At 41.1% G+C, this 52,633-nt stretch overlaps 3 protein-coding genes across 9 annotated transcripts; all 3 read right to left on the bottom strand.

The window, feature by feature from the left end:
- Window positions 1–356: 356 nt before the first annotated feature.
- Window positions 357–7,677, bottom strand: ndc80 (NDC80 kinetochore complex component). The gene is made up of 17 exons (XM_034596709.1): window positions 7,545–7,677; window positions 7,008–7,106; window positions 6,123–6,206; window positions 5,533–5,659; window positions 5,135–5,307; window positions 4,801–4,903; window positions 4,624–4,713; window positions 4,290–4,383; window positions 4,070–4,170; window positions 3,757–3,901; window positions 3,184–3,389; window positions 2,818–2,967; window positions 2,539–2,628; window positions 2,354–2,446; window positions 1,858–1,988; window positions 1,578–1,680; window positions 357–839 (listed from the first exon to the last, which is right to left on the bottom strand). Exons 1-17 carry the CDS (start codon window positions 7,550–7,552, stop codon window positions 711–713), a joined length of 1,926 nt encoding a protein of 641 aa, XP_034452600.1. The 5' UTR covers window positions 7,553–7,677; the 3' UTR covers window positions 357–710.
- Window positions 7,678–8,430: 753 nt separating this feature from the next.
- nipbla (NIPBL cohesin loading factor a) lies at window positions 8,431–34,785 on the bottom strand. Of its 6 annotated transcripts, none has more exons than XM_034596341.1 (49): window positions 34,391–34,785; window positions 32,723–32,794; window positions 30,969–31,118; window positions 30,623–30,788; window positions 30,109–30,209; window positions 29,880–29,991; window positions 29,442–29,605; window positions 27,308–27,456; window positions 26,466–26,553; window positions 25,967–26,185; window positions 25,579–25,824; window positions 25,316–25,491; window positions 23,064–23,277; window positions 22,753–22,929; window positions 22,421–22,594; window positions 21,816–21,977; window positions 21,599–21,705; window positions 21,429–21,515; window positions 21,023–21,254; window positions 20,197–20,348; window positions 20,019–20,099; window positions 19,720–19,820; window positions 19,461–19,590; window positions 19,262–19,344; window positions 19,031–19,163; window positions 18,267–18,410; window positions 18,012–18,098; window positions 17,544–17,764; window positions 17,259–17,361; window positions 16,998–17,096; window positions 16,689–16,835; window positions 15,234–15,368; window positions 14,951–15,049; window positions 14,787–14,840; window positions 14,584–14,692; window positions 14,347–14,477; window positions 13,944–14,084; window positions 13,738–13,831; window positions 13,385–13,539; window positions 13,148–13,238; window positions 12,760–12,933; window positions 12,383–12,573; window positions 12,039–12,146; window positions 11,530–11,730; window positions 11,185–11,331; window positions 10,655–11,034; window positions 10,399–10,573; window positions 9,829–10,026; window positions 8,804–9,720 (listed from the first exon to the last, which is right to left on the bottom strand). In XM_034596341.1, exons 3-49 carry the CDS (start codon window positions 31,030–31,032, stop codon window positions 9,358–9,360), a joined length of 7,065 nt encoding a protein of 2,354 aa, XP_034452232.1. In that variant the 5' UTR covers window positions 31,033–31,118; window positions 32,723–32,794; window positions 34,391–34,785; the 3' UTR covers window positions 8,804–9,357. The 6 variants fall into 6 exon arrangements, with proteins under 6 accessions (XP_034452229.1, XP_034452232.1, XP_034452231.1 ...); XM_034596340.1 differs by having other exon boundaries at window positions 9,358–9,720; window positions 24,740–25,491; XM_034596339.1 differs by having other exon boundaries at window positions 9,358–9,720; window positions 21,599–21,702; window positions 24,740–25,491; window positions 34,391–34,780.
- A 1,706-nt stretch (window positions 34,786–36,491) lies between these two features.
- Window positions 36,492–51,672, bottom strand: slc1a3a (solute carrier family 1 member 3a). Of its 2 annotated transcripts, none has more exons than XM_034596354.1 (10): window positions 51,491–51,672; window positions 50,811–51,074; window positions 49,703–49,840; window positions 42,922–43,126; window positions 42,120–42,162; window positions 41,113–41,381; window positions 40,801–41,034; window positions 39,867–40,061; window positions 39,381–39,515; window positions 36,492–38,440 (listed from the first exon to the last, which is right to left on the bottom strand). In XM_034596354.1, exons 2-10 carry the CDS (start codon window positions 50,992–50,994, stop codon window positions 38,233–38,235), a joined length of 1,611 nt encoding a protein of 536 aa, XP_034452245.1. In that variant the 5' UTR covers window positions 50,995–51,074; window positions 51,491–51,672; the 3' UTR covers window positions 36,492–38,232. The 2 variants fall into 2 exon arrangements, with proteins under 2 accessions (XP_034452245.1, XP_034452246.1); XM_034596355.1 differs by having other exon boundaries at window positions 50,811–51,070.
- Window positions 51,673–52,633: the final 961 nt, after the last annotated feature.

Raw genomic sequence — 52,633 nt, 5'->3', positions numbered from 1 at the left:
AGTAGACATTTAAGTTCTTACACACAGAAACCCTGTATTCTGCCACTCTGACAATCAACAGTGACTTTCAGCAGCCAGTGGTATGCACTGCCTTCTAGTGGCTTCACCAACTGTCTGAGGTAGAGGATGATCAGGGAGGAAGAACTGAGGAGCTGTTTTACAGAGCAGCCACACACACACACACACACACACACACACACACCAAGAGAGGAAATGATATTCTGAAAAAAGTCTTTCAACACAGATTTTCTGGTAAAGATTGAAATAATTACTCAATGAAGAACATAAAACACATTTTCAAGCTTTTTCCTCTGGTATGTAGTTGGTACATGTTTAAATGATTTTAGACAGATATTGGACGTTTTTAAGTATTTTTTATTTTACATGTTTAATAATATAATAACAAAAAAGTGTTGTTAGAAAATCACACGTGAAAATGTGGAGTCAGTAAAAACCATTTAACTAAACATATCAAACTTCAAGCCTCCATGTTGATGCAACCACTGTATTTACAAAGTATCTGTGATGGCAAAAATCACACTGCTGGTGAAATTATGTTTATCTAAGGATGGAGTCGTACATTTTGAGAATATATTTAAAAAGACATGAAGGAAAAATTAAGTTTCTTCTTTTCAGGATGAATACACAAATAACACGCACTTCCTAAGGTCCCCGAAATGGCCGAGGGGCCGTCATCTCGTCGTCTCTCTTTACAGACTGGTGGCCTTGGACTTGAAGCTCTTCAAAGCTTCCTGCATGTTCTGCACAGCAGCAGTATCCTCTTCCACGGCCTTCGAGCAGGAGCGCTGCATTCGGCTGTGCAGATCATCCAGACACTTCTGCACAACACCAAGCACAGAAGCAACGTGAGCAAAAAGTAAAGTGAACAAAGCCTTTACATCCAATAAAAATACAGGTGTATAGATGCAGACTGTTGGTTTGCTTTAGGTTTCATTATTGAGTTGTTTTTAAATTCATAGAACTCTATTGTTTTAATTTATTCCCTGGATTTCTAACTATCAAGTATTTGTTTATGATATAAACCAGTAAAATACATAAAACTCTTATCAGCCTCTGTTGATTGTGCTGAGAAAAAAAACCTGAACCACCGAACTCGAGAGCACATTATGCTGCATACTAGACAATCTTAACCTATTTTTAAATATCTGAGACCCCAGGCCTAAAGACAGATGAAACCTGTTTTATTTGTGAGAACACAGACACTTGAGGGTCCAGTAAAACTGTAGGACATCCCATTTGGTGTTTAAACAAACTATTTCTGAGTGGCGATTCCAGAGACTCCTGTGTTGAAATGTGAAATAAAAACAAACATGGAGGCGGACTGTTGGCGTCATCATCTGGGTGTTCTAGTTTGTGTAATTTAATAAAACAACAGGACACAACTTCACAAGTTTGTCCTTCCTCTTTACTTTCTCAAATTGCTAACGCACTGTGATGATCCTTTAGCGTGCAGCAGGCATCAGTCTTTTATTCTTTCTGGTATAATTAAAACATGCCTACACCATGTAAACTGAAATACATTGTGATTCTACCATGCAGAACTCAAGTCGTGTTACCTCTGTGATTGACAAGTGGTTGGCTGCTGTGGTGAACACAGACGTCAGGTTGTTGGCCACCATTCGCCTCTCCTCATTGGTCTCCTGCAGCACCAGGTGGTACCTGGAGAAGAGAGGATCACAATTCTTTTACTGGAAAAACAGAGAACTGAGAAAAACAGAGGATGTTAAAGCTCCAGATGACATTTAATGAATAAATGTAGCAGATTCATTTTAATCTTGTTTTGTTGTGGCAAAATGCAAGCAGTCATTTTAATTGTTAACCCTGGTTGTCACTTACTGTTGTTGTGCTGCCTTCAGGTGTTGCACTGATTCATCGTAACCATAGTTGACTTTTTTCTCCAGAAGTTTACGATGGTTGTCCACTGACTCCATCTCTGCTGCCCAATCCTGCTCCTCTTGAGCCAGCTCCTACACACACACACACACACAAACAGATGGGAAACTAGTTAATATAGTGTATGGAGCAGTTGAATTCATTTCCGTCTGTTTCAGCTCAGTAGACAAACGGTACAGTGAGCAGCTGATGATGCGAAGACAACCTGTATGGGATTCTCTATTGAGCAGGTATGAATATTTCTTGTTCATATATTTTGGGAAGCATTGCCGAAAGGTCAAAGTTCCTTAGACGTACAATATGTAACTTCAGCCACTAGGGGTCACTCAATTAAAGCAAGAGAAACATCGAGAAGCAGCGTGGGATCATGGTGACGGACTATGACTGGGGCACTGACATTAACATTTTCAGCATATGAAGTTAAACTTGAAGACGATACCTGCATGTCAGAATCCAACCGTTCGTCCACCTTGCGAATTTGCTCTCTCAGCTGCTTCAGATCGTTGGACTTGTCCAAGATGTTAGAATTCAACTAAAAGAAACAAGCAAAGACATGCTACAGTATAAATGTTACGATCCCATTAGAACAACATGTGACAGTCACAACTACAAACAGTTCTTTACCTGTTCACAAGACTCCTCCAGACTGAGGCTCATGTTGGCTAATCGGCTGTTCTCCTCCTCCACGTCACCGACCAGCTTTCTCAGCAACATCTACACAACACAGAAAAAAAATTAACAACAACGTTCAGAATACAAACATCTATTATAAAACAAAAACACATCTTCAAAAAGAAGTGTCAGGAGGCTCGTCGTGTTCAAACTGATCTGACTTAAAATGCAAAACCCCCGCATTAATACAGATTCAAATAGTCGTATAAGTGTATAAATAACTGGAAGTACCTGTATCTGTGTTTTATGCTGAACCATGCCGTTGGGTCCACATTCAAAAGGCCTGATCTCAAAATCATGACCACAGGCGTTCTCTGCGGACAGCGGTATCAGCTTCAGTTTACGTGCCAGCTTGTGGTACTCCGCCACCTTCAACTCAGCCTATAGACGTGAGAGAAATAGACAGAAGCGACAAAGAAACAAGTGATTACACAGGTCAGAATATTTCCCACTGGATATTAAACATCTATACTCACAAAAAGTATAAATCCTTGCAATTACAAAATTTGGCAGTTCCAGTTAAAACTACATCCACTAGGAATGGACGTTAAGATCATCTGATGGATCATTTCAGAAAATAAGATGATTCACCAGTACCTTCTCGTTCACTTTGGCCAGAGCGATCTCTTCGTTCCACTTGTGCTGCTCAGAATCCTCCAGGCTCTTGCTGATACCGGTGAGGGTCTGTTGGAGTTCTCTCTTCTCTCTGTTGATCCGCTCTACGTCAGCTGGTGTAAACTTCTGGTTCTGCAGGAGGTGCTGCAGTTCATCCTGCTCATGTTTCAGAGTCTCCAGATGACTGGCTGCAGAGTGACAGAGAAGGAGAAACATGGTGTAATCAACAGGTTCTTCTCCTCCTTTTGTTTTTCATGGTGGTTGGCAAATAGCTTTCAGGTGCATTACCGCCCCCTTATGGTGGTAGCAATGCAGTACATACTTACATCACCAGTAAAAACCAAGGAAAATATATCTTTCTATATTTTTTAAGACAAAAGGTCCCATAAACAACAATTTGACTTAAAATGTAACCACTATTCAAAATCATTATCCATCACAAGTAAAGGCTTTGACAATATAAATTGGCACAAACATCTTCATGGAGACTAAATATTCAGATCGAGACATCATCAGTTCCCCAGAGCATCCAGTGCAACGGCCTATCGTGTTTACCAGTGGTCTCCAGGTCATCTTTCAGTTCTGAGGCTTTGTTTTCCAGGTTGGCTTTAAAGGACTCCTGGCTGCTCCGGTAACTCTGGAGCTTCTTGAGGTCGGCCTGCAGCTTCATCCTTTCCATCCTCTTTGTCATTAGTCGGTCCTGTCCACGAGAGGGAGACGGTAAATTATCTGTCTGATTTGTTGCTGCTCTCCCTACAGATGTTTTGTATTACTGACAGAACTCAGCACAATAAAGTCTATGAAAGCCCAAAGGATGAAGGATTAATTGATGCAGATGGGAATGAGTCAATATAAAAAGGCTTCTGACCGTCTGGCTCTCCTTCTCCAGTAATTCAACCTCATCACTGAGTATTCGGTGCTTCTCCAACATCGAGGCCAGCAGGCATTCGTCAACGTTGTAAAGCTTCTCTATGAACACACAAGCAAACATATTTGACGGGATTAAAATTTTCTTTAAACATCAAAACCTATAACTGAACATTACGGTCAAAAATACAAAGAAACAAATTTGAGGATGATGTGCTTACTTAGTTTACTGAGGAATGCTTCATCCTCATCCTCAAACGTGTCATCACCCTGCATGAACTTGCAGTATGTCTCTGCTGTGTAATCCAAGAAGAGCTGCACAGTAATAAAGTGAAAGAGAATATTAAAAAAACATTTCTGTTAAGGACGTTGACTTTGGTTAAAGACACAGAGACAGATCACCTATAAAGCTTTGTAATAAATAAGTAAGAAAACACAAACAACCATGTAACAAGAAGTTCTTGTGTTTAACTTCTTCTTGAGCGGTCTCCATCAAGCTTTTTCAGTAGACAAGTGTTTTATGCCTCGTGATGCTGTTTAAAAGAGTCAGAATACCTTGTTATAATCGGCCCCTTCCTCGATGTTGTCACTGTCTTCACAAAAGTCGCTGAACAGCAGCTCCTGTTTACTCAAACTCCAGTTGATCTGAAACACAGATACACACAGTAAGCATTCGTCTCTTTTGATAAAAAATACATTCATCCTATAAATAAGCATCTGCTTGTTTCTCACCTTAGCGTTGTCAATCAGCCACATGAGAGCACCCAGGGCCTGAGGCCAGGTATGAGGAGCTCCAACAGAATACATTGAACACTTTGAGAGGACAAATGGATACCTGCAACCATAAAGAAGGAGGAGAGGAATAAACACAGACAGTCACCAATGTTTCTGAAACTATAGGAGAGGAGTCAACATCAAGGCACACAACCAATGTACTTCCATGTTAGACTTCTTCCACAATGATTTTTATATAATGTAGCCTTTAAAAGATCTCCTTTCTAATGTTCTTTGTATTTATGTGATATTTCTTTATGACTTTATAACACCTACAACCACATGCATTTACCTCAGAGCTTTGAGGATAGCTGGAACCTCCTCCTCCACTTTAGAGTTTGGCATCTCAAAGGTCGGGTCGAGCTGACGGTAGACAAACTCAAACATTTTCACAAACTCCTTGGTCGAGGGAGACTGGAGAGTCTTGGGTGACAGAGTGCCTGGGTAACCCTGCTCCGTCAAAAACTAGAGAGATACGAGACCAAATATCAGGCTGGACATACGCAAGTATTAGTAGTGAAATGACTCTGAAACCATGATTTGAACAACTACAATCTACTGAGATAGAACTGAACTGTGATATCCATACTTGCTGCCACCGTTGAGCTTTCATTACTTTACAAATTTAGCAAAACTCAGCTTATATTTTAGAATTAACTCCTTTAAATACATAGATCAGTGGGTTTTTACCTCATGCAGCTGCCTGATACACTGCTGAACGTAAGATTTATCATGCAGAGGTCTGGCGTCTTTAATCTTCTCAGTTCCTCCAAAGCCAGACATGGTGCTGTTGCGACGCACGCTGGCTCCACTCGTCCTGCAGGCAAAAGATCAACATAACATACCAGCAAAACAAAAAATATGCAATTCATTAATGAATAAAAGAAAAACTAATGGATTAATCTAATTTGAATCTACATAATTTCATTATTGAAAGATGTCCATAAAAAAACAAAAGACACTCTAATAAGAATGAATAATATGACCAATTGAACCTGTATTTTTTCTTCTAACGTGTAGTAAACCCTGAAAGGTTCAGTCAACAGAAGTTTACCACTAATACTCTCTTTGGAGTCTTATTCACAGGATATTTGCAGAGGTTTCCTTCTACACTGTGTTAGGTTGGACAACAATTTCATTGCTTTATTACATTTCACTAGTACTGAGATCACACTGGCACAATCTTTGTTAGACTTTATTGATGTACATGTACCGTATGTTCTCATGTCTATTAGCTTGCAGTTAATATGTTGTAAGTTTCTGAAATATAATTCACATACCGGGCACCGAAGAAGCTGGTTCGTCGGTCAGAGGTCACACTCTGTGGTTTGGGTATGCTGAGTTTTCCAAACGAAGGCTGTTTACTGTGAAGGAACAAAACGTGTGAACAAATGGATGTTCTTCACCGGCAGACTCACATTTGAACAAGCTGCTACTAATCCATCGCTCATCTTTCTTCATCGAGTTGTCACATATTCTCAAATAACGTCTCCACATGTCATCCTGTGCTTTGAAGTCTGAAGCCTCTATTTAATTACACATCATGAAATTAAAGTGGCAAAAATGAATTGATTGATAAAAAAAAACATTTGCAGGTAATTTGAACATCTATATAATGTTGAAGTCATCTTTCAAGCATAAATCTGCACAGGTTTGATGTTTCCAGACTCGCATATGAAAGAACCTGATCATCGATGAACTATTTCAACATGTGATTATGAAATGCACATTATAGTTACTGTTATTTGCTTTCTGTTTTTGAACCTGTGTGAGTGTGATATGAATAACTATTGCTGTTATTATTAAAATTACTAACTTGGGAGTTTTGTACTGTTGGTCAGGAAAAAAAAAATACATTTAAGGATGTCAACTTGAGCTCTTGGATAGTATGATGGGCATTTTTCAATGTTTTCTTGTGTTTTAAAGAGTAAACGATGTACAGAGAAAACAGCCAAAACTATACCTGATAAATAACCTGCTGGGATGTAATATTTTCGATAAACTCCCTGATCATAAAGACTCAAGCTGTTAAGTGCATCACTCTTGTGTGGGTGTGGTTCACATTACACAGAAGTGGACAGACACAAGCGGTATAGTAAAGCAGTATGAGTAAATACAGAGTCTGAATGAATTAGATTTACAAAATAAGAGTATTTCAAACCCACTTCTGGGGCGTTGTGTACACATTGCTCATCCTGTTGCTGTCCTGCACCCTCATCGGCAGCTCGGGCGGTCTGCTGCTGGTTGCTCGGCTCATCCTCCCACTGGACACAACATTATTAAAAAAACAATCACACAAAACGTCGTTTCATTTGCGTTGATCTGTTGATTCACAAAAACACACACACACACTGCGTATAAAGTTGACTACAACCGAATGTCAGTGAGCTAGTTAACGTTAAGTCTGTCACTTTGTTATGTGGTGGTAGCCTAACTAACCAACTAGCATAGTAGCTACAGTATTTGTGGACGGAGCTAAACACACCGGGTTAGTGTTGTGTTTGCTCAGTTTGAATGTGGCTGTAAAACGTAAACTACAAGTAAAGGTTAGTAACGGCAGGTAGCGTTAGCGTTAGCATCCGGGTGACTGACAACATCTTAGCTATGTTACTACAAACATTACATTTAGTCAGAATGTTACACGCTGCTTGTGTTAGCGATGCGTTGACTTGAACGAGTTCTCAAGCGAAGTCGACACGTACCGCTCCATGTTTCGTCGGAAGAAATCAAATATGAACCAACACAATCGGAGGAATCGTCGAGGAACGTATTTAAATACGAACCCGCCAAAACAATACGAAAAACCGGACGGCAGTGACGTCACTGGAGTACGGAGAGCCGTTTGGTCCAAAAAAGGCTTCACAACGCACCGCGCGAAATAACCGACTTGTCCGCTTGGTTATTTGAATAAAACACAAACGATGAGTCCAAAGTTACACTTTTGTTTGGCAGGTAAATTCTATTAAGTCATTTATGTCCTAATCCGAATGTTTAACTCACTTTCAAAGTCCTCTGTTCTGTCAATCACCTGCACATCACACTGAATTGGGTTTGATTAGTATGAATGTTCCTATATAAATAAAGTTTGATTGATTCATTGCATTGTTTTTGCTGTAGACAAATATCAACCGGCTGAGTAGCACAACAGAGGGTTGAAGATATTAGGTAAGTCCTCTGGTAAAGTACATTTTCTGTTGTATTAAGTATTACTTTGAAAATCCTGAACGTATCCGACAGATTTGTCACATGTGATCGTACAGTTTTAAGTGCCAAATATAGTCTTTGTAAGAATATCCTATCAAACAACATGGCAACATATAGATGCAAATGTTGTGTAGCCAGATTCTCCAAAGTGCACAACAAATAACTAACTGGTGGCATTTTAAACACAGTTTCCCTTTACATCCAAGTCTATAAATACTTATAGAAGACTTCTATGGCATCTTTTTGTCAGCTCTCTCCCTCAAGTGATCAACTGTCTTAATGCACTTCAGGCCTATCAATGTTTGTTTTTTAATGATATCAGCTCCTATATTTTTCTTCCACTTGTAAAATGAAAAGATCAGATTAACACTTTGAGCAGACAAGTGACAAAGAGAAGTAGAAAATTTATTGCAGTATTTGTTCCACCAAAAGGGTATGAATCCCCTTTCCTCTTATTACTAGGGTGACCTAATACAACAAAATCTACATTTACAAAATATCCTCCTGCAATAGGCCACATATACTGCATGCGTAGTTCGAAATAGAATAAATTATATTCAGAGGACTCTGCCATTGTACAGCATGGACAAATAAAAGTGAACAAAAATAAAAATTCTTATATTTTTTTTTTCTTCTCTTTTTTCATCTTTTTCTTTCAAATATCTAAAAGCTAAAAGGAAAAACCATCAGGGTGCTAGTAGTATAATAAACTCCAAAAACACTTTAATAAGAACATCAAAAAGACTAATTTCCAACATTCACTTAAGGTTTTATTCTTTTTTTACAGCTTTTTTGTCTTCAGAGATATAAACATTTTAGTTTTTTGTTGTGTTAAACTATGATACAGTGGGAGTAGAAATGAGCGACTAGAATCTGCTGCACAACAGCGAAGGAGCTCCCACAACAATGTTGACAAAACATTTCCCTCCAGGTCTCTTTTTCTGATAGCCTTTTTAAGGGATAATTTGGGTGAATTATTCCTTTAATGCCTTCTGGATTCTATCCTCTGAACTTATACACAAACAAAACATGAGCAGTCCCTCTAATATAATAAGTCTTATGTTTTGTGTCATTTTTGCAAGAATAACTCATGTAAAAGTATGTAGTGTCAAATATTCTTGCCCTCTTGTGTTTTCTTACAAAAATGAGGAAGGAGAGGAGGAGGGTAGGAATCCAGTGAAGTTTGGCTGTGTCGTTGGAGGTGGCAGGTTGTGGAGGAGGAGCAGGAGCAGGGAAAAAGGATGATTTTGATAAAGTAGAAATTGAGCAGAGGGGTAAAAAAACAAAACAAAAAACACCACACGGGAGCCATTAGCTGGCCCCTCCTTCCCGCGCTGCATACAGTGAGCGTAAAGTCTGTACTACTTTGTTGCTCAGTTTGTGGTTGCTGGTCAAGGCAATTTTCTTGTAAATGATGTCCGACTCCTTAATAGTGTCCACCCAAGGCACCAGTTTGCGGCCATCGCGTTTCTTGGCCTCTGCCCAGGGCCCCGAGTAGGAGCCTGCCATCCAGTGGATGCTGTAACCACTGGAGGTCTTGTTGACGACTCGAGCTATCTGTGGCCGGTCCTTGTATTTGGGGCAGCAAAGGGCAATCACATCCATTGCATCCACTGTCTCGTTCATGCGGCCGGGGTCCGAGGGGTCAACCGCTCGCCTTGACTTTCGAGAGGACTGCAGGGAGGAGAGATAAAAAAAAAACAAAAAAACATTGAGCTATTTCCACTTTAACAATTTTGAGTGTGTTTTTTCAAATAGTGCGTTTGAATGCATCTCTCTCACCCCTGGGGTCCTTTCGTCACCATCACTATAATCATCATCTGTCTCTGGTCCTGCCTGATTGCGCGGACTGGGTCCTGACATGGGGCCGGAGCCTCCCAGTAGGGCGTTTATGGCTTTGTTTCTGATGTTGGCGCTGGCAGACGCTTCTCCCTCCTCATCCTCCTCGTCTGGGTCCAGATGTTCCATCAGACACTTGAACTGTGGCGTTAAATGGCAAGAAAGTAATTTTGAGACAACTTTCGCACTCAACAGTTTGTCAATATCTAAGAACCACATGTAAAAGACTGGAGTTGGGGTAACCTCTAATGAGCGTTTAATACTTTGAAGTTCAGCACTGAGCATCAATGGAGCACTTATCCCACTGATGCCAGAAGAATGAATGTTACGCACAGTATAATAAATAAGTGAAATCTAACACTTGACTTTAAGCTGCCATTGTCTTCAGACAAATGAAATCACAAGTCATCTTAGAAATCATCTTGCATTTAAAAATGTAAACCCAAATTAACTTGGAGTCTTTGACGTAAAGGAAACTGAGGCACTGAAGTGAGCTACAGCTTCATCACTTACGTCTAGGTACTGTTTGACTATCCGCTTCTTGACATCTTCTGTCAGTGAGGCGTGAGCCATGTTGTTGGAGATGAAGTCAATGGTTTGGCGAGGGTGGAAGTGAACGTTGTTTTTCCTGTTGACTGCCTTGTCGTACACCTTGGCTGACTCAGTTGGTGAGTACTTCTGAATTTTACTGTTGGAAGATAGAATGTTTCAGTTAGAGTGGTACACGTGACCCACACTGAGTTATTTTCTTACGTTATGTCGATCTTACCTGTCAGAGAATCCATACTGGTTCTTCAGATGCTGTTTGAGCACCAGCAACAACAGGATGCCCTGAACGGCGTTTGCAAAGTCCAAGAGACTGCCAGGGTTATCTGGGAGGAGCCTCATTACTTTTTCCGCATCATCCACATCTAGATCCTCCAGATCAGACTCGGACTCCGAGGCCACTGGTGCAACAGGTTTTCTGGGCTTTTTAGGCCGCCGTACCACATCTTCGCCATCATTATCGTCATCATTGCTGTTGCCGTTTTCTCTGTCGTCGCTCCTTGGAGAATCACAGTTCATCTTTTCCTCGCCATCCTCCCCATCTGTCGTGTTCTTGCATTCCTTCTTTACCTTTTTCTTACGCTTCGGCTCCTTTAACAAAAGCTGCACAGACAGGAAAAAGAATCAAATAAAATCAGTAAGGATATTTACAACTTTTGGGGTGTGTTTTTTTTTTTTTTTTAAATAGTTTTTCAACTGCATTGCTCGAGGCACCACACAATCCAAATTAGCAGAATACATTCAAAAAAGTACCTCTTTGAAGGTTTGCAGCAAGTTGCTGCCAGACACAGACAGGGTGATGTCTATGTGGTGCATGATGAAGAGAGGCTCCTCCTGGCTCTGGTATGGGAAACAGGCGAGGTTGTCTGCTACAAACAGCAGCATGTTCACTTCTGTTTTCTGCAGAGAGAAATAATAAAACAGAGTTAAAAGTTTAAAAGTAATTACCAGGGACAAAGTCACATTGCAGTGTTCCTGTATAAAGCACTTTATAGATTTCTTGCAAAGACACAACAAACACAAAGTAGATTTTGACTAAGCATGTAGTTAATGATGAGCCGTGCAGATACACGTTAAGGTGAGTGCAGGTTCACTCACAGAACTGTCGTCATAGAGGTTCAGCAGTGAGATGAGAAAAGCCCTGCGGTGCTGGCGGTTCCCCCGGATCATAGTGAAGAGGTGGGCGCACAGTGCTGAGTTAGTCTCTTCCTTTCTGAAACCTCTGATGATGCTCTTGCGAGACAAATTGATGGCCTGCTGCAAGTTGTATGACATCTTCATCCCAGCTACTGCCTTCATCTGTGAAAGAAAGGGTTCAAAGAGATGTGTCACAAACCAAGCATGTCAGACAACTGTTGAGGCAGCTGCAGCAAAGGAAATGTACCAATAAAACAACGAGACTGAAAGACATAGTTAAAAAGAAAAAAACTAAAACAATGGCCACTTAATTATATTTTAATTTCACATCGATATAAGGGTCATTTTTATTATTCTGTCACATGTTGCTGGACGGCCAAAAGGATAAATTAGAATGACCGAACCAGGTACATATGCCTTAACCAGCTTCAGTCACTGAGTAACAACATGAGTCATATCAATCAACTCACATGGATGAATCCTGTGTACTTCTTGTCAATCTCCAAAAGCTGCTGGTCAGCTTTGTTCCTCATGCTGGGCTCTGGGTCTGTTCCCATTGCAATGAGGTAGGGTACACACTGCACGGATGAGATGAAAATAATGTTAGGTTCACATGCATATGTTTATATGACTCTGTTTACTATATAATAAAAAGTTTAAATGGAAGTACTGGGAGATAAAAATGTACCACAGCAAATAAAATTAAGGATCTTGGTTAATTTTAGAATCACTTGTAGACTTGAAAATGCTCTCACACAAGAATATTTTCAGACAGGAAGTCACCAGTAACTGAAGAAGATGAATCACTTCTTACCTGTACAGGATGGATGAGACCCTGGTTGAGTGTGAGAGCTATGACGTTGAGAGCAAAGTGCCGTACACTGGACTGGGTGTGGAAGAATGCCTCCAACACCTGTTTTAGATAAAGCTGCATTATTGAGCTGCTCATCCCTGAAGAAATGTCGCCCATCTCCTTCAGATCCTCCTTTTTGGACAGTTTCTTCCCTGCAAGCATGAAAAATATGTGTTTATTATCGGTTCTATTACAGTTTACATATTCCCAGAGCTGAGGTAACTCAATAAAAGTATTTTTGATAAACTAAACTTTTGAGGGACATTGATGAAATTAACAATATATTTGTCATTGAGCATTGCTCCGAGCAACTCAGCAACAACCACAGCTCGACTTACATTCTCTGTCCGCTTCCTGCATCCGTGTGTCCTCCTCCTGAAGGTATGTCTGGAGGTTTTTGAGGATCTGGATTTTGAGGTTGATGGAGGAAGCTCTGTCAGCCAGGATGCCATTGTACAATGTCTTCACCTCAGGCACAAACATCTGGCTGGGATGCATGATCACAAGGAAGCCTGAGGCGAGAGAATAACAAAGAGCAAAGGTCTTTAAGAACAAGCAAACAATACTGTCTCCATGTATAAATCTCTGACCTTACTACTGCAGCCCTGTGGGTTGCTAACATGACACTGTAGGTCAGTGACTCAGCAACACAACAACATGCAATGCCTTCATCCTTTCTAATCTTTACATTTGTTGAATCATTATGTTTAATATTTGTGTTCTTGCCTAAGCCGATGATGGCTTTGGTCTGGACCTCCTCGTCCTCATGTTTGGTGAAGTATAGCAGCAGCTCGAGAACTTTCTCCTTAATAACAACCTGATGAACATAAGAAAATATTGACACCACAGTACATTTCAGCATTAACACTCAAAATGTAATATCTGTACTTAGTGACAATCCATAACTTTACTCTGGTTTAGTCTCAAATATGAAATATAATTAGACATCAACGGCTCTCCTACCTTGTTGGTGCCCTTGAACTCCTCCAGATCAAAGTCAAAGTGTCGGCCCAGGGCACCCACAGTGAAGAGTGATCGCAGCAGGAAAGGCTTGTTTGCTACTAACGTTGCACTGTTAGAATCCTCATGATGCTGAACCTTAAGCTTGTTAAGTGCACCTGGAAAAAAAGAAAAATAATTTGAGTGGACAGAGATTATGTTTTTTTCCCCCCTTCTACAGTTTTAACTTTCTTTTAAAGAGATTTGGGGATACACTACATTTGTGGACCAGCTTGATATAGTTCCTTCTTTTGTACTGTGACACTTCAAAGCTCAACACCGCAGATTGCTGTTATGCTTCCAAAAACAGTGCTCACCATAAAATCTGTTGAAGCAAGCCCAGACAAACTTGTAGTTGTGTGTCACTTTGTTAACAACAGCTCCAAGACAGCTCACACAGTGCTGGACCACCTATAGAGAGGAAGGAGAAAAACATGTCACATCAACAAAACTGATCCAACAGCAAACCAGGTTCTACAGAGGTGCACCATATATGAATTCTCAAAGAGTCGCTGCCACTCACAGTCATGCCATATTTGATGATGAGCTTCATGAGGTCTTCTTCGATGGTGGCAAGGAAAGTTTCACTGGGGTGCTCCATCAGGGGTACCACAAGCTCCAAGATCTTTGCCACGTTACAGATGACCATAAAGTCATTGGCAGTCTGCAAAGGAAACAGTAAGAGAGTAACTGATGAAGAAACTCAGATAGATCAGGCATCAAATATGAATCAATTGGTGCTCTTTAAATAGCCAAACAGGGATTATGGGAGAGGACATCAAACAAATAATCACTCTGTGTTTTCACTACTGGATTTATGTTCATTTTTCCAGCCTGATTTAGAGGATCATTGATTTTACTTTGATATTTATTGTTTTTCTTGATAATTCTACAATAACAAAATGTATTTAGTAGACCCAACTTACGTTACACTTTGTGGTCAGGTAGGGTTGCATGGTCATGGCATGTTTGACCATAAGCTGGGCCCTGATCTTGCTGAACAAGTACAAGGTGGTGATACACGCCACCAGCCGTGTTGAGTTTACACCCTTGTTGTCTACAGAGGAAAAACCAAAAATAAAAATATATACAGTAAAAACGTTATTTCTGGAAGTCACAGATGTTTTCTAGGTATGAATAAACATGGTGCTAAACTTGCATACCTGAAAGAGACTCCTCGTATTTGAGGATGTGTTCTACCAGATTGTCAACTAGCTGAACACAGGCCTTTTTGGCTGGTTTGTATGATGCGTCCTCTTCAGACTTGAGAAGCTGGAGCAAGATAGACAATGTTCATTATAAAAGATTTGCAATAGTGATTATTTTACCAAGCAGGTGAAGCCCAGATTCCAAATCAAATACTTACATTCTGAAGAAGTTGCTCGAACCAGTCGTAGCCGGTGTCTCGACACGCTGAGACCTGAAGAAATCACAAACGAGAATTCAACGTCAATATAATATTGGGCAAGTGTTTGATGAGAGATCTTTCCTTTTTAGTTGATGTCTATTATTATTATTGCTGAAACTCACCACATCGGTGATGTTCAGGATCTTTCTGGTCATGGTCTCTTTGTCGTGGGCTGGAGTCGGAGTGAACCACAACTTCTGGAATGTCTCATTCACCAATTTCTATGAATAATAAAAGATTGTGTGTCACAAGTTGAGATCTGCACTAGTTGCAAATCTTTTAAGCACCAGGTTTTGTGAAGAATATATTGAAATACAGAGAATATAAATAATAATGGTAGGACTGCAAGTTATAGCTCAAAAAGAATGAAAATTCTCAAAGGACAAAGGTGCAGTTAATCCATACCTTGATACCCTCTTCGTCGTTGACTCGGCGGATCATCCTCACACACATCTCAGTAATCTTACTGAAAGTTGGCTGCTCCAGACAGATGTCTCTGAGGATCTTTATCACCCGTTTTCTTACGCTGATACCAGTGTCCTGTGAAACAAAACCAATTCAAGTCATTAAGGCTTTGCCATTTTATACAAATGTTACATAAACATAAGGTTCTTGTATTCACCCGTGTTTGTCTGTTTTTAGTTTATTTGTAAGAAGGATTATGCAAAATGTACTAAACTGATTTGCACCAAACTAGATGAAGGGTCCAGGGAAAAACCCATTAAATTTGAATCCATTTAATGGGGGAATCTTTATCAATCACTAAAGAGATAAAATATGACTTTTGATGTAAAAAAAAAGAAAGAATGGTGTTGATATCAATGAAATAGTAGAATTTAGAGCATATAGTCAGACTACTTCCTTTCCTTTTTCTATTTTAAGATCTCGACAGACGTGTGTAGAATTGTTTGGCCTTGGCAGAAGTATGTGGCCTCATGAATGCCAGTCTAGTTTACATTTTTGCATGGGTTGCAACTGCATTTGTCTGCCAATAGGTGGCAGTATAAGACTGTAATGAGGAGTGAACTTCTGATGAACCCTCCTGAACATTTCCATGACAACAGGCAAAACAATTCCAACGTGTTCACTTCTCAGATGCTGAGCACAAAGAATAAGCACCAGGCTTTTGTGTTGGACCGCATTTCAAAATCGATACATTACATTACAACGGACACGCAATGACCTGGACTGCATCCTGCTTTTAAACTGGCTGCTTAGTTAATTGTTTCTATTATGTAAAATAAATGTTACAAATCCACAATCAAGCAACTTTTCATCAAACTCAATCAATGCAGATGCTTCTTCATGTAAACACAGGAACATTTCCTGTTAGTCTCATTTGTATATGAATTAAAAAAGGTGCATGAAACAGCAGCTTCATTTCTACAATAATTGTCAATGTGAATAGTTTACTGAGATTCTAAGAATCTAAGAATATGTGAAATATGTTGTGGGCATCAGGAAGCTGTATTTTGTGTGTATGAGAGATGGTAGATTTGACCTCATCTATGAACCATCAATGACTTGAAAATTGTTTTTGTTCTGTATAATCATCGTTCCAACCACAGCATCACAAGGACAAACTGGGTGTGGTGTAAACACTGTGCGACAATGGACAAGACAAGAGTGATTAGTTGTTAGAGGAGCACTGAAGGGACCCACTGATACCTACAGATCATTGTTGATGCAGCGAAAACCAAAACATCATCGCAAACAAGGCTCATTCATTGAAGAGAAGTAATGAATGGCTGTCAGGTGTTCAGAGAGCTGAGGTCGTAATTAGATGCACGGTTCATATGGGGACAGTGAGACCCCACAATGCAATAATGTGTCGAGAATTAGTCTGTTTGGGCAACTTACCAGTATCCTCTCTATGAGCATGTCATAGTACTGTTCAGTGAGTTGGGGTCTGCTGAGGACGAATTTGCCGAGCAGCTCCACAGCTGCCTCTCTCACACTGGTGGAGTTGTCCATCAAACGACCATGGACCCCACGCTGCATGTCAGACTGCAGAAGTGGAAAAGAGAGTGTCAGGATATAGCATGAGGAAAAAGAAGACTATGAGATCACTTCATATACAACAGAACAGCAGAGAACACAATTACAGTACAGAGCAGAATGTACTAATCAGGCATGACAGTGTCTTTACGAACACAGATCCTCACATACCCTTGCCAGTATGCTGGGGTCCACAGCCACGACCTCAGACAGACATTTCATGGCTTTAGTCCTCACAGCAATGGCACTTTCCCCAAGGACTCGCAAGATCTATAAAAATTAAATAAATATCACCAACAGATATTTCCAACAAACCAGTAAGCCCTGATATTATCAATATTATATTTTGTGATTATTAAAGAGTAATTCACAAATTATTATGTGGCTGTTGTGCTTCATTAAAAAGATACTTGTGGTAAGAATAAATTGTACCTGTGTTAAATAAATATCAAAGCTCTGGGCGAACGGCCTCATGGAGGCCAAATAACGCACGATCAGGCAAGAGTCATCATAGTCCACAGTGTCAGAGTTCATTCTGTAGGAGTAGGACACAGAAGGATATCTTAGTTTTATACCGTCAGACAACTGGCAGTGACTGTAACTCACAGGCAACTGTGACACCAAAAGAGGAACAGGACAATGTCATGATAAAACATTGGAATGATTAAATAAGTTCCTGTGATATGGATGACTTTGCCGAGACAGTCACATCCTTACTTCAGTGTTGTGAAATGAGAAGGCATGGTCTTGATGATGTTGCGCAGGAACTTTTTGCGCTTCTCAGCACGCTGCATAATTTCACCGGTGCTCTCCAGCTCCTTGGCGTGTTGTGGTCCATCCGATGAGTCCTCATCCTTGGGATGCGGGTTCCTCATGGACTTCTCAGCCTCTGTGGTGGCGTCCCGGAACCACTGGGCAATGTAGAACTTTCGAGCAAACTAGAGGACAAAGAGGGTTTCAGTATCAGATGGAGATGATTCAAAGCATACAGGTATTTCTTTGGAGTAAGAAATCAATAGTTGAGAGTTTAAGCCAATACTGGAATGCTTCTTGAATTTTATAGAAGCGTACAAGATTAAATAGCCCATTAAATTGAATAAGTAAATTCAGAACATGCTAATAGATTTCAGATATCTAAAGCTGTTCAAAGTCACCACTTGCACAGTCAGTCTAATGTAAACCCACCACCAGTGAAGCATCTGTCTCAGCATTCTGTTCCAAGTAGTCCAGTAGGGCTTTCTGCAGCTGCTGGGTCTCATCGTTACCTTGACACTATTGGATCAGAAAGAGAAAAGAGATTTTTCAGCAAAAACATGAGAACATGAGAAATATCAAGCAAAAGAGGGACTAAATTGTCTGCTTATCTGCTAATTATCTTTGTCACTATATTGACACTTTAAAGTAATTATCATCATAATTAAAATATGAGGTATTGGTTACCTGTTGTAGAATCCGATCAATTGATCTCTGGTCCATCTTGCTGGTGACTGCGTCCTTCCTCAGACGGGCGGCCACTGTGCCCAGGTAGTCCAGAGAAGCTACTCTCAGAGCCATTTCTGTCTGTTTATTACTGAACTGGTGGACCTGATGAGACAGACAGAAAGAACACAAGAACATAAAAAGAGATGTCAGTAAATCATGTAAATGTAAATCACTTTACACACATTCATTTTCAGGCTAAAAGAAAATAAAAAACCATTGCTGCAGGTTTAAAAAAAAAAAATAGTGTGGTCTCTCCAATTTCAGGGCAAGTGTTCATTAATAAAAACAGACCAAGTGTAACTTTGGTCTTTTACAGAATGTTACATTTTGACTGACCCCAAGCAACCACAGCCCCTAGGCCCTTCAAGATCCCAGGAAAACCCTCCATTACTGCATTAAGGATTATTTAATTTTTACTAGGTGTTATTTAAGTGTAAAAATACGTCACTGCCACAAATCAAAAATAAATCCTGTTCATGGCAAAGTCCAAAATCAGCAGTACGAAAATGACTTGCAATGCAAAAATAAATGCAGAGGGAGGATGTCATTCAAATAATCAGTTGCAACCTCTGAAGTCCATGTCTCAGTGTTTTAAGAGTTCCCTTTCGTCAAAAGATCGTTCAACTGTCCCCTGCTATTGATCTAGATAATCTATTGTTGGAAACACTTAAGCGCTAATAGATGAATTTCCAGTTTAAAGAAAAGTGTTCAGTCATACTAACCAGTAGTCTACCAAGCAGACTGAGAAGCAGCTCTGCAGCAGGCCACTCTGGCCTGTTCACTGTTGAGAGCAGATCCTGGACAAAGTTCTCAAACAACGGCCGGTAATCTTCTTCTCCCTGCTTGCTGCCACACCTGAGAGGAAAAAGGTGAGAGTGGGGGTCATCACAGGAAATAACAGGGACAAAGGGAAAGCCGGATTTTCAAAGATTGGGTCAAGGGTCATTAATTACTTTTTGAGGAAGACTGAGAGGAAGTTTTGTGCTGTTCTCATTGCCGTCTCATACGAGTTGGTTATTAACAGGTCTTGATCCACCTGAGCAAAGGAAAAGAAGGACTTGTGAGCTAATGTCTGAAAGGGGATTTGTATTTCTAAGCATTGTACATTTGCTTTTTCATGTGGTGTTTTTGTGTGTTGGCTTGCTCTACTACCTTGGTGTCATACTCTTCGAAAGCGTCCTTGTCGGTGGGGAGGTGAACCACACACTGGATCAGCTGCAGCACCAGGGCCGTCACCATTTGGATGTACATCGGCTCGCCATCTTGGTCTGAGCTGTTCAGCCTAAGAACAGGAAACACAAGAATTCACTATCATGTGTATCACCCAGAGTAGTGGGGAACAGGCCTTCTTATTAGGAAATATTCACCTCTGCTACTAATGTTATGCTGCACTGGTGGATAAAAACATTACCTGAAATTCCTGAGGGAGCGTTTGCTGGTGGGCAGTCTGGCTAAAGAGGTAAAGATCTCCTCCAAAATCAGCTGCCGATGCTTCTCATAACGCGAGAACACCTGGAGACAGGATTTATTCAGGCAGTTAGTCTCTACCTTCATTGCTTTGTAGAACATAAGCAAGAATTACACACCAAGGGAAGTATATGAGACACTGCAGCAGTGCTCAGGATAAAGTGACCCAAAAGATGGTCATGAGCAGTGTTTATAATAAACACTCAATTTCTGTACGTTCCCAAGAGGAAAATAAAGACTTACTGCTGTAACTAGTTTAATGGCACACAGCTGCAGCTCGCTGACATTCTCCACAAAGAAAGGAGTGATTCCCATAGAAGAAACCTGGAAAAAGAGTGAGTCAATGAATCATCTGGTTTGTAATTCAGTTTTTGTACCTAAACATATAACGATGAAATTGTCACATAATTTAAGTTTTTACCTGGAGGATGGTGGTGTCGGTAAGCAGTTGGATCTCTAGGAGCTCAGAAATGTTGCTGACGATGTCGCACACTTTGTTGTACAACATGACGATCACTCGTTGCTTATGTGTGGAGCATTTTGCACGCTTTGCCTTGGAGCTCAACAAGCCACCTAGATGAATGAGAAACACCCCTTTCAATACATTTCTCACAGTGTTTTTGATCATAAAACTTTTTTTTTTTTTTTACAACCAAACAAATTTCAAAGTGAACTTCAATTTTACTCTCCTTGAATTGCTGGGACATAGTCGTGCATCATGACAGAGCTGACAACTTTAAAAACTCATTTTGTAAATAACAATCATTTAGGTTGTTTTACAAATTAATTTTAAGTTTTACTTCTCTTTATACTCTTTGTGTGTCCATGACAGAAGTCTAAGGAGTCAGTGAAAGAGACAGATAAATCTGTATTTCTCATTGAGTTCCCACAAAGTCATTAATTACATTCACAGCAGTATCTAAGACCCCGGCTTATAAAAAGTCAAACAAATAAATGAAATAAAGCTTTTTACTTTATCCTGTTTTTACTAGGTCTAGGAACACACATACAAACAGACTAAAACATCTTTTGCACACCCAGAGACAGTCAGTAAAGAGACTAACAGGGCCGATAAAAGCTTAATGGACATTTTTACGTTCCACAACTTACTGGTGAATTGGCCCACCCGGATTTCTCCCAGTATGCCCAAGGTTACCAGACTAAATATCATTATGTATTAAAAAATCGATAATTTAATCCTTGAGGGCTGCCACTGCAAAACTAAAATGAAGAAGCAGTGTCCTCACCTCCATGTGGGTCCACCCTGTAGACTGGGTCATACTGTGGATACAGTGTGTTCTGAAGATGGAACTTGGTGTATTGCAACACCCGCTCGATGACGTCCTCTATGTAGACAGCCTTCGGCATGTGTGATGAGGTCATGATGTGAAGAGCTGTCAGACAGGCGTCTGCTGACTTTGTGACTCGCTCCATTATCAGGTCTCTCCAAAGTTTCTCCTCATCCTCAGCATCATGGTCCTGAGGTTAGAAAAGAAATGGATGAGACCAGTGACAGTATTATGGCTTTAAATTAGTTTGAAATGGATCCTGTATTGATTTGTCAAGAATATCACAAAAATGTTGTTAATCAGTTCCACTGCAAAGAATGTAAAAAAAAAAAGAAAAGAAGAAAAACAGAGGAAGGGGACTTACATGGTTCATCAGGGTGGTGAGCCTGGACCCATCCTGGATATTCTTCTCCAGTATGTTTAATAGCTTCACCAGCTTGTCTGATGGGATCTACAACAACATAGACCATTATTTAGACCTGCAGCTCTCTACAGCAGCATTATGCATCAACAATCTAAGATAAAATACTTTACCCTGCCGGAGATGCCCATGGCCTTAATCTTGGCAGACTCGCTGCCCAGCTCATTCAACTGGTGTTTACCGAGCAGCAGCTCCTGCGGTATCTCGTCATCATCTGCTGCTGGAAAACAAAATAAAAACATTACACAAAGTCACAATTACTTATAGTGAGGTTGATGTCGTTGGGTTTAGAAAAATGGACCACAGTGGCCAGTCAGAAATGGTATTTACCCATGGCAGTGAAATCCACATCCTCCAGATTCTCCAGGATGTTGTCAATACTTGTTAAGAACCTCTTGAAAGTGGACGAGTCCATCAACTCTTCTTGGGTCAGCTTGGGTTCATACGCTTTCCGTTTCTTCTGCTTCTCCTTCATCTTCATTTTTCTGGCAACTTAATGAGGTGAATTTTCATATAAGTCCTTTGCTATTTGTTTTGTTTTCATCGTACTGGCCAGACGCCAAACTGTCTTTTTTACAAGTTCATTATTGTTTAGGAAAAAAAATCAGTTTTTTAGTGTTCAGCTCAACATATTAACCGGACACTGACATGTATGCATTTTTGCATTAAAATTTAATGCAAGCACTGGTTGAATAAATATATCGAAAAAGAACCAATTTTCCTTTTTAAAAAGAATATATTAATTAAAGCACTTTCAATTACCCATGCCTATAAATGTCTATTTTCCGAAACCTTTTTCTTTCTTTTTCAAATTCAACTTCCAATATATTAGAGCTTGCGGACCTGTCGAGGACTCTAAAAAACTCCAAATAAAGTTCTATCACTGTCAAAAAGCAAATAGACAGAAGTTGACATGATGTGACTTGAATACATACGTTCACTAACGCTGGGAGGCGGCGATTCTTCCTCTTCGGAGTCTCGGTAGCGACTGCCTGAGCCTCGCCGACCTTCTCTTTGCCCGCTTTTCCGATGTTCCCCTGAGCCCCGGCGCTCCCTCTCTTCAAACTCCCAGGACCGGTCTTTTTCTCTGCGCTGCCGCTTCCTTGCAGCTGTAGAGAATGAAAATAAAGGCCAATCATTAACAAAAGCAAATTGATATTAACAACACAAACTTAAAATGATCAATCATGTTTTAATGTTCATTACACTTTAAGCATATTTCTACACACGACAAAGAAGTGACAGTAATTGAAAGATTTGAACTCACACTCTCCGTTTGCGTCAAAGTCGTCGTCCGAGCTGACCTCAGCATATTTGGGCTTCTCATTTACAGTGCTTCGTTTCCTCTTGTTCATCTTTACTCTTTCACACAGGGGCATGGTTGACTCGATCTCTGCCAGCAGCTCTGGAGGCAGCTCCTTCAGAACTGCCGGGTCCATACCACCTTAAAGTTGATAATAAAATTATAAAGTTATGAACGAGAAGCTAGTTATGTATTTAACAGTGTGGATAACACCGTACAGAAGATGCTCCAAATTTAGCAGAACCGCTTGCAGGTTAACAGCTTCTTGGTCTTACTTTTAACAGACTTTCCTGATGAGATCCTGTTCTTTCCAGACTTGCTGTGCCGGATGATCCTCTGAATCTGGTCGATGGAGAGCTTCTTTAGAACCACAACAGGTTTTGGCCTCTTCTCAAAGTCCTTCACCAAACCAAGCCGCTCCAGTTTAACCTTGGGCTGGCCCCACATTTGACCTTCAGTTGACCCACTGCTATCCTTATCCCGTTTGATCTGAGAAAAAAAAAAAAAGTCAGTTTTCAGTCAGTGTTGGACAGAACAGAAAAGAAAATCAAATAATATAATTTAAACAAACTAACCAAAACTAGATTAGTGATTTGATGCGAGTTTCCAGTATAGTTCTAATAACAAAGACCTAAAGGAATACTCCACTAATTAACATTATCTTAAACTTTTAAGGATGATATCTAATCCATTGTCAGATTACACTGTCAACACTTCAGTGCCAAGGTAGTAACTCCCCACAGCCACAAAGGGTGATAGGCAAAAACTGGACATGCAACACCGACAGTTGCCAAAAACATACAGCACACACAGAAACTATTAATGGCAATGCTCTCTGTTGGCTTACAATTGAGATAAGAGTTTGGCTGAGGTAGGTGGTCACAAAATACAGCAGGTTTGTTCTAATAAAGCTACTGAATGAGACGTATGGCTGAAGGATCGTATTTTTTTATATTTATAATGTCCTGAGAACTTAATTAGGTGAAGGTGATTGACTCACGTGCTAACAATGGTAACTTTACATGTAAACAAACAGATAGTCATTCTGTGGCGGACAATTCCTTCAATTCAGGTGAATTCAAAAATGACCAAATTAGGCTTTTGCCATAAGAACTCTTCTCGATTGAATTTCACTTAATATGATTCAATTATAACTCCTTCACAATTACTTTATAACCAATCAGATGGAGCTACATCTCTACGTCCTGCCAGGAAAACTTCACCTACAAAGCACATGCAGCACTTGTCAGGTTGATAACCACATTTAAGTAGACAAGTCAATCGGTGTAGATGTGTGGTGAGGGTGATTAGACTGGCTGTCCTATTAAACAACTGGCAGTGTAATCTCATTTACTTACTAAATATGGCTTCAGTACACTAGCTGCTTGCGCAACTACTGTTATGTTTGTCCATTGCTACAAGTGACCCTCTCTATTACTGTCCACAAACAATCAAATTGTGCTCGTTTTTGTAAGCAAACACAGAAAAGCTCAGCACACAGGGGCATGTAACTGTGTGCCAAGACATGTGGCTGGGCATTACATCTCTGAACACTTTGTTGACAGTAGATATAGTAAGAGAGGAATAAATAAATTGAAGCTTGAAGTTTTTGGGCTGCAAAATACTGACAGCGAGCGCTTTAAGTAGATATTGAGCCATATTCATCATCCCAGAAAATGACCACTGGAGCATTTCTTTAAGGTAGTTGCTTTTGTTTACACACAGGACTCACAACTTAAAAAATCTCTACTTTAAACAGATGTGTGGGTTAATGTGTTAACTGATCTTTAGACCAATCCCAGGAATAAACAAAAGGCTTATGGATGGAAAAGCAAAAACCAAAACGAAGCATGAGCAGTGGTATATTTTGGTTTCGTGAGATTGCAGGCAGTGACGGCTGAATGATTGGTAGATGAGTAAATTTTTTTTTTTTGGGGTCGGCCCAGATCACCTTAGGGATCTGGAAGTTCTTCAGCGCGCCACTATGCCCTCCCAGGAGCTGAGCAGGGAAGGAATCTGGAAGTTTAACACCAGAAGCAGACGAGGCTGGTTTGGAACCATCTTGCCTATTGCTGCTCCGACCAGGCTCTCCAGTGGAAGAAGCCCGGAAGCCCGACCTATCTCTGTCACTGCGGCAGCGAGAGTCGGGAGAGCGTCGGTCTCGACCACCAGTCTCGCTCCGATGCCTCCTATCTCTGTCAGATTCTCGGTCCCTGTCTCGTCCGTGTTCCCCACGGTTTGATGACTTTGGCATCTCTCCTCGCCTGTCAGAGGATTTCTCATCATGTCGGTGCTTTGATGAATCCCGACCTTCTCTCCTGCCGTCATGTTTATCAACCCTGTTCTTGATGACTTCCGGCCGCCCGTCTGGTTTCAACCGTAAAGCTGTGTCAGAACCCTCCACAGCAGCCGGCCCACTAGCTGGTTCTTCCGGCCAGCGTTGGGCCTCAAGAGCTGGAATAGGGGCAGCCAAACAGGGGTCAAGCTGGCCATCAGCTCGGCCTGCCTGCTGTAGGTCGATGCTCACCATGAGGGGAGGACGGCTGGCACCGTTCCCAGCTGCAGTGGCCTCTTGGGGGGTCAGTTTGCCAGCATTTCCTCCGCCTGTTGATCCACTTCCTGGGGCACCTGTGGGTCCACCTGGTCCGCCTGCGCCTGGCTCCAGGGGAAAGGAGTCCTGTTTTCTCTTCTTCAGAGGCTTGTCTGCAAAACAGAAAAACATGAAACTCCGAAAATCAGCCAAAGTTACGGGTTTGTATCCATACACACATTCAGTAATATCCTACTCACCTTTATCCTGCACTTCCTTGGAGCACTTCTCACTAGCCGTTTCTCTTTCTATCCTTTCAATTTCAGCGAGGGCATCCAGTTCTGCCTCGTCGTAAGGGGAACTGGGAGGCTGGAGACCACTGGCACCACCGTGCTGGGAGATCTGTTGCAGCCGGGCTGCTAGGTTTTGCTGAAGAACAGGAACCTGCTGAAAGCCCAGGTCTGCCTCCATGTTGTCTGAGTTCTGGTCCATACCTGGCATGTCACCTGGGATATTAACAAAAAACAGGGTTGTAAATAAAAGGGCTGATGATTTCTAGTGCTTCAAGGATTCAGACTGACAAGATTTGTAGTTTGTTCTTAAAAGATGGGAGTACAGCTTTGAACGAGATACAAAGTCTACTCTTACCTGGATCTGACTCATTTGACTTGACCCGGGACAGTTTGAGGGTGAGTTTTGTCGAGTCCTTGTTTGGCGAGCTGACAATATCGTACATGTCCTTCTCCTCTTTCACCGCTGGGGGTTTCTTCCTTTGCTGGAGCTGCTGTTTCTGGTCAGGGCCTCCCTCCCTCGGTGAGGGTGCATAGGGAGGTGGTGACTGCAGAATCAGTGGGGGGCGAGAACCCGCTGTGAGGGAGCAAGAACAAATGTACAAGAGAGTTACCCTTCAAATGTGTGTAGAAGAGCACATACCTGTGCGAGGTACTCTAATCCAATAAAATGCAGTGCTATATACCAAGATGGCCATTAAGAGTGAAATGAAAATCACTGTGGACTTGTAACACTTCTGAGAAATGATGGCCTCAAACTATTCTGCTGCTGTGAAATTGAAATTAGGAATAGTTCCACCAGCGGCAGTGTAGATGTATGCAGTGTAGTTCCTCCTATCCTCTGGCAGTGGACTTACATTTGGGCGTTCCTTCACTCCCTGCTGGGGAGCAGCCGGACTGTGGAGACCTCAGAGGGAAAGTATTCCTCATGGCAGAGTCACCCTCCTAGACAACATATAGATGAGCATGAGCTTTACAGTGACAAAAACAAAACATTTTTCTAAACAGAAAATCGAATTTTTGCCCAAAGGTTTCTTGTATGACGGAGCACTAGCTCTAGCGTACAGGTGCATCTCAATTGTAGTTCTATATGTAATTTGGAGACCTAAATAATTTGAATCATCTATAAATTATGTCCAACAATTCAGAAGCATATTGTTGATTTAATATTAAACCGAACACCCAATTGCATATTATTCAGCATATGATATGTTTATAGAAATATTTCCCCTAAATATAGTTCTCCTGGGAATTCTCCCCCAGTGACGGAAAACCGTGTCAAGTTAGAAAATCAGGAATTGAGAACAAAGTTATAAAACCTAAACATAACAAATAACAAACAAATATAACTATACACATACTGTGTGTGGTTTAGAGGTTTTATTGAGAAACCCCAGTGTCTGGTTGGTAAACATTACATAACCACCCCTGTGAAAACATCACTTGACATTACTTGTCTTTACTTTAGCCCGGAGCAGTTTGTAAAAATGTTGCACCTGAATTCTGTCTAAATCTGTTTGTGTAGTCTGAGACACAACAGCTGTATTTCCTCACATGAACGTTCATTGACAGATGCTGCCTGTACGCATAGAAGTTTCAGCCATTATTCATCACCCTGACTTTGTTATTCACTCACAAATATGATACATGCTTTTAAGTTAACTTGTAAAATATCCTTTTAAGACTTTGTCAGTCATACCTCGCTGCCCAGTCGGTGTACAATGTTAAGGTAGTCCTCAGTGCCATGTCTGTCTGAGTGGTGGTTGGCAGCATTGGCCATCTGCCCCGATACTTTGCCCTCGTGGATATTTCGTATGCCACCAGGAACCATGGGACTGGCTACAGACACTGTCACAAATTTAAAGAAAAATTTGTTTTTTTAGAATCATCTATTAGGTAGGTAATGATAACATTGACAGAAAAAATAAGTTCTCATACTGGACCAAAGAAATGTTTCTGGTTCAACTGCTTCACTTCTCCCAGGATCCCTCCAGCAAATTGAGACCCAGTAAAATAATAAGTGAATGAAATCTTCAATGACTATAAATAGAAAAGGCCCTTACAGTTATAGGTTGCATATGCAATGGAAAATATTCTGCTGTCTGTAATTCACTACAGAGAAATAGAGAAGCTTCTCTTGTTGCAGGTCAAATATTTACCAGTAAAGTAGAAGTGTATGATATAAAACAGAAAATAATCAATATTTTAACCAATAATATTGTCAACCAATTACATGGTAGAAGCCACAAATGTCAAAGCTGTTAGAGAATTAATTGTGCAATCTATTCATGTCCAGAGAGCAGAGATTTTCTAGCCAAATAAACCCGTAACATGGGATCTTTTATAATTTTAAGTATCAAAGACAATAAAAGCATAACACTTTGAATAATTAAATTCACTACATAAAATGTTGCACATAAACACCTCATTTATTAAACTACAAAGCACAAATACAACTAATGAATAACTACGTAACAGTGTTAAAATTCGAGTTCAAATATACATCATCGTCTGCATGTATGCCAACAATGACAATCCGGTTATAAGCCAGTAGTGACAAAGGCCGTTTTCAGACCTGACCTCCGGGTAAAATCTGGTGAATTGGCTACTGGCTTTACCCGCAGTTTCTCTTTCACATGCACAACACTGCGGGAGGTTCTTTGCACAGGCGTGTTCACAACAGCATTAAATCCTCCCCGTTATTCAGGTGAGAGGTGGAGCAGTCGGGTGCAGCAGACAGACACAGGAAGTGACGTATTAACTCCGCTACGGAGATCACGCGATCATGTTTACAGCACCCAAACATCGTTGTCGGCTCTTATCACCACAAACTCTCTAGACATATTTGTCAGTGTCTTCTATGTATGAGTCACCGCCTTTTCACCCGAAGATATTTGTTTTATTTTTGTTTTTGTCTTTTTTGCCTCTGTCGCGTGTTAGAAGCGCTAACCACTCGCTCCCGTTAAATCCCGCGGAGGAGAAAATACAGAGGATCTGCAGAATTCAGTGAATGTCTGAAAGCAGCTTAATAATATCTGCTCTACTGTTAAAGTCATAAAACAATCACACTGGCCTATTAAACCTAATTCAGCATTCACATAATTTAAACTTACTATAATTTTTTCTATTTCAATTCCCCCTATTTTATAAAATTCTGAATATCTAAATTCAAAATGAGGCTTTTCACCAGAAATATTCTTATTTCCTAGTTTCATAAACCATTCAGGAAATCTCTGGTTAAACACCGGGAAACCAATGAGACTAAAATCAATCCAAAAATAAATAAATTAAAGCAATGACGGAATGAGGCAACACAGGAGAGATAATGTGAAGCAACTTAAGGGAGTATGAATTTAGCATTTCGCATAAACAGTGGCTAAACAAGGAACAGAATTGTGTTCGTGACAGTCCATAAAACCACAGCCGCTGATCACATGCAACAAAAGTACGACACCACCAAGAACACTGAGATTAGCAGACAACGTCAAAAATGTAGTTGTGTAAAATTCCCATGTGTTAGATTTACATGCACTTTCAATTATAAGTGATGTGAAGCTGATCAAATCTACCAGACATATCATGTCAGAAAGCAAAACTGTCGTTCTCAAGTTTATAATAAGAATGCATTGAATTACACCACAGCACATATCTCCTCAAATAAGCTCTTTAGATAAAACAACAGGACTCTTTAGCCAAACATGTGCAAATTATAGCAAAGCAAATCAGAAAATAAACTACTGTCTTTAAACAACTCATACACACCATGTACATGCAGGCAAGGAGGCACAGACCCATACTATACAAGCAAAACAAACACACATATATACACTCACCTTGTTGTATCTGTTGGTGTTGGTTATAGCTGGGTGGTTGTTGGTGGGGATACTGCTGTATGTAACCAGGGGCGGGGCTTTGAGGAGTGTAGGGGCTGGGTACTGGACTGTTCTGCTGGCCCATGTACCGGCTACTGGACCCACTCGAAGGTGAAACAAACCGACTGGAAGAAACGAAGGACAGGACAGGGTGGGAGAAGGTAAGCAAGGCGGCAGAGAGAAGTTACATAATTAACTGGGAAATAAATAACGGACAGTATTTTTGTAATATCTTTCAGATATTTGATGATACTACATCCAGTAAATCCATCATAAAACTAGAAAACAATGACACATATTGTAAAATAGCCAGGTTATACCAATGCAAAACAATTAAATAGTCACCATTTTAAATTATATGATATATTAGGACCATCTAATTCTGGCTGCACAACCTACCTTGACGGACTGGGAGAAATTGCAGCCGGCTGGAAGTTTGTAGACTGGGCAGGGCTATGCATGGGATTCTGGGTGATCTTGAACGGTGGTACCATTGGCTGCTGCATCACATCTGTTTAGGAATGAAAACACAGTTAATTTGTTTAGAAAATATCAACATGAAGCGGGTCTATGCAATTGTATGCCATCGTGTCATAATGTGCAACCGGTACTGGAAGTGTCTCCATACTTTTCTCCCTGAAGATGCCAGGGTTCCTGGCCAGCATGGTCTGCAGCAACAGTGGTGCATCTCCCTCTGGCTCATCGCTACCCAGGTTGTCCTTCAGCTCTCTGAAAGTATGCACAAATGCAAATGATTTACATCAACACAAACTAGATTGGATTCAATTTTGTGCTTTCAAACATAAATGATTATTTTTCAATTTCCAATTGCATTCTATAAACTGTTATAAACCATTATAGGGTACACAGTTATATAATAATTGCATCTAATAAATTTAACCACAGCTTATGTATTAACATGTATTCTGGCATAAGTGTTAAGTCTCTGATGATTTCATTTCATTCAAGATTCATCTTTTTGTATAAAACTACACATCATCACTCGATCTCCAAACGTCAACTGTGGTCTCTTTTTTTTTAATAATCCTTTTAAAAGCCTAGTTACGATGGATTCTGTTAAAAATTATGTTACAAATCAAGACAGATTTTTGCCACACAGACACTCTCATTTGTATACTCACATGTACTCTGTGGACACCTGGTTGAGGCCATGGGCTAGCTGGGAGGCCAGATTCTCATCCCGACAGCCCAGCAGGCAGGTAACTTCCTCCGCGATCCTCCCATTGTATAGGAGGCTCTTAGTGGTGGTGGCCGGGAGAGGGGAAGGGAGGGGTAGCTGGTTCAACACTGAGGTGAGATGAAAAGAGCAAAGGTGGGAAGATAAATAAATACACAAGGCAGGAGACCGGATGCGGAATCACAATTGTAAATTGACATCCACTCAGAATATTTTGGCTTTTTTCACAGGAAGAGGAGACATAAGGGAAACTGTCACAATGTTGTTCACAAGACAGCTGCGTTACTCACAGTCTGTTAAGCTAGCGATCCCAGCGAGAGTGGTGATGGGAACATGAGGCATATCCCCATTCATGCTGAAGGTGAGGGTGGGGGAGTGTGTTGATACACAGGTAGATCAGGGGGTCGATGGACGACACCCGTCCTCACATCTCCTGACACCTGGGGGGGGGGGGGGGGGGGGAGAGAGAGAGAGAGAGAGAGAGAGAGAGAGAGAGAGAGAGAGAGAGAGAGAGAGAGAGAGAGATTAGTAATGGAGGGAAAAGATGGGAATGGGTGAGTATGAATGATGGATGAAAAAAAAGAGGGTGAAAAGGGCAGATAGAAGAGGGGATAAAGAAGACAAGAGGAGGAGTAAAAACAATAAGATAATGAATATTATTCAAGGATATCCAATTAATAGTGAAAGTCAGGATATTTGCCACCGTATATTTACACTGCTATGTCTACCACGTCATCTGTAGGTCACAAAAACATGTGTTTAATTGGATCTTATCAAACAGGTGGAAAGTTTTACATTTAAACAGGACCTCAACCTTTTCACACTAATATCTGATATTGTCTATTGATTTGTATTATTATTTACGGCTGCTTCCCTATCCATAAGAGGTGAATCCTCAGTTCTCTCTGTACGTGATGCAGGGACACAGGTTCAGAAATACGCCACGAGCATGAGTGCAGTCTTATGAGAAACAAATGCACATTATGACAAGATTGAATCTAGGCCTTATGTTTAAAGAACAGGGCCACGAACTATTAGACAGTCCTGCTGCTGCATACTATGTAATTATACTGTTACAAACCATAAGCAGCAACAAAACAACAATTTATTTACTGAGGCAAAAGTTGTAATAAATAAAATCTTTAAGTTGTGGGGGTTTTGCTAAACCTTGAGGAATAAGTCAGTCTCTCCAAGTTAAGCCTCATTATACTGATTGATGCATCTTATGAGTCATTTAAATGTCATGTAAGATTACTCCGATTTACCCTCATGGCAGATGTGATATACACATGAACATTTTAATCTGTAGCATAAAGATGGAAACCTGTGCATTCTCTGTATGGAAAACAGACTGTGACACAGTTGTAAACACACCACCATATTAACATCACTGGATTTTCATAGAAATGTTTGAATGTTGTACAGTGCCTGCAATAATGCATTCCAATAAATGACATTGATTGCCCTGGTAATACAGTAGATAGATACTATACCAAGTGTGGATACATACCAACATTCCACTATTTTCCCTCTCAATTTGACTTCACAAATTATGCATACTTGACATCACAAATACCGTGCAACTGAATAAGTAGCCAACTGAAGTAAATCTTCTGTGCAGTTTCAAATCGCTTGCAGCATAATATGATAAATCGGCACAAATTAGGGCCCTGAGGTGCACTTAATCTGTCTTAAAATCGCTTTGCTTGTTACATGTCCTTGACCTCTCAAGGAAGACAGTACGGGAGGTCAAAGAAAAATAGAGGGAAAAGCCAGCTGCGATTTCCAGAATATGTGAACGCAGCCCACGCTTCAGGGATAAACCTGGCTGCTACAACAAGCTGAGAGCAGGCCAGTGCAGGGCTCACTTGTAGATACATAATTCTCAATGAAACCAAAATAAAACAAGTCAGATATCAAAATTAGATATTGATGACACACCAGCCGCATCTAAATGTGTCACCAACATTCTCAGCTGTCTTTATGATTATTAACAATAATAACAACTCAGTGACATGAAAGATTATGCAAAACATTATAATACCTTTTTGAAGAATTCTGTGCAGTCTCGGGTGGACTCACTGACATTTCAGATAAAAAATCCTACTCCTTCAATCTGTTGAAAGAGAACATGGCTCTGCATCACACTCTGGGACACACAACTTCAAATGAATCTTCTTTTGAACAATTTAGGAAGAAGCTGTGTCTACAGAAGTCGGACTAAGACATTTCGCCAAAACAACAAAAATATTGCAGAGCATCACAACATTCACTGTCACACATGCATTTTCATACTTGCAAAGAATCTCACTACTGCCATACAATCTTCAAACCAAGAATGCAAGTAGGTAGCACTGTTGATCTTATGGGAAATCCTTTTTACTGACTTCTAAACAAATGCAACAACCTTCTCAGCAACTTCTGCATCTCACTGGAACCAATGTAGACCTGTAAACACACCGCTGCAACCAGACCTGAGTGCGAGGCGGATCGTTGGGGTCAAATTGTAAACACGTCGAGCCGATTCCACACGCCTGCAGCAGCGGATCCACAGACTGACACTGTTAAGGTTACACTAGCCAGCGACACTGTTAGCATGCTCGCGCTATGTGGTCTCCCTCAGTACGCAGAGGCTTGGCTGACAGCTGTGAGACTGACAAGCAGGAGGCAGCACAAAGGAACAGATGCACCGTGATGGTGGCGGGCAGTAGTGGGGGGCTGCATCCTCCGGTAGCCACCGCCACCGTGCGCACTCCGCAAACGGGTGTCTGCAGGGGAGCCACCACGCTGCATTTGTTGTGGACATGCAACAAATACCCGCGATTCCCACGAACAGCAGCCACAGCTCCAACAAACTCCAAAAATGTGGAGCGACTACAACTGAGGCAACGTAAACCCGAGCTCAGTCAAAACAGTTCCGGCACAGAATGCAAACCAAAAGGCAGCGTTAGCCCTGTCAAAAGACCCAGCGAAAACAAAAACACAACAGCGGGAGGCAAATAACACGAACGAGTGTCCCGACACTTCGTTAGCGCGCAGTTGCAGTCGCCATTCAATTAACAGTTTATCTTAAGTTCGCCGACTTACCAGACGCAGCCCGCTGCTTGCGAGCAAAACCCCAAACGATACAGTTTCCCAGAAGTTGACTGTGTGGATGCTGCGGGGCTAACTGCGAAGCTACACTTAGCGCTGGTGGTAGCCGCTAAAATCACCAGCGCTAACTGCCAAAACATTCGCTAACAACAATAGTCGTGTTTTAATGGCTGGCCAGTGGCGCTAACTAGATCCAAGTGTTGTTAGTTAGCCTCTAACGCTGCTCCCCCGTTCAAAAAGAGGGAAGGAGATTCAAAAAATGGACGAGGAAGCGCTAAGTCGGGGGCTGATAAACGCTAAAAGCTTTCCCCCCTGAGCTCGGAGAAAAAGCAACGGGTTCGAGGGAGTCGCTGTGACGGCGACCGCACGGGTACTAAATCCGTGGCAACGGCCCAATCCTCGGGCTCGACAAATGACATCCAGTTGAGGCCGTGCGCCTCGGCGGAGCAAAAACACACCTAGCTAGCTTGGCTGGCTAGTTCGCTAGCTTCCGTTACCTCCCGGTCAACGATTAACGACGCCGTAGGTGGTCTTGCAGCAGAGCTTTTATTAACGTGGCAGAAAATAACCGCAAATGAAAAAGTTTGATTTATAAAGAGACACGGGTGATTGTATTTACCTTCGGATGTTGCGTTCAAAGGGAGGGGAATGTTTTAGCTGGGTTTGTGTCCGTATCTCTAGCTCCCCCTTTCTTCTCTCTCGCAGCTCCTCCAGAAGGAACTCGACTGGCTTGCCAGCTAGCCGCTCAGCTAGCCTGCTAGCTATCAACAATAATCCGGGTCGGACTGATTCGCTCTTCTTCCGTCACTCGCGGGTGAATGTTCCAACGTACGTTCGCGGGGAAACATTCGTTCTTCGGAGTTTCAGTCGGTCTGCGCCGACGTAAACACCGAGTGCAGCCAATTTCGACAGTAAACGAGAAATATGACGATTGTTGCGATCATCAAGAGGCTCTCCTCTCGTAGAACAAAATGCCGACCGGAAGTTCTGCCGTCTGACTGACCAAAGATCTCAGGAGTGACTCCCTCCATCGGCGCCAAACAAAATGCCATGCAGCGTTTCGCGTTTGTGCCTCCGGGGGGCGCTGCAAGACAAGTTTGCTGTAAATTCAGCCTCAGCTCAAAACGCAAACATCAGCCTGCAGACTAATATATAAACAAATCATCACGTGTTAGGTGTCTGAGGAGAAGATGGACTGTACGCAGGGAGGAGAGGTGTCACAGGTCGTGGCTTCCTGCAGCAGTGAGACTGTATCAGCTGTAGAACCACATGCACCTACGATGTACTGCACTTTAACTCAGGTCAGTGCATTTCAATTGTTTATGTGGAATTCATTTCACTGTTCAAATACTTACAGTGTATATAGCAGTTTTTTATTCCACTTATAGTGCATGCTACTTTTTATTACTTTACAGATGTCAAATCTTGACACCCTTGCTGCTTGTAAATTTCCCCGGTGTAGGATTATATCTTATCTTATCTTATCTTGTCTTATCTTATCTTATCTTATGTTATCTTATCTTATCTTATCTTATCTTGTCTTGTCTTGTCTTGTCTTGTCTTGTCTTGTCTTGTCTTGTCTCAGACCAGACCTATTTCACCCTGGCACATTACACCTTAATAAAAGAGTTATCTTCTGTTGCATATATTTATATTATTGTATCTGCTGTATTCTTTAAATTTTTGATTCCACTTTTCTATATATGTTGTATTATAATTCAAACATAGGGCAAGATAGTAAATATCTATGTTTTTTTAAAGTCTTCCACACTAGTTTGATGACAAGTTGCCAACCACCAGTAGATGTCAGAGATCACCATTGGATGTTAGACAACCTCTACCCACCCCAGGCGGATCAGACCTGGGTGTGTCCCGACATATTTGATACTCTTACGAATATATTTCTTTAATTTCTATTTACTGTTATTGTCTTGGTCTGTTTGTATTTCTCTTCTTGGTTGGAGCGACAGTATTTCTGATTCTGATGAAACAGGCAATAAAATGACCACATATATCAATATAACTATAAGCTGACTTCTTTGCTGTTTCTTCATGTATACACAACAAATATTTTGTCCAATGATGTTGCAAAACTACTTGGCTAAATCAGCAACATATATTCAAAGCACCAAAGTAAAATGACTTGTTATGCACTATGACGCTATCATATAATTACTGTATTCTAACTACCTTCAGGCACTGCAGTTTAATCTATAATAATGCATAGACATGTTATCAATCCATCCATCCCTCCTTCACCAATAGCATACTGCTGGAGCCATGGTTGCTTGTCCATCACAGGGTTCATGAACTCATCATCTGCAAAGTAACTTTCTGTCAAGATGTCTTGCAGGAGAGCAAATCACTGTTTGACCTCAAGGTGTCAGCATTGTCATCAGTTAAAGGTGGCTGGCATTCTGAGTAAAAGTTCTCATTGGCCTGAAGGAACTAGACAGTGGAGAAGGGTTCCTTGTTTGAGGCCTCAGCTCCAGCACAAACAATCAGGATCGGTCGGGGAAGGAGACTGAGGATTGTTCAGTATCTGTGCATCACATCCCTCTGGGCAGCTATTAAAAATATGTGTAGTTCCCAGGCAGCTAATCCCTAAATCCTTTAAACATTAAAAAACAATTAACTTATACATCTTTCCTAGAGGCTTGGCTTTAGATTCCCAGATTACATATGTGGATGTTCATGATAAAATCACAAGCAAGCAACCACTGATTTCAGTATTTTATTGAAAAAAAAATCCATGCAAAATACAACTACAACTATAATTCACTTGTTTGTGTGTGTGTGCACTCCAATGTCAAATCATGAGACAAACCGCCATATCAAGAAAAGACAACAGCATTTGTAAACAAAAGAACTATTCAATTTCCTCGAGTGTGTAGAAGAAAACATTTGGTCCTTTAAATCTTCCAGTTGTGAATGTATGAAAGGAACTAGAGCTGTATTGTTAGTTTGGTCACCAGGTTGTATATGAACATCTTTACATGTGCAATCCTCGGGTAACCTTTTACAATTGAAATCTACAATTAATGTACACTTTTATCTACATATCTCTATACAAGTACAGTATATTCAGAAGCATCCTCCTATAATGTCTATTTAAATGCTACATTTGAATTACTTCAATTACAAAACAGCACATATAAATTCAAGCTAAAACAAAGGGGAGAGAAATGAAATCCATGTTAAATCAATCAAGATAAGGGTTAGATTTAATACCTACGACTACGGGAAGCTGAATTGAGAATAGTCAAGACTTTCCTATAATCGAGCAACATTTGAAAAATCTACATTCAATCTATTGACTACCATTTTAAAAATTCAATAAAAAGCTAATATTTCATAGTGACACTGTTTCAGCTAAATTATTTTTAGTCTTCTGTCCGCGTTAGAGGGTCTATAAAGAATTGACCCACAATCATAATGAGAAGTGATCAGACATACAATCATTACCGTCTTTCCATTGAAAGAGCACACCATTATTGTGCAGGTTTTCTGTTTGTGTATGGGTGGGTGTGATTGAGTTAAAAGGTAGAAAAATTTGGATCATATTTTTGGTGGGGTTTTTTGGTTGAAGTTTAATGGCTTAAAATTCGGATTTGATGACAGTTAAAATTCTCAGCTGAGCAAATTCACACATTTTGACAAAGCTTAGAGATTTTGGTTCATGAGTTGTAATGATTGTAGTAATTTGTTTGAGAAATATGTGTTAGAAAAATCAAAAATAACGGTGTTGGTTACTTGCCCAATGGTATTTTCTGGTTTGGACAGTTCGGGGGACAAAAGTATGTGGGCCACAAGGTAAATGACATCATTTATCCAGTTGTTCTCTATACACCAAAGAATAAGAAATAAAGCCACTGACGACTGTAAAGAAGTTTGTAGATACACAGCCCTTTCCCCCTAAAGATGTTGGCCTGCTCACTGCAGTGTATGTGCATGATATCCAACACTCAACAGAACGATTTTTATAACCAATTCACTTACATTCTCACACAACCCAAAAAGCAGCACCTGTAAAGCCAGAATAAAAGTTTCTATAAAGTTCAAGAATGGGATGTGATCCACTGTAGTGTTAAGACTCACAGCAACACTGACCTCTAGTGGGAGAGATTGGTCATCACAGTTCTGAGAGAAGTTGGATATGACATGCAGGCCACAGACCACCAGGCTCTAGTGAAGTTCATGTTTAATAGTAAGCAGCTGCCACCCCATGGCTAACACATGATGTACTCTTAGGAAGCATAGATCCTATAGTGTGACAGGAAGGACCCCCCCACATTAATGGAGCTCACTTGGCGGAATTATATCCTAGCTGTACATCGATTTAATTTGAACCCTCCAATCATGTGAGAGGAAGGTTTGCAAATCAAGAAGAGATTAGTTGAGGTTCAATGCAGGGGAATGGTTTCATAAGAAAAGATGTAGCCCGGGACGAAAAGCTCGCCCCTACATCTTTGTCTCGCTGTCAGCAGGCCTCTCGTTCTCGTACTCGTTCTCCTGGCTGATGAGCTTGTACGGCTTCTTGTCGGCCTCCTCCACCACCGAGTTGCCCACCTCGGGGTCCTTGTTCTGCAGCTCGTGGCGAGAAAGGTGTTCCACTATGCCAGCGCCGATTGAGTCTCCGAGGACATTGGTGGTGGTGCGCAATCGGTCCCTGAAGAAAGACGGAGAACAGGTGAGAACAGGAGGTGAGAATTTACAAGAGAACACAAGACAAAATAAAAAGAAAAGGTGAAATGAGAGAGGCAAGACAAAACCAGCTATAACACTATGAAATAAGAGAGGACGAGATGAAACAAAACAAGAGACAACATGAGACAAAACAGGAAAAGACAAAACAAGAAAAGACAAAATAAGAGACAAGAGAAGACAAAACAAGAGACAAGAGAAGACAAATCAAGAGACAAGAGAAGACAAAACATGAGAAGACAAAACAAGAGAAAAGAGATGACAAAACATGAGACAAGAGAAGACAAAACATGAGACAAGAGAAGACAAATCAAGAGACAAGAGAAGACAAAACATGAGACAAGAGAAGACAAAACATGAGACAAGAGAAGACAAATCAAGAGACGAGAAGACAAAACATGAGACAAGAGAAGACAAAACGTGAGACAAGAGAAGACAAATCAAGAGACAAGAGAAGACAAAAAATGAGACAAGAGAAGATGGTCAGAAAATTGGAGGCTCTTAGTGCTGCAGGCCATCCACGGCACAGACAGTAGATGGGAGGAAGTGGGGCTTTGCACGGGGATCGGATGCCGACTGAATAAAAACCAGATGGATTGAGGGACATGGAATGTGAGGGGAGTGTCTCTGGAAGCTGTCCCCTAATCTACTCAAGAGCGTACATTGCACCAATTTGTTCAATTAACCCCTGAACATACCACTGAGTGGAACGTAATTGAATTTATACGCCACTGTATTTGATTTCCTCGTAGTCTAACCCCCATCATTACTGTCGATGAATCAACTTTTTACAGTATATTCAGGGTGTTGTGGCTTCAATTGGACACAAATCCCATTTATCTTTATTTAGATTTTATCGTTTTAAAGTGACGTTCTCAAAGATGTGATATATATCCAATACTTACAGGAACCAATCAACGGCAATGATGAGCGAGATGTCATCGGTGGGCAGGCCTACCGATGTGAGCACTATCACCATAGTAACCAGTCCTGCCTGAGGGATTCCAGCTGCTCCAATACTGGCTGCCGTGGCAGTGATGCTGATGGGAAAAAGGTGGTGCAAAGAAGGAAATTTAATAGTATTTCATTTATATTATGTTAAAAAAAATTTCCTTAGTTTGACCACTTAATTATTTTGTTTGTTGCTGCATTGAAATACCATACCATGAAATACCATCCCTCATCTATCCCACGGGCAAATAAGCTGACAGACTGGTGGTTACAAAACCATTTATTAGCTGGAAACTGTGGTTTTGAGGCTTTGCTTGGCTTAAGTTTTCTTCCAAGCCATAATGAAAGACCTGTAATAGCAACATTCTCATGTTCGTCCCAAAACTCGGAGATGGCAAGATTCACAGAATAAAACACTAGATACTAAACAAGTTTCATACCTGATGGTGAGAATCTGTCCAAAGTTCAGGTCATAGTCGTTGACCTGGGCGATGAAGATGGCTGCCAGGGCTTCATACAGAGCTGTGCCATCCATGTTTATTGTAGCGCCGACAGGGAGCACGAAGCGAGTCACACGCTTGTCCACTTTGTTGTTTTCCTCCAGGCATTTAAAGGTGATGGGCAGAGTGGCTGAGCTGTGAGAGGACACAGGGAGGAAGAGGTCGGACAGAGAAAGTGTGAGAGCGATGATTTATTCAACTTGTTTATTATAAACTACAATGAGTGGCTGAACTGTTAACTCCACTCGGGAGGTTATGTTTATTTTTTTGTGGCTGTTTGTTTGTCTGTAAACAAGAATATACAAAAACTAATGAACGGATTACCACTAAATTTGGTTGATTATTATGGTACAGGGGGCGGATCCAGTTTAAAAAAAAATCTTTCTTTAATAATGAGATTTTCCTAGGGAATGATTCTTGGATCTTCGTTAATAAAAAATTGGCATATTTATTTAACTGATATCTACAAGTGTGTGTAATTTGGTTGAAGTTAAGGGGAATGTTGGGCCTTAGCGAAGGTGTGCGTTCTATTGAGTGCCAATATAGTTGTTATTGCTTTAACACTGACCAATAAATTAGGGTAAACAATATATAAATCATGCTTATCGCCCATGGTCATCAGGGCTGGCACACTGCTGATGTATGATACCATTCACTGTATACCAGACATGAATGGCTTGAAATTTGACAAAATAATTTTATTTTATTCCAAATTTGAAGAAAATGTATCATTACCGAGATATAAACAGGAATAAAGCAAGTTTATTTCGACAGCAACTTTCACATGTACAAAATCCAAAAAGTGATATACACCTATTAAAAGATACGCTATTGAAATTAAGCAAACTGTGCGACCTTTAACCCTCTCACGTACCTTGAGGATGTTCCCAGGGCAGTGATGAGCGCCTGCAACAGCCCTGCGATGAAAACGAAGGGGTTTTTCCTGGTGATGACGAAGTAGAGCGTTGGCAGGACCAAGATGGCGTGGATGGACAGTCCACAGATGACCGTCACTGTGTACATCCCCAGCTGGCCACCCATGGTTGTAATATCATCCATCTCCACAATCTTACCGGCAATCAGGAACAAGATACCGATGGGGGCATACCTGAGGATTGATGAGGTGGTAATTCATCAGCGATTCATTCAACAGAATCTCTGTTCATTCATCCACCCATACACTTACCACATGATAATGGCAACCAGCCTCATGATGGCTTCGTTGAGACAGTCGAAGAAGTCCTTCAGGGGCTGTCCCTTTTCCTTCATGCTGCTGATGATCAGACCGAAGCAGATGGAGAACACCACCAGGCCGAGGGCGTTGACTCCGTTTACCGACCCCGGCACCGGGATCATCTCCTCCCGGCTGATCACCTCGCTGCCGTTGAGTGTGAATAAAGTGTCATTCACCGTCATCTTCACATGGACCACTCTCTTGGCATACTTCGTCTTGAACTGGATTTTAAAACAGAAACACATCGGGTTAAACAGCGGTTAACTCCGGGGGCAATAGCATTTCATATTTGCTTTTAATCAAGTGTAAGATTTGGGTTTCATGTTCATTGAAGAGTCTAATTTGAAGACAACTAGTTGAGTGTCAATTCTTTAGAATAAAATGCATGAATGGATCAAGGTTATTGTGAAGTGGATATAGATATTTTACATTAAAGATAATTTCAGAATATAGGTATTTGTTTGTGCTTTCCTATGTTGCCTTTACTAACTGGTACACAGACTTTCACAATACCACAGGAAACTGTCTGTCTACTTCAAATGTGGAACGAGGAAGTGAAAGTGGAACTGAGACCAGGGATGCAGTTAAAAATACAGGCGTGTCAGCTGTAAGCATGGGCAGACAGATTAGATCAACCCTGGTTACAACCCTTATTGTGGACCTATGAGCACAGATTGTGACGTGTAGTTGCAAGAATTGTGTTTTATATCATTGCGAATTTAATTTCTAATTTATTTAGTGTTATAAAGATCTATAAAAGGAAGCTGAAAGTTCACAGGAAGTATAAATACATACAGAAAAATATTCAATTGAAAGTATGCATGGAGAGACTTTACATTATGCTAATTGAGAACTTGAATACGGGTGATGATATGCTAAAGAGAGAGTTCAGGAATAAAAGCATTTTATGTAACTGCAGGACAATGACTGAGAGAAGATAGAGGTGGAGAGAGACTGACCTGTTTGGTGCAAGCTTCCACGATGTTTGGAGGAAACATGTTCCTGAAAAACCAAAGAGGTTGGGATTAAGAAATCACAGCACTAAAACACACAAACTCCATGCATTGTATAAAAGATAAGGCCCATTGTCATTCTGCTGCCTTTTTTAGAACATGTACTTCTTCAAATGTAACAGATCTAAAGTATTCCTTCTCCCACTTTGACCACCTCCATGGGAGCGATCAATACCCAAAGTGACAATAAATGAGGGAATACTATTTTTGAGGACAGAATCACTGAGATACTTATGTGAGCATGTTTCGTCATTCAATAATAGAAAAAGCCTATTGACAATAAGTTAAGGTATTTGTATAGCACTTTTCCCAACAAAGTCCTAACAATAAAATAAATTAAATGACATAAAAGTACATTTTTAAAAAAGCCCAAAGATTAAAGCTTTTCTTAAACAACACTTTAAGATGAGATTTATTAGCAATAACAGATTTCTGATCTCAGCTGGTCAGTCATTCCAGTGACAGGCGGCCTGTACTGCAAAAGCATGATGACCTGTAGTAACCAATCAGGCTCTGGGAACTACCAGAAGATCAGCTGAAGACATGCAGGCTCATGGGGAGAAAGTAAATCCTTGATATGTATCGTGACTTGATTGTCGAAAGCTTTAAAAGCCATCAATATCTTTAAATCAATGTGTGTGTGTGTGTGTGTGTGTGTGTGTGTGTGTGTGTGTGTGTGTGTGTGTGTGTGTGTGTGTGTGTGTGTGTGTGTGTGTGTGTGTGTGTGTGTGTGTCTGTCTGTGGGCACCTCATAAGATCCAGGAAGGCATCAGCCGGGCTGATCTGCTCTATCTGCGGCTGCTTGGCGAACTCATCCTTGGATCCTTTTCCAGGGTGGATGATGAGCACCACGACGATACCGATGAACACAGCAATGACAGTGGTGGTGGTGTAGTAGACCACCGCCCTCATGCCCATTTTACCTGAAGCACGGCTGTCCAGAGCAGCCATACCTAAAAAAAGGTAAATCAATATGTAAGCATTTATCCACATCCCAAAATCCTCAGAGGCCTGGCTCTTTATTCTCCACATGGTTCCTATAGAGGGAGCAACAGTGCTATTAGCCTGTGGTGCTATAAGCAGCTCCACGTGGACACATGTAAACAAACCACACAACCAACCACAGAGCAGCTTATATGAATTGTTTTTACCAATGACCTGAATCAGCTTATCATGACTCGCATTAGAAAGTGTCACCCTAACAAACCCTTTTATCAGTATATTTTATTTATTAAAATTATTATTGCTGTTATTTGTTATTGTTTACTATTGATTGGGATATAAGAATGCTTCAGTTTCCTCCAAGAGGCCTTGAAGATCTGCAGAAGTGTTTTTTTTTACAAGAACTTAAACGCCCACTGCCCCATCTGTGCCTGTGGTCTTTTAAACGTTCCCCGATGTAATTATTTTGTTGACTTATTTCTTTATTCATTCCTTTTATGGTGGGATTTAATCGAAAAATTATTGCTTTAATGAGGGACTTTTTAAGGGGACTGTCGAAGCACTCATTGGGAGTGCTGTGATTTAACCCCAACCTAACCCTAAATAAATAAAGTAACAAATCAGAATAGATAAAAAATAATCTAAGACTGAAAATAATCAAAAAACACTGCTTTGATATTGACATTCCTTGTTTTCACCAACATCTGTCCCCGAGAGAATACAGCTAGCCTGAGAAAAAGCTGCTGTGATTATCAGTGGAGCGCATCCATCTGGATTATCTGACGAGGTATCTGCGACAACAAAGAGCGGCAAGAAACATAATCTGACTCTGACCTTTACCGGCAGAAAAGCAACACCTTCTGTGCAGCATCCAGCCGCAGATCAAATGTACACAAATCTTTTTATATATTGTATACTCATATTTAATACAGATAATACATTCTAAATTATAGCTGCAGGGAAAAACTATTTTTCAGTATTTTTCTATTTGATAATACAACAGAAACATACTGTATGTTCCCATGTGTGACATTAGTTTGTTGTGAACACAGAAACCAGCCGGAGGTGTCAGTTACAGATGAACAGTCTGACCACAGCTGACTATCTGTTTCACGGAGACAAGGATACAACAACAATGTATCTGTGTTCTGAGAGGAAAACTGAACATACCGTGAGGGATATCAAGTCAAGGCCATAGCAGAGAAATTACAACACAGATTGATGTTTTATACAGAAACAAATGTGATGCAGCAAACCTGCTCCTGATCACACACATTATTACACATAAAAATGTGGTTTAGTTTGTTTCTGGTCATTTTGCATTTCAGCACACATAACCTAAAATATGTGGTGATTTTTGCAGGCCACAAATCAGTTTGGTGCTGGATAAAAAAATTATTTTCGACACAGTTGATCCTCGTGTAAAAGCTGATAAACCACTGACTGTAAAGATTTATCCAAACCAGAGAGAAGTTCGAGGCAGTCAGAGCTCATCAGAGCCTGCGGCTGAATCTGTCCTCCGCAGCTCTAATAGCATTAAACAGACTTTGCAGGGATAATGGTGGTAAAAGAGAAATGCAACCATTCAGAGAGCTGGATTTGGAAAACAGAGAGGCTGCCTCAGTTGTGACAATCGTGACTGTGGAATTGCATTTTCACAGTGTCAGGTCCTATTATTGCTGTTTTCTTCATTCAGAGCTGTACAAGGCAAAGCAGGGCTTTGTGTGCGACAGGAGATCTATGTGTTCTTTTCACATGTGGCACTTTGGCACCGTGTGTACTAACGTGTGTGTGTGTGTGTGTGTGTATGGGTGGGTGGGTGTACCTAGTGGCCCTGCTTTGGCCCTCTCTCTCTGTTTCTCTTGTATCAACATGCCCAGGACTTGGGCTTTCATCCACCGTTCTTTCTGATCCTCTTCCTCCCCTCCTCATCCTTCCCTCCCTCATTGTCCTCCCTCAAATTCCACACCTCTCCTCTCTACTACCCCTTGTTTCAGGGTGCCCCCCCGAGTACCCCACCCACCCCCTGCTCTTCCTCCTCTCCCACCCCCACATCTTCCCTCCCTGCACTTTTTTCCCCCTGCACGCTGATCTTATATTGCTGCAATTCTCTTTCATTGCCTCCTCCTTTTCTCTCACCCCCCTTTCTTCTGCTCTCCTCTTATTCCCTTTCTTTCTGACAGCCCTGGGAAAACTTGTTGACTTTGTCAGCCCCGCACACACACAAACACACACACACACAGACACACAATGATCGCCGGCCTGTTGTCCAGGCAACAGCGGACGCAGCCGAACCAATTTCATTCTTTGAAAAGAACGAAAGGACCAACACTGAAGGGGAGCAGGGAGAATGACTTTCTTTCTCATATGGGGGAATGTTCATCAAACACAAAAGTACAAGCCTACTTTAGGGGGGGGAGTTGAATCACAGGACATTGTGGCAACTGCGAGAGGTCGGTCCCCAGAGCAATTAACATCCCCTGACACTGGGCAGAGATCGACTCCAAACTTCTAGCAGGACTTTATTTGAGGGCCTGCAGTCAGAAATCACCTTCTACATATCAGTTGATGGAGTTTGAAAGATTTTTTACAGAGAATTAATATGGTTTGATAATCCACTTAAAAAATGTGTTGAAGTTGATTTGCTGCTTTTCTTTGTCTTGTATACTTAATGTGAATATCATTGGACTTTAATGAGGTGGTTGGACAAATAAAGCAACCCCAACATCTCATTTTGGAGTCTATATGTTGTAATCTACCCCTTTTCTTACTTTTTCGAGACAAACAAGAAATAGATTTATCAAGAAAGGTCAGAAGTGGAAATTATTGCCAGTTGCAGCCCCACAAATTTGTGGTATTACGTTTTTCTCTCATGCTAAATGGTCACATTAAATGGTAAAAATCTAACATGACAGCAGATACTGTTGTGGACAACAGATACAAGAATAACTAAGTTCCGGCTTTAAACATTAAATTATTAGATTATTAGTTTTTTATTTATATGTTAAATTTATAAAATCATCAAAAATGGCAGCAGATTGACACTGAGCCAGAAACAGACATGGCTCTGAATAGTCTGAGACATTTTCCACCGAAATACCAGCAACTCCCTTTGCTCGGCCTCCCTCATGTTGGTGATTCTCCTCCCTCCTGTGCACCGGGCACTCTGCGCTTGGCACCGAGATACCAGAGAGATGCGAAAAGCGAGTTTCAGGGTGAGGATTTAACCCAAATTATCAAAGCACTGCTGCCAGAAGGGCCCACATGTGTGATGACTATTCTGAAAAAAATGGTAAACTGTCATTTCAGTGAATAGCTGTTTTTCATACAATTTTTCTCTCACTTTAACAAAAGAAATAGTGTAAAAAAAAAAGTCTGACATACCAATGGTTTATGAGTCCAGTTTTGAAACTCTTACACCTTATTTTTTTATTCTCTCTTGTTACTTCCATTGCCCTAAGTTAAAGAGAATATATCACACTGCTCAAAATGTTATGTTATTTCTAAATCTATACAATTTCTGAAAATGAATTCGATACGGATACGTTTAAATAATGTTTTACTTATATATTTACCGTATATACAAAATCATAGTATTTGATACATTCTTTAATTTAAACAAAGTATAATACTAGTGCTACATGGATGACCTAATGCAGTAATTTAAAACCTCAAAAGAACTTTTACTTTATTTGACTTTTATTCTTTGACATCCCAGATGTTTTTTTCGTTACTCCTCATCCTGGTCTTCCCCTCGACTCCCTCCCACTCCTATACATTCAAGTCCCCTTCCAACGACCTCCTCTGTAATCATCCCCCTTTTGCTCTTTTACTACCCTCATCCCCTCTTCCTGTCCAGCCCCTTCTTGGCTCTATAAATACTCATGGATGCTCTGCTCTCATTATGACATTTCTCGAAACAATATAGATTATTTAGAAAGCATAAATCAAAAGGTTGGTTTGAAGTGGATATGTGAGTGAGCACATTTTAAACAAATGTGTTTATGGATGGGGGAAGATCAATCGGGACCCTGCAGTTAATCTCAAGCCCATTCCTCATGATCCTTCATCCTCCATTCTTCTCCCTGTCTATCTGTCCACCAGACCATCTTTCCCTCAAGGCCTATACCTTCCAGGGTTCCTCTGCATGTTCTCAGACTTATAGATTCCCAGTTCATCCAAACTTTTAGACTCAAAGGCAAGTTTCTTTGAACTGGGACCGGCCATTTCACAAAGTGGCACAAATCGCTCTGGGGAGTGTGACAGTCCAGGGCCCACAGAAAAGAAGTCATATGAGCTTATATGTTATTCTCAATTTCATGCTCCAAGTCCATGCATGTAAACAAATCGCCGATTCTTTGTGAATCCAGGCTGTATGCTACAGTGATAGAAACATAGATGAACACACAGCGAAGTCTGTCAAAACAAGGTGTTCTCTTTATTCTGAAGTAACCTCAAGTTATTTTATTACTTTTAATGGGAGGTCATACAGTTTCAGCAGAAATCTGAAAAGTTTGAAGGATAAAATGGATTTTTAATATCATATAGGTCAAACTTTTTATTAACTAGAGGTCTGCAGCTGTGATGCAGGTGTCAACGATATTGTCATGTTACACATTGGCCTAAACACTTTTGTGATGAGAGATAGTCTTATGACTTTCAATCGATAAGCGAGTCTCAATTCGATGAAAATTTGAGTTAAACTGTGGGATAAAAACGAATTAATTTGATAAACAAAAATAACTTTTAGTCTTTTCTAAATTATAGAGTTGACATCAGCAACTTACAGTATGATGTTTTTGTCATCAGCGTTTTGGAGTCTTGTGTTGTCACAAACATCCGAACATTTACTCTGATTGCCTTCTATGTGCTGCTGCTATGTGCTGCTGCTATTCTCTTGGTAGTGGCCGGCTGCGTTTATGGTCAGTGCAAATAAAATCTGTTCAAACTAGTGTTGTTGCACTGAAAGTTAAAGAAATTTAAGGCATTTTATTGTTGTATGGGCGTTTTTTTCACGCTCAAACTGCACAACTAAATTACTGGTTAATAATAAAAATGAATAAACAATTAAAAACATGATTTCCACTGCAGCACATTGATTCAAGTCGCTTTCTGAAGGATGGATGAAAGAAAACTTTGAAGTGGCTGCTTAAATTGAAATGACATGTAGGTGTGTGTTATCTGTCGTAATACAGTAGTTGACTCGATCTGGTGGAACGACAGCTTTCTAGCAGGCAACTTTGCATCTGATGACGTGGAGACACACACACGAGGGAGAGAGAGGAGCTGGATGACTTCGTTACAGAACCTCTTTGTTGATTTCCACATGTTGTAGCTGCGGTCATGTGACATGATGTCAGAGGACGCTGATGTTACGCCCTGCCGCAGCACCGAGTAGGTTATTATCGGACAATGAGTGTCTGTCATCCCCTCAGGAGATTGGCCTCCTGGCCTGTCAATCACTGCTCAGCGACACCACATCTGCTCTCAGTATGATCCAATCCCACTCTTCACTCACTGCTGCTGATCACTGTTTGTGGACGCTCAGGTTCCATAACATAAATGCATTGTTTTACTTCCACAACAAGTAGAGGCTCCTCTCGGTAACAAACCCATATAGGCCTTTGCCTCTGGAAGAAAAAATCCCTGCGCGTCTGACTGGGTCTAAGAATCGTACTAACGGTGGCGAATGAACTCTCTACTTCCCTGGATTAGAACTGAAAATGGCCCCGATACGTGTCCACAACATGTCCTGGAACTTCAAAGCAATCCAGACCACAAATTCTAAACGATTTATTCAATTGAAACACATTAAAGTTTGGACTGCGTCGCTCATGTTGTCAAGATGAAGACAATTAGTACAAGGCCAAAGCATGTGATTGAGACCAGCGCTGTAGGTTCAAAACATGTCTCTCTCTCTTTATCTCTGTGTCTCTCGCTCATGGTTATCCTAACCCCCGTCCACCGCTAGGCCCAAAACCAACAAACAGCATCGGCTGAACAAACAACCCAGTCTGCCACTCATGAAGTACACATTGGTCACAAACCACTGTCACTGTCACTGGTTCACACAGTGTGCACTCGTTTTACCTACAAAATATGTTACTGCAAACACACACAGACAGACACACACAGTCCCTCTTTTTCCACATGTGAAAACTGATGCCATGTTGAACACGAGAGAAATTGCTAGGGGGTTTGTGCTATCAGGAGATCAGGTAGAGTGTTGTGAGTTGTTGGATGTAAATTTAGAACAAAACACTGTCACACAGGCAGGATCTGAGATATGTGTGCTTATTTTAGACTTCTGAAGTCATTTTTAACTGAGTACTTGATGTTACACCAATGTGAGAGTACTGAGAACAAGCCTTGGGTGTCTGCAGCATTGTCAGCCCTATTCGTAAACCTGATGCGATATGATTATAGACATATGTCAGTTATGTGAGTGAAAAGGCTCAGGCTTATCGCGAAAAGTTGAAAAAAAAGCACATGTCTGTGAATTAAAAAATCCAGCTAAAAATAAACATAAGTAAGAGGTGACTTGACTGAATGAATGAACACAAGGCTGTCGAGTTTGGTGTCCATACCAGAAATGAGACTGGAAACCAGCAGGGGCAGCACCAGCATCTGAAGCATTCTCATCAGCAGCTCTCCAGGAAAAGAGAAGAACTTGACTTCGCGGTAAGTCATTTTATAAGGACGCAGAGCGAATCCCAGGATTATACCTGAAGAGAGGATCAGATACAGAGAAAGAGTCAAAACCTTGTTAAAACATTTCAAGCGACTAGAGCTTAGAGCTTAGAGCTAATTTAAAAAAATTGTATTTTGAGTATTTATGAGCGATTACCATGTTTATACTGACTAGTTTTGAAAGAACTCTGGAAAGCTGACACATCATCTTTGTATGATATGACTCACTTGCAGCTTCCTGAGCAGATAAATGTGTGGTGCAATAGGTGAAGTTTACAGTCTTCCTGTCTTCACTTTTTGCATTTTAAATCATTTGAAAAAATTTGTCTGTGGATGTTCTCAGTCATCCAGCTCATTGCAAACCAACCATGCTGTTGGTTTCGTTGTGAGTCGTTGACCCACCTCGCCCCTGTGAGTCATGTGTCCTAAGGTGTGAATTGTAGTGAACCTTCCTGGGGATGGAAATATTTTCTCTTGCAGAAGTTCTTTCTTTCAGTTTCACTTTTGCCAGCCACCAGGCCCAGGTGGCTGCTCCAACAGCCTGAGGTGACGAGTAGCCTGAATTAAACAATCAATCAAATGAGTTTGCCGTGGCGCGGTGTAACTCTAGCTGGGCTGCAGATGTGCCGGCAGTGTGTGGGCCAGGCCCGCTTCCCACTGAGTAAGACTCAGAGGTTAATGGCAACAGGGCAAAGGTCGGCTACAGGGTCAGATTTGGGCCAGTCTCTTAAATTCATCTGGGTTTCCTTTGTTCTCTCATCTGGGGACTTTGTTTCTATTCTTCTCCTTCTTCCGTCCAGCTACAGGGGTGCTGGTCACACCAGATTGATGGATCATTCGAGCAAAGCTTTCAATAGTGGAGGGGGTGGCGTGGTGATAGATAGAGAGGAACAAAGTTTCTTCCTGTAACCTCCAGTTTTAAGTCAATTAAACTAACTAAACATTACCAGTGTGCAAACAGTGTGTTCAACGAAAGCAACTCTCCCCCCAAAATATGTCACTTACCAATAATGACAGCTGCAACAGTTAATAACACAAAGGCATTTCTGATGAAGAAGCCCTTCACATCATCCTTTGTGACGTTCTCCACTCTCTTCCTGGCCACCAGAGACCGGGACTGAATCCCATCCCGGATCCGATGGAGGCTGCTCCGGGTCCTCTGCGGATTCTCCCCGTTGCTCTGAGTCATAGCTGCTGCAGGAACGTGAACCCCACCGAACGTCTTTCTCTCTGTCACACCTCTCTTTTGGTTCAGAGCTTACACGCTGCCTGATTGAGAGGGAAGGACGACAGATTGATTTAGATATCGGAACATTAAAAACCAATCAGACCATGCACTGCTCTGCTCTTTGTATGTTCAGAAAGTGTCAAACTGCTCTTCTACACTTATCATATCTTACTTGACAGATTCAAATGTAGAAAATCTGCAGTAACAATCATGCCAAATTCTCCAAAAATACAATACAAAAACTGAGATAGTTCAACTTTTCTGTCCAAGAAATGGGCTCAGTGAATGATAAACACATGTGTTACAATGTTGAAAGCATGCAAACATTAACTCTCACTTACTACACGTATACAGTCTGGGTTACACTGATCCACATATGCACACACACGCAGTCACTGGTCAAATGGTAAAATGCATATAAAATGTTAAAACACTAAAATAGAAGTTGTTTCTGTACCTTTTAGACTTGAGCAATAACTTCCCTTGGAGTAAGGTCTCAGTGGTGGTCTAAATATAGTTTGTTTTTCTTTCTTTTTTCAGGGGAAAGCTCTGGTTTAGAGCGCGGTGAGTTGGGAGAGGGACAGGGGAGCTCTTTGGCTGTGAGCTGGCTGGTGTGAGCAACCAGCAGTGAGGAGAGAGAGAGAGAGAGAGAGGAGAGACAGAAGAGAGGGGAGGAGAAAGGAGAGGGGAGGAGAAAGGAGAGGAGGGAGCGGGGATGAGGGGAATAAGGGAGCCAGTGAGAGATTGGAGGTGGTGCCATAGTAAAAAGAAAAACCAGTGTAAGTCGGTCACAGTGTGGGCTTGTGGAGAGGTTAGGCGGAGACTTGAAAAAAAAATGAAGGAAGGTAGAGAGAGAGGAAGGAAAGGGGGGGTCTTTTCAGACAGAGGGGAGCTTGAGGAATAATGAGCTTTCCAAGCAGGAAAAAGAGAAAGGACCTTCTTGTTTTCTTCTGTCCTCCTAGGCCGGCCTTTCAAATGGGGTTTTCACGCTTGATAAGTTCAGCCGGATTGAAGATTCCTGTGGAGAGTGAGTGAACAGAGAAATAAAAGTCCTTCTTCCATCAAAACATATGGAGGTGGATTAGCAATTCATACAATTATTGTGGCACCGCTCCAACAGAATAACTCATCCATCAACATCACTTTACCATCTTTTGCTGCATTACACATTTACGCCATGCAAAGTCCACGTGTCCATCTTCTTAAAAAAAACTGCACAGTGTTTAGTTTATCGAGCTAAACACAGCAAGTAAATATTTGCCAAGTGCCAAATGTGCAAGTGGCTGTGAATGAAACAATCTGTGTATACTGAGTCTGGATGTTTTTGGCAAACAAGCTGACTTTAACGCCACTGGGATGGTTAAAAAAAACAGGATAATGACTGCCTAAGCTTTAGCACGGCAGAGCAGTCAGAAAATAAAAAGGATGATCCAAACACAAGCAGGCGGGAGTTTAGTTTGGCAGCCTGATCCAGGAATTCACAGTCAAGGAAATGTGTGTGTGTGTGTGTGTGTGTGTGTGTGTGTGTGTGTGTGTGTGTGTGTGTGTGTGTGTGTCTGTGTGTGTGTAAATGTGCGTGTAAATGTGCGTGTAAATGTGC

This window comes from Hippoglossus hippoglossus, chromosome 9 (genome assembly GCF_009819705.1).
Source record: "Hippoglossus hippoglossus isolate fHipHip1 chromosome 9, fHipHip1.pri, whole genome shotgun sequence".
In the NCBI taxonomy this organism is placed as follows: Eukaryota; Metazoa; Chordata; class Actinopteri; order Pleuronectiformes; family Pleuronectidae; genus Hippoglossus; species Hippoglossus hippoglossus.
This window is presented reverse-complemented; position numbering and strand designations above follow the sequence as displayed.

What these genes read in the sequence shown, in the direction of transcription:
- nipbla (XM_034596340.1), bottom strand. Translation starts at nt 31,032, where the DNA reads ATGAATGGGGATATGCCTCATGTTCCCATCACCACTCTCGCTGGGATC. An exon ending in GATCGCTAGCTTAACAGACT is followed by an intron (nt 30,789 to 30,968) that starts GTGAGTAACGCA and finishes ATCTCACCTCAG; the next exon opens with TGTTGAACCAGCTACCCCTC. An exon ending in TTGCTTCAACAGATTTTATG is followed by an intron (nt 13,540 to 13,737) that starts GTGAGCACTGTT and finishes CTTTTTTTCCAG; the next exon opens with GTGCACTTAACAAGCTTAAG.
- ndc80 (XM_034596709.1), bottom strand. An exon ending in AAGGGGCCGATTATAACAAG is followed by an intron (nt 4,384 to 4,623) that starts GTATTCTGACTC and finishes ATTACTGTGCAG; the next exon opens with CTCTTCTTGGATTACACAGC. An exon ending in GGTTGGATTCTGACATGCAG is followed by an intron (nt 1,989 to 2,353) that starts GTATCGTCTTCA and finishes GTGTGTGTGTAG; the next exon opens with GAGCTGGCTCAAGAGGAGCA.
- slc1a3a (XM_034596354.1), bottom strand. Translation starts at nt 50,994, where the DNA reads ATGACTCAGAGCAACGGGGAGAATCCGCAGAGGACCCGGAGCAGCCTC. An exon ending in TGTTGCAGCTGTCATTATTG is followed by an intron (nt 49,841 to 50,810) that starts GTAAGTGACATA and finishes TCCTCTCTTCAG; the next exon opens with GTATAATCCTGGGATTCGCT. An exon ending in TGGAAGCTTGCACCAAACAG is followed by an intron (nt 41,382 to 42,119) that starts GTCAGTCTCTCT and finishes TTTAAAATCCAG; the next exon opens with TTCAAGACGAAGTATGCCAA.